The sequence below is a fragment of the Nelusetta ayraudi genome, unplaced genomic scaffold, assembly GCF_046127955.1.
Source record: "Nelusetta ayraudi isolate G7.1 ecotype Tasmania unplaced genomic scaffold, CSIRO-AGI_Nayr_v1 ptg000011l, whole genome shotgun sequence".
Taxonomy (NCBI): Eukaryota; Metazoa; Chordata; class Actinopteri; order Tetraodontiformes; family Monacanthidae; genus Nelusetta; species Nelusetta ayraudi.
In genome coordinates, this window is record NW_027466061.1 from 9,690,481 (window position 1) to 9,759,773 (window position 69,293).

The 69,293-nt window shown below is 45.5% G+C and overlaps 5 protein-coding genes across 9 annotated transcripts in view; 1 reads left to right on the forward strand and 4 right to left on the reverse strand.

Annotated features, from left to right (window-relative positions):
- Positions 1-9,065: 9,065 nt before the first annotated feature.
- On the reverse strand, positions 9,066-14,491 carry LOC142884794 (Golgi reassembly-stacking protein 2-like). The gene is made up of 10 exons (XM_076020698.1): positions 14,306-14,491; positions 13,294-13,374; positions 13,004-13,207; positions 12,830-12,916; positions 12,592-12,722; positions 12,040-12,172; positions 11,332-11,455; positions 11,057-11,164; positions 10,648-10,761; positions 9,066-10,430 (listed from the first exon to the last, which is right to left on the reverse strand). Exons 1-10 carry the CDS (start codon positions 14,366-14,368, stop codon positions 10,153-10,155), a joined length of 1,323 nt encoding a protein of 440 aa, XP_075876813.1. The 5' UTR covers positions 14,369-14,491; the 3' UTR covers positions 9,066-10,152.
- Positions 14,492-16,153: 1,662 nt separating this feature from the next.
- LOC142884795 (serine/threonine-protein kinase tousled-like 1-B) lies at positions 16,154-28,843 on the reverse strand. Of its 2 annotated transcripts, XM_076020699.1 has the most exons (22): positions 28,307-28,843; positions 26,379-26,500; positions 25,715-25,783; positions 25,501-25,539; positions 25,289-25,364; positions 25,153-25,196; positions 24,991-25,080; positions 24,796-24,876; positions 24,594-24,686; positions 24,364-24,474; positions 23,827-23,963; positions 23,527-23,718; positions 23,370-23,436; positions 22,907-23,004; positions 22,717-22,798; positions 21,936-22,027; positions 21,734-21,823; positions 20,422-20,591; positions 20,192-20,327; positions 19,783-19,894; positions 19,579-19,686; positions 16,154-18,071 (listed from the first exon to the last, which is right to left on the reverse strand). In XM_076020699.1, exons 1-22 carry the CDS (start codon positions 28,431-28,433, stop codon positions 17,922-17,924), a joined length of 2,286 nt encoding a protein of 761 aa, XP_075876814.1. In that variant the 5' UTR covers positions 28,434-28,843; the 3' UTR covers positions 16,154-17,921. The 2 variants fall into 2 exon arrangements, with proteins under 2 accessions (XP_075876814.1, XP_075876815.1); XM_076020700.1 differs by lacking the exon at positions 25,501-25,539.
- Positions 28,844-31,455: 2,612 nt separating this feature from the next.
- LOC142884798 (unconventional myosin-VIIb-like) lies at positions 31,456-49,340 on the reverse strand. The gene is made up of 50 exons (XM_076020705.1): positions 49,217-49,340; positions 48,969-49,117; positions 48,766-48,795; positions 48,452-48,553; positions 48,210-48,362; positions 47,444-47,512; positions 47,216-47,331; positions 46,553-46,680; positions 46,326-46,468; positions 46,041-46,154; positions 45,809-45,959; positions 44,842-44,918; positions 44,635-44,754; positions 44,392-44,534; positions 44,095-44,305; positions 43,876-44,011; positions 43,628-43,794; positions 42,965-43,105; positions 42,075-42,233; positions 41,848-41,940; positions 41,619-41,713; positions 41,452-41,527; positions 41,295-41,375; positions 40,504-40,611; positions 40,077-40,412; positions 39,853-39,999; positions 39,389-39,457; positions 39,170-39,294; positions 38,909-39,035; positions 38,587-38,706; positions 38,334-38,507; positions 38,041-38,244; positions 37,295-37,459; positions 37,096-37,213; positions 36,765-36,894; positions 36,510-36,676; positions 36,214-36,395; positions 35,823-35,932; positions 35,583-35,725; positions 34,783-34,936; positions 34,539-34,694; positions 34,227-34,332; positions 33,731-33,844; positions 32,977-33,064; positions 32,786-32,892; positions 32,497-32,682; positions 32,260-32,376; positions 32,087-32,170; positions 31,896-32,015; positions 31,456-31,799 (listed from the first exon to the last, which is right to left on the reverse strand). The coding sequence occupies exons 3-50, from the start codon at positions 48,775-48,777 to the stop codon at positions 31,707-31,709; spliced, it is 6,237 nt and encodes a 2,078-aa protein (XP_075876820.1). The 5' UTR covers positions 48,778-48,795; positions 48,969-49,117; positions 49,217-49,340; the 3' UTR covers positions 31,456-31,706.
- Positions 49,341-51,151: 1,811 nt separating this feature from the next.
- Positions 51,152-59,973, reverse strand: dis3l2 (DIS3 like 3'-5' exoribonuclease 2). 4 transcript variants are annotated; one of them, XM_076020702.1, is made up of 21 exons: positions 59,728-59,973; positions 58,154-58,905; positions 57,929-58,059; positions 57,322-57,375; positions 57,058-57,159; positions 56,823-56,982; positions 56,653-56,714; positions 56,340-56,569; positions 56,079-56,252; positions 55,927-56,006; positions 55,481-55,593; positions 55,290-55,397; positions 54,947-55,180; positions 54,669-54,748; positions 54,402-54,585; positions 54,119-54,205; positions 53,820-53,967; positions 53,510-53,640; positions 53,146-53,250; positions 52,905-53,009; positions 51,152-52,791 (listed from the first exon to the last, which is right to left on the reverse strand). In XM_076020702.1, the coding sequence occupies exons 2-21, from the start codon at positions 58,872-58,874 to the stop codon at positions 52,687-52,689; spliced, it is 3,114 nt and encodes a 1,037-aa protein (XP_075876817.1). In that variant the 5' UTR covers positions 58,875-58,905; positions 59,728-59,973; the 3' UTR covers positions 51,152-52,686. The 4 variants fall into 4 exon arrangements, with proteins under 4 accessions (XP_075876817.1, XP_075876819.1, XP_075876816.1 ...); XM_076020704.1 differs by having other exon boundaries at positions 58,154-58,596; positions 59,728-59,965; XM_076020701.1 differs by lacking the exon at positions 59,728-59,973 and adding an exon at positions 59,276-59,632 and having other exon boundaries at positions 57,929-58,035.
- Positions 59,974-63,068: 3,095 nt separating this feature from the next.
- gpr158b (G protein-coupled receptor 158b) overlaps positions 63,069-69,293 on the forward strand; it is a 43,467-nt gene continuing 37,242 nt past the window's right edge. Inside the window, exons 1-2 of the mRNA XM_076020706.1 lie at positions 63,069-64,713; positions 68,305-68,410. Coding sequence (XP_075876821.1) covers positions 63,878-64,713; positions 68,305-68,410 — 942 coding nt within the window. The 5' untranslated portion in view covers positions 63,069-63,877. The remainder of the gene's footprint in view (positions 64,714-68,304; positions 68,411-69,293) is intronic.

Here is a 69,293-nt window from a genome sequence, read left to right on the forward strand (position 1 = left end):
TGGGCTTTGTTCTGGAGTCGCGTGTGTGTTAGAGTGTTTCCGGGTCAGCTTGCCACTTTGGTTTTGTCTTCCTCATGGATGTATTATAAGAACTGGATACTGTACTAGTAATATGGTGCGTGCTGATTTTTTCCAGTGACCACTCGAGGTACTGCAGCAAAAAAATCCCATTGGGCCGAAAAAGCATTTTTCCCATAGAGCACAATGCAGGAAATCACCAGAAGTGAGTTTATTCCCAGCGCTGTGGCTCGGCTCATTCTGATTGGCTGATGTGTGACGTCCCCCTAATGTGTGGTCACAAGTAAGTTTTTTTTTTTTTTTATTGTTATCATTAATTGTAATATTTATCCTTATTGTCATCGTTATTATTATCAGTTATTTGTCTTTCAGCCATCAACTCAATGTGAGAAGCAGGTGCTATGGGTTTGGGAACCGCAGCGCATGTCACATCTCCGCCTCCTCTTTGTCACTGTTATACAGGTTGGTCACAAATCTTTATCTAATAACAGTATTTTATTTTTTTCAGGATTTTATTAACTGTCATCAGGTCTTAGTCATTGGGACCTTTAACAGATACATCCTGATGTATCACAGGAGTTACAGCAGCATGGTTTGAGGTGCGCACGTTCTATGGGGCCACATAATGCAGAAGTCAAACTTTTTCGTCGTCTGCACTGGGTGAGCAACTACATTGAAATGAATATTGGATTCCTGGGGATTTGGCCAACCTGCAGCCCTCGTGCTAGCGCGATTAAAGTCTGGGTATTATCAAACCTGTTGGCCTGCGCGCACACACACACACACACACACGGGCGACCCTCCCGCTCCAACCTAACCCACTTCTCTAATATTTCACAGGGATGAAGAGAGGGCCGCATACATCATTCTGCCAGAGCACCTGCAGAGAGAGACATCCCTCCGTTATCTCCACTCACACATGCACTGTCAGAGATTTATAGTACAAGGCTTTAATGGCGCCCTCACACCTCTCCCTCCCTCCCTCCTTCCCTCCCACCCTCCTTGTGCGGGTGCCTCCCCCCTTCCTCGCACGCACGCAAGCACGCCAGGCATCCATCACTCGGGCCTCCTCCTCTCCCTGTTTTCCCCTCTCCTCTCCGTCTTCCCTCTATCAGCCGTCCATCTCCCTTTACTTTTCATTTCTCCGCCTCCGCCTCACATTCGTTTTTCTCCCCTGCGCTTCCCGGCCAGACTGCTTCCATTACCTCGTCCGTCACCCGCTTAATTGGAAGCGGTAAAAGAAAAAAGAAAAAAGGAAAGAAAAATACAGACATCAAAGTCGGCTTCGTTGGAATGGAAAGAGAATAAATCACCGCCTTTGTTTCTGGGGGTGTGGGGGAGAGGAGGAGAGGAGGGGGCTCCACGCCAACAAGTGGCGGCGGCGGCGTCATGCCGCTGTGTTTTCATAAGTCCCTCGTAAGCATGGCGGCGGTCAGACCTCAGACAGACTGTGATTTATGGAACCACCCGGACCTGCTGTCTGCGGGAGTGTTGGAGCTGTGTGGGTCTTTTAGCATGCAGCGCGTGCCTCTAGCGGACGCTGAATACCGTCAGCTGTGCGTTGAGATTAAGGCCAGACTTTGAAGATAAGGCTGAAATATACAGTGGTCGGCAGCAGCAACTGCACCTTTGGCTAGCTCGCATTAGCATGTGGCCACACGTCTCAAAAGCAGGTGCAAAATCTGCATGGCCTTGAGGTATGGCAGGACATCAGCTGTAGCGATACAAGAAGCTGTGTGATAATAATAACAATAATAATAAAAAGTATTATTATTATATTTTTTTTTAATTATTATTATTATTATTATTGATAATAATAATGATAATAATAATAATAATAATAATAATAATAATAATAATAATAATAATATAACAATAAAATATGAATTACTCCTTAGAAGTGTATTTATACATTTAATTCATCTCGACTCTTGGGAGTAAGTAACTAATCAATAAGGGCAGATTAGAATCTGGTTCAAAGCTTTGCTGATTACCGTCATGTGGTCAAAAAGCTACAGGTGCTTCTTTAATTGAGACCAAATGTAAACACTTTTTGTTTGAGGTCGGCAGGATGGATGAGCGAGGTCACAGAAACAAATGATCCAGCCGCCAGGCAGGTTTCCTACTCCGCTCTGCAGAACAGGATCGTTACCCGGCAGCAACAGTACTGCTAAAACAGCCACACCAGAAGTATCGACGTCCTCTTGACCTACTTCTAAAAGGACGCAGAACAGCAGCAGGGAGGGACGAGAAAGCTCTACAAACTCTCGACTGGCGTGGAAGTGGCGGAGATCAACGCGAGCCGAGTGGTGGCTGCATCCGCTTCTCCATTCATCACATTATAGCCCTTAATTGGCAGTACTTAGAGTTTCCCCTGTCAACACACGCTGTGTGACTCATTAAATGGCCCTTAATGAGCAAGATTGTGTGTCTGTGTGTTACATTGTCCAGTACCAGTGTGTAAGACGGTGTTCTTACTGTTCTTACAACAATTGGTGAAGACAAAAAAGAAAAAGAAATTGAATCGATCTTCAGTGGCGGCTCATCATTTTCACCTGAACACAAAAGGATTTGTATGCAGGAGAAGTGCACAGTCTGCTTCACACACGCACACACACACACACACACACAGCCTTCAATACAGACCTATAATTTGCCAGATGCGGAGAATGGCTGGTTACTATGGCAACTACAGTGGGGAGAGTTTTTCGTTTTGCTCAATTTTGGGGAACGGAGCTACACACACACACACACACACACGCACACGCACACGCACACGCACACGCACACACACACACATTCGCCTGCACATAAGAAGCACACCAGCAGTCATCCTCTGCACCATGTTGTATGTTGGGTTTATATGATTTGACCGGTGATTGGTTGAGTGAAATCAACTCACTTGGAGGTGGAGGGTGAGGATTTTCACGTGGACTTGTGCGTATTTTGCTGAACGGAAGCACAAACGAACTCACACACTCATATACACATACACACTCTGATGGCCCTTTTTGCAGAGGACATCATGAATACAGATGAGCACAGCAGGTTTTGCGGGAAGAAGTGTGTAAGTGACACAAACAGCCTCAGACAAGCTCAGGGACTCACTTGGGCGGCACAATTTTAACACAGTCCTCACGTGCCAGCGAGAACCCGTAAACTCAGCCTTTGAAGAGTTCCTAATGAATTTTCTAAAAATGCCACTTGATGTCTGGCGCTGTAATCGCAGTGTTTCCCTGCTTCTAAATGAACAACCTTTAAAAAGCTCAATGAATCACAGGGGAAAAAAACATGAAAAAAAAGTCACCGACAATACCCAAAACATAGGATAGTGCTGAGCCAATGAAAAAGAAGCCATGGGGATTATCTTCACACACACACACACACACACACACACACACACTTCTACACACACTACATCTGGCTGAGGCTGATAAGAGTAATTTTCCTCTCCTCAGGGAATCAAGCTCAAGCAAAACACGGCGGGCGGAGATGTGAAATGAGGGGCGGGCGTACAGCGAAGAAGCGGGGGGGCGGGGCTGAAGGGAAGGACGGCGTCGACTGTAAGTTGACGTGTGTGTGCGTGTGCGTGTGTGTGCATGGCGTCATAGTCACTGCTTGCAGTATGGACCAGGACAACCCTGTTGTTTTGTTGTTGTTGTTGTTCACACACACGCACACACGCACACACACACACACACACACACACACACACACACACACACACACACACTCCACAGTGTTGTGGTCTGGCTGCTTCAGGGTGATGCGTGATGCTCTATTGACAGCAATGAATCAATGAACAGCATGTAGACACACACACACACACACACACACACACACACACGCTCCGGCACCGGCATCCTACAGCATGCCAGCTCATTTGAATTCAAGTTCAAAATTCAAATTAAAAAGATTTTATGTCACGTCATATGGCAGTAAAATGTTGGAGTGGCAAAAACCTGACATGATTGTGCACGCAAGGAATAAAGAAAGTGTAAAAAAAAAAAGAAAGAGAGGATTTAAAAAAGTGGCAAGTGGTAGTTAGATATAGGTCTTACAAATATACAAAAACACAAAATTACAAGTCAAGATAAGGATGTTGGAAGTGTTATGCACTACTAAACAATACTATAAAATATAATGTAATTAATTGCAAAGAATGGAATGCAAGAAATATAGTAATTTTAGTAATGAAAACATCAGCGAAATAATAATAATAGTAGTATTAGTAACAATAGTGCAATAGTGCAGTATAGCTTTAGAAACGTCTTATTTTGAAAGAGCCTTAGAAACATGGTCAATTTTCAGCAAGAACAAGGGAACGTTTCCTAGTTTGAATTGTTTGAATACATTCAGAGGCCTCTGACATCTTGAACTGATCATTTGGGACAGACTATTTCATTTTGTGGGAATAAAACAGACAAAATTCCTGAAGCTGCAGCCTCGTCCTTGGTTTGCCCTCATGCAGCTACAGCAGAGGCTGTAAGCTTGTGCTTCCTGTACGTGTGTGTGTGTGTGTGTGTGTGTGTGTGTGGGCGTCTTACGTATTTCTGACGACTGCCAACCCCTACCACGTCAGCCCAGAGAGAGAGCCATCCCCCTCTATCCAACCCCCCTCTTCCCTGCCTTTTTTTTCCGCTCAGCCATACAAATGTGGATTTAAGCTGTGAGATTTCCTGGCGGGGGTGGAAAAGCTGGGACCAATCAGGGATGATGTGGGGGGATCTATGGTGGGAATTTGCATAAATCTGCATGGCTAATGCGCTGCGTGAGCGGTGCCAACTGAAGGAGTGACACGGTGACTTCGCCCTCGTCTCTCACCGCGATAGCACAGACCCACCACTGACCTTCAGCCCCAAAACTTCACTGGGTCGCAGCCGGACAGGGCGGCAAAACAAACGGCACTTGCCGGCGTAATTGGGCGTGAGCTGAGCAGGAGATGGAGAGAGGCCGGTGGGGGTGGCGGTGGAGGGGGGGGCAGGAAGCATGCCCAAGAGAGGAAAACTCGCGAATAAACACGGGAGATGGATGAGTCTATTAAAGCAGGGGCTAATCCAGGCTATTAGGAGGCAGAGGAGAGGAGTGTGGGAAGAGGAGGTTACATATGTTCGCCTAATGGCTCTAAATACAGAAGTACGCGGAGTTGGTCGGGGTTGCAGATGATTGTGAATGTAGCCAGAGGTGTCACCAGGGATTACGGGCCCTCTGCACTACATCGCAAACATGCTCGGCTTCAGTGTTCAAGAAGTCCTCTGAGCAGTGAGTGCATTCTGTTTTTCAAAGGCTGCCGTTGACTGCATCAGTCGGCTGTTACCACACCTTCATTCACAGAACTCTGTGTTGTCTATGAGCAGATTTACTCACCCAGCACACCTGATGGAACGTTTCCATCCGGCAAATGGCAAATTGGAAAAAAATAGAAAATGGAGGGGAAACTCCTGGAGCTGAAAAAATGCTTTTTATTGAAGGTCTCCCGACGAGTGGGTAAGATTTCAGTATTGTACTGTGTAAAATTAGGACATCATCAAAGTTTGGAAAAATATTAAATTAATATTAGATGAACCATGGGATTATTATCATTATTATTATTATTATTATTGTTATTATTATTATTATTATTATTATTATTATTATTGCTGTTGTTGTTGTTAAATTATTGTAGGCAACCTAATTTACACAAAAGTTTACACACACACAAATTTACATATGTAAAATTACAGTTTTCTTGTCTTGTGAAATTATTCATTCTTATAATTTTTTTTTACAAAAACTGCTTGGCTTTGTGTTTACTAATCTAATTTTTTTGTTGCTTTGCATGGTTTTCTCGTGCACTGCTTGCCATGAGCACCGTCTTTTTCTGTTTCCCTCCACAGTTGAAGCTGACGCTTCTGATTGGTTCTCCTGTCAAGTTAGGAATTGTAGTACCCTTCCAGTCGCCTGCAAGTTGAGCTGTCTCTCTCTGGAGCGTAGTCTGAGCCATTTCGAAGTTGCAGCACCAATGTTTGTTGAAAATGCGTTTCAGTTATGGACGTATTAAAAATAATTTGCACAGATATCAGAGGTGCAAACGTTTCCCTGCCGTCAAGATGTTGTCGACCTCTAAAATGTCCATGTCAACCTCATGACACATCTGACATCACACATCTGTTTTGAGTGCTGCTGGAAGCTTAACTATATCAGGTCTAAACAACTGAGAATATTTATATGAAATTTAGAAAAGGAATCAAAATGTAATCAAATGTAATTAGTTACATTATTTTCTTAAATAGTTACATTACTATTACATTTTCAATAGGGTAAATTGTAATTGTAACCAATTAGCAATTGGAGAGTAATCTTCCCAACAATGATATAAAGTCATTTTTAAAGAAACTTGGGGTTTTTGGTGGACAGTCTTCACTATTAGCTGGATGCTGAGGTCAACAGAACGCAGAGGAAAAACGGCAAAGTCAAGCATTCATACATTTTGGCCACTTTTGGCGGATTTTCTATCAGCGAACAACCTTCAGCTCTTTGAGGGCCTTGATAAGGAGAATCCTGCTGACAGGGCATTAACCCTGAGGAGGCGCTTACTGGACAACCAGGAGCATCAAGGTAATTATCACACACACACACACACACACAAAGATGTCAAAGGAGGGGTTTCAGGAGTTAAGTGAGTGAGTCAGAGCGATTAATGCTGACGGAACAGGAGAATTCCTTATATGGTCAGAATAAGTGTCTACTTACAAGAAGGATTGGACAACACTGACTGGAATATCAACGTTCATTTTGCGTCACAGTGATGCAATGAGGGCCTCCTCCCATCCCCACCCCAAACCACCTCTCGCACCAAATCATCCTCTACCGCCACCGCTGCCACCACCCACACAGAGCCCACACCAAGTCTCCAAGCAAGATGGAGAAGCAGAGCATAAGCGGAAGCATCCGACCAATCAGAGAACGGCGTGTCGCATCCATCGCTGCAGCCACAAGCAGGCCCACACAGTCCTCTTCAGGGCTGGAGGACGAAGGAGTGGAGGGGGGCATGGCAAACAACTAGGACACACGCACGCACACACACACACACACACACACACACACACACACACACACACACACACTCTAACCATAGTGGACAAGCCTTCACTTCCCATTAAGTTCATCGCTGCCCTGAGGACGAGGTAAAAATACATCACCACAAAGGGAAGAACAACAACACAACAGTTAATGTGTGTGTGTTTGTGTGAGTGCCTGTGTTTAAATGTGTGTGCGCGTGCGTAAGTGGAAATTCTGAAGGGTCAACGTTAACTTAACCGTATCTGGGAAAGGGCTTTGTAAACCAGTATCAGTTATTATTCAGACTTTAATATTTGGTCCAGTTTTTAATGTAGAACATTTACTCTAGCGCAAGATTAACATTTATTTTGTAACTTTTTTTTGTTTTTGGTTTAAAGGACCACTGTGTGTGATTTAGAACCACCAAGTGGTCATAAAGCAGACTGCGATCAAACGAAAAAAAACTGTTCATTTGGTCATGTTGTCCATGTTGTCACTCTGGTTTTAGAAGAAAAAACTGAACTACAATCAAACTGACAAGGCCTGCTCTTCATGTTGTTAGAAACAATAGTAAGTCGCAACATATCAATTATTTATTTTTCCTAAAATTGTATCACAAATATGTTCAGGAGAATTCTGTTCTACCAATAAAACCCTGAAACACAATTATTTGGTCTTTTAGGTTTACAGGAGTTTCACAAGTTTTTCTTTGGATGTGTAAATTTCACACACATTAAATACATTATAGGGTTGTTTTGGGGGATAGTGAGCTTCCTGGGATTCCTCTCTGCTCTCTCCCTCTTATTGAACCTTTGATGCGTTATCTATATTGCCTTTCCTATGCGATGGACAGATAATCTATGATAACAAAAGAAATTGAAGGAGAGGAAATAAAAAGCTGCTGTTTCAACAGGGGCATTTGATTTATTTCTTTTTTTGTCACGAGTTTCGATGGATTTTGAAAGGATGAAGTCTGAGTAAATATACTTTGTCCTGATTGTCTATATGGTGGATTTAACTTGTTTATATCCTGTGTGTATGTCTCTTTTTTATGTGTGTAGCTTGTTAACGCACTCTGGGGACGCACATTTTTGAAGAAGACAATGCTGATGTACTCAGAAAAAATATTTTTATTAAATTTTTTTCAGAGTAAAGACCTAAAATGTTTAAGGGACTTGGTTTGGGCTAGGTTCAGGATTCGGAGTCCTGTCGGTATTGTTTGGGTCAATCAAAATGCAAGTCAATGTAATGGCTACAATAGAAAAAAATATGCAAAAGTGGCTTTTTGTTTTGTTCGGGTGACTGATGTTTGATGACAACAGAGCACAACGTGTGACAGAGGAGGAGTGTGCAGTTACATAACCAGTTGTATAAAACACCCTATAGCTGAAACGTCACACATTATAAGCTGTATAAGCGAAGTCTTAAAGAAGTACATTTTAATACCCACAGTGGGAGCCATGTTTTCGTGAGGAAGTTCCGAGGACGTGGCTTCACACTGGGCTCTGTGGTGAGGTGGTTGGTGTTTGCTGGATTCTCTGAGAAGTGTAAATTTCAGTTATTGGCCAGCAATTGGAATTGATCAACCACTGTGATTATCGTCTCTCTCTTGTTGTCTACACCATTTCTTGTGAGATGTAAGCACTCTTGAATGCTCCATTCACATGCACCTCCATTAAAGTAATGTTATGATAAACATAAGAGTGTGAAAGCTACTTAAAGGTATGCCAATTTTTTTTTAAAAAAAAATGCGTTGAAAATTGATAAACTATGAGATGGGAAAGGGTTGGAAAAAAAATTATGTCATTAATAAAAGTATATTCAATGGGGGGGGGGGGGGAATTAGAAAGCACTAATCTCAAGTTTAGTCAGTCAGTGCGATCAGTTCATAAAATCAGAAGTTACATGAACGTATTCTAAATCACTACGACTCTACTACTCTACTTCATCTGACGCGCTCATTCCAGCTCCAGCAACCACAACACTGAGGAAACGCAGGCATCGTGTAGAATTCACTTGGCTTTATTGCTCGCACTGTGCATACTGTCGATGTTTTCAAGGTTCGCCTACAATGACATCTTGTGGCTGCACTGGGTCACTGCAACTCTGCCAACCAGCTCTCACTTCGGCCATGCCAGGACGGGAGTTTAACTGTGTTGTTGTCGTTTACTTTGTTTTTTTTTATTTTTAGAAACCATCCCATGCTGACGTGGCACCCTCAGTTTCCATCTCCATGCGAGAGATAAATGTTCAATCAAAAGGAATAAGGAATATACAAAGAGACAAACAATAGGACAGACTAATCATTTCAAAAAACGCAAAAAGGCAGTGCAAATCAATGCAGATTCATTCATTCATTTACGGGTGGATATTTTATAAACTAATTTTATCAGAAATTAAAGTCAGGTTAATCTACTACTAGGGTTACAAGTTAGGGCTGGACAGTCAGACCAGAAAGTGTCTTCAACACCGTGACCTCATAGAAATCTTTATTGTTAACTCTGATGAACCAGGTCCAAGAACTTGTTTTGCCTTGAGACCAGTGTGAGCATCAAGTATCAAGACGCCACTGGTATCTGTAGCACTTCCTCTTTATTTACAAAGACATTATTGACGTTATAGTGATTTAGTTGATTTCCAGCCCCATGAATATAAACATAAACTGTACTTTAGAAAAAAGCACATGATGAAAGTTAGGATGGTGAGGCGAGAAAGCGGAAACCCCAACACAGTTTGCCTTGTAACTGCACAGGTGCAAAGAGCAAGCCAGGAAGCCGGGAGATGATGTCATCGTCCTCCTCGTACAGCCATTGAGCCAGATCGACCTCGGCCAATCAGCATCCACATGTTGCAAAGTGGAAACCGTCCCCTGTTCTTCACAACCACCCATCCTTCATTGCTCCACAATCTCCCCCATCACTGGCTGCTGCACACTGACTTCTGCCAACTCAGACAGCCGACTGCTCGCCCGCCCCCTGTTGGCCAAATAAATAGAGAACCGCAGAGGAAAAAAGAAAAAATAAACTGAAAGGAGAAAGAGAAACCAGGGGGTGTGTTTTGGTCTGATGGCAAGCAGGACGTTCAGTGCCCTTGTTATGATGTTTGCGTAGCTTCTGTGGGCGCCGGTGCTTCCGTGGCCTGTGTGGGGGCAGTTTCAGTGGGGAGTGTGGGGTCCGCGGCAGCAGTGGCAGCGGGCTCCGTCGCAGCCGTGACAGTGACGGAAGCTGTCGGGGCTGCGGTGGAAACTGGCAGGAGCGGCACCGCCCCCTGAGGGAGGAGAGGAGCCAGCTGGGATGGAAGCATGGCGGGCAGAGGGGGCAGCGGGGTCAGACCTGGGATGTTAAGGGGTGGTAAGGACGAGAAGGACGGGACTGAGAGGAAAAAGAGAGCAAGACAGGAAAAGAGAGAGAGAGAGAGAGAAAAGAGATGTGTTGTTATTTTTTTGGAACTGTTCAGCTCAGGAAATCAGGCTTTTGTGATGTCACCAAGGGCACAATATGCACCCTGAGGTCGGTGATGAACCACTTCAGTAACCAGTTATGTAGCAGTGCATCTACTTCTACTGCAGGAAAAGTCTCTATGCATTACCTGCAGCTCCGACTGGCTGGCCCGGTAACGTCACTGCACTGAGGTCTGGCAGCGGCAGGTTGAGGTTGGGGAGGTTGGGCAGTGGAGGTAATCCCCCTGGGAGGGGCATCAGTCCTGCAGGGTGAGGGAAGCCAGTCATTAGCAGAGCCACAGCCGCTTCACACTGCTGCTCGCCATTATTGTTTCTGTTAGCTGCGCGAAAATATGACATGACATCACTGTTGGTGGTAAAAGGGACTTTGGCGAATGAGGTCGACCCGTTTTGTTTGGGCGTGCGGCCGCGCAAGCGGAGAGAGAGAGCGAGCTGGCGAGTCCTGGGCCCTTTCCAAATGTGTGCTGCTTCAAAGTGTTTCCAGTAATTCACCCGTTAGCAAAACACGGACACATAAAGAAGCATGCGAGCACCTACCTGGTAGCGTGGTGGCAGGGTTGAAGGAGGCGGCAGCGGGATTGAGAGGGGTGAGGTGGCTGAAGGCGGGGCCTGTGGAGGAGGGGAGCAGCGGGACTGTGGGCAGACCTGGTGGGGAGAGGAGTGGACCGGGGGGAGGGGGGTGGGTGGGTGTAGAAACACAGTGAAGAAACAATAAACAGTTGATGCAGAACATCAGTGGCATGTCTGACTGTGTAAACCAATGTGTGTGTGTGTGTGTGTGTGTGTGTGTGGAAGGGGCGGGGGGCACTCACCTGTCTGTAGTTCGCTGGGCATGGTGGGCGGGGCAGCGCTGATTGACAGGCCTGACAGCGAATCCTCGAGACCCGAGGGGTTGGCGGGGCCTGAAGTGGGAGGAGTCACAGCAGAGAGCTGCACCTGGAGGAGTCCAGAGAGAGAGGGAGAGAGAGAGAGAGAGAGAGAGAGAGAGAGAGAAACAGGCAGATAGATAGATAGATAGATAAATAAATAAATAAAGCGGCTGCTGTCAGAGAGACACGATCATGTTCAGGGAGCAGCTTCAACTTTCTCTCTGTCTGCCTGCTCTGCTGCATACAAACACAGTCCAGGGACGTCTGTTGACACATTAATTTCAGACACACCCTGAATAACAGAAAGGCCGACTTTTGGCTGCCGAAAGAAAGAGCTTCAGTCAGTCCAGGAAAACGTACTATGTAAATACCTCATAGGACGACAGAGCTGCAAGCGCAAAGAAATAAGACACTGGTGACAAAAGCAAACCCAGTCTTTGCTGCGGATCCCTGCGGCACCGCCATGAATTTGCTTTGTGATGAAGTATTAACAAACAAGCAATCAGCCAATGTTGTCATCCTTCTTGCACATGACACGGAGCAAATGGGTGAGATGGGTCAAGCCACCGTGTTCTGGCCCGGACAGTGCTGACAGGAGTTGGAAGATTGTGTTATCAAGGGATTCCACGAGTTGCGTGTGTGCATCCAGACCTCAGTGAAGCCGTCCTTCAGCGGGCTGACAGGATCGCTGGCAGAGCTTCCAGGGAAGCTGATCTTCTTGCCCTCCTCAAAAGGCCGGGTGGGGATCCGGTGCAGGTATCCATAACCAATCCCACATCCGAGGCTGGAAAGGGACAAAAGGGTTCATGATCAACTTCAAAACTTTTAAACTTTAACCTTCTACGCCCTCAGAGAAGCATTCCATTTTGTTTATTATTATACTCTACTCTACATTTTCTCTCATCTACACGAGCCTACTGTCAATTTCCCATCAGTAATGAAAGGTTCACGTTCCAGAAAATACATGTTCTGCCACCAGAATCGTCACAATCAATCAAGACAGCTTGCTGGCTCATTCATTGATTTGGACTTCATGAATCCAGCAGAAGGCCAAGTGCTGTAAATAACAGCGATGGCAAGAGAATGCAAATGGCCAGGAGTGGCAGTCAAATCAGGACTCCTGGGAGGTGAGAACCGAGCTGCCTCAGAGGTCAGCGCAGGAGAACGTCCAGGACAAAGTGGTGGAAAGTGTCCAAGTGTTACCTGCCCTCTCCTCCCCAAGCACTGTTGGGTGTGATGATCACTTCTCTGCAGTTATCGGTGTCGGTGTTGTACACGTAGAGCTTGAGGCCTTTCCCTTCGTACGTCTCTATCAGAGAGAACAGGTCCTCTGACTGCACAGACCAGACAACGGACAAAAACAAATGAGGGTATAATCACATTCGGCTGCAGGAGTGTTGGCAACGTTGGCTACGGTAACTTAGAAAGCGGCACAAGCTACCTCATTCATAACTGTGTCTGCACCAATGATGTAATCCGTGTGCGGTCGCAAGCCGGCGAGCGCTGCTGGAGAATTCGGCTCCACTTCCTGCAAATTCAGCCACAAAAGCTCTTAGATCTTAAGATGGACACAGTGAAACGATCGACTTTGGATTGAACGTCTAAAGTTACTAACCAGCACGTGCCAGACATTCTCATTGGCTCCCTCGAAGCTGCAGAACCGGATGGAGACGCCAAGCAGTCCCTGTCCTCCCCACAGGTTGCTGGGAGTGACTGTGGATTCCCGCAGCTCAAGTGTCTTGGAGGAGTAAACCAGCATCTTAACTGGTTTTTCCACACTGGCCTTTAGCAAGTCTTTCAGGGTGTCGTTGTCCTTGTTCTGCAAGAAAAATAGGGGAGAAATGGAGACCGACGGGTAACGACCGACACAAACAAACACCTCCGACTGCAAGGGGCTCTCCTTACCAGCCTGGTGTTGTTGATGGAGACGATAAAGTCAAAGAAAGGCTCCAGTCCAGCACGGTGTCCGGGTGAGTTTTCTTGAACCTGCACAAAGTTTCAGCGACAGTGAGATGCGTGACAGTGCGGACAGCAGAAAAACTTTAGAGCAGCACAGACAAATTAGCGTAAACATGCTAAAAATAGATAAACTTAAAAAACAAACAAAAAAAACAAAGATCACTTATGAAGTGTTAACAACAACAACTATCAGGCGTGTTCCATGTGCGCTAACAATGTGACTTACAAACATCGCAGATCTCCAGGTTGCTTCCCCCCAATCACTCACATCAGTTTTCAACCATTTCAAGCACATGATGGGCCACAGCTTGTGGAAGCCCCCATCTCGTCTTGATATACCGCATTATCGCTTTTCTCAGTCGTTTCCAATCTCATATTGAGAGAGCACTGGTGCTCTTTAATCACACATCTGCACTGAATATCCTCTGCAGTACACGTAGCCCATCTGACTGCACTTGTGCAGGATGTGACTGGAACACCCCGTCAGCCTACCGCACCGCTGTCACCTTTAGCATCCAGCCGCTAGCACCGACGTCAATACAAATGCACTAACGTGAGCGGGTTGGAGGCAGGACAGTTTGTATGTATTAACTGTGCAAAACAGGGCTTCCGTGAACGCTGGGCAGCAGTGACAGTAGGTACCTTGAAGGCTGTCATCCAGTGAGCGTACCTAGCCTTGGCTAGCTTTCAACAGCGATGTTCCGCTAATTAGCAACTAACGAGGCTGTAACAAATGCAAAAGACGACGGGAAGGAACAAAACTGTGGCGCAACGACAAGGTGCACCGCGGTTCCCTTGTTTTCTCCCTCTCGCAAGACTTTTGACGTTTCTCGGAAGAGGGCCGCGGCTCTCATCCCCGGCCTGTCGTCACTGCGCTCGGCTGAGAAAAAAAAATGGTGCGCCTCTAACCGCCGGGATGCTAGCAGCTAACAAGAGACTGCGGACGCGAAACACTCACCCGCAGGACATGGTAGCCCTCCGAGCCCCCTCCAGGGATCTCCACACTCTGCGCACCTCCCATGGTTGGGTTCCTCTAAGGCTTTTTATCGGTTTTATGGCAGCTTGTGAACCGGTCGAGCTGGGCTACCCACTGAGCACCGCCACTCACCGGGTACACGTCGTCAGTTGACTGGCGGCTTGGTGCGCATGCGTCGTGACGTGGCAGGAAATAACGCCTGCTCGATTCCTCTTGAATGCAAAATGACACCTAAAATTAACATCATGTAAGTTGTTTAACGCTGACAGCAAAACAAGTGCCAGGTACTCTGGTTATACTTATGAACGACCGACACGCCCCACACACGTAGCCCCCCCCCCCCAAGTTTTTGTTGGTTCATTGATGATAATGAAAGAAGCAGCAGCTCCAGACTCAGATTCAGTAGCATCTTCAGTGATCCCCTCTCCTCGCTCCTCATTTGAAATCTAGTTTCCCTTTTTATTGGGGCAGCAGCACACTTGCAACAGTCTTTAATCACAGATGACGATGATGTTGTTTGTTGTCTGCATGTTTGGTTGCTTGTTTTTTTTTTTTTTTTAATTTATCGTATTTCATTCCAGGTGGAGGATTGGAGAGAAAAAAACCCAAACATTGCCAAAAACACTTAGGATAAGTGGCCATTTCACCTAGCAGACAGCGGAGGAAGCGACGGAGGAAGGAAACCAAAGAATTCAAGTCATATAATGGCTTTTCACACTTAAATACAATATGCTAAAATCCTAGGCAATCATGAAATACTTTAATGAGTAATAGAATAGGTATATTTTAAATATATGAATTCATTTTATAATACATTCAAAACACCATGATTTATTCAATTGTGTCCTAGGTGACAAAGGAGGGAAACCAAGTCAGATTACCGCTTTTCACCGCAGAGGCTCAACTCCTTTATAAGCACATTTATGTATAGACTTATTTGTGTTTGTTTGTTTTTTCATTATCAGTATTGGTAGAATCAAATTGATGTGTTTTACCGCAGGCATCATAGTAAGTTAGTTTTTAAAGAACCCATCCATCCATCAATTTTCAATACCCGCTTCTTCCTGAACTCAGGGTTGTGATGGTCTGCTGGAGCCTCTCCCAGCTGCCATAGGGCGAAGGCAGGGTGACACCAGGGACAAGCCGTCAGTTCATCACAAGGCCATATAGAAAGACAGACAAGCACACACACACACACACACACACACACACACACACACACACACACCTAGGGTCAATTTAGAGTTCCCAGTTCACCTCACATGCATGATTTTAGACTGTGGGAGGAAGCCCAGTGTGAAGCCACAACCTTGGAACTACCTCACCAGAGAACATGGGCCCCACTGCGGGTATCAGGGCAATGTTTATTGGATACAACAGCTGACTGCACACGCCCACCACTACTGTGATGGGACACGTAGCTCATTAATGGACTTCTACTTGGGGTTTTCAGTAATCATGTGATTTATCAGCAGATATACAGATGGATTTACAAGGTAAGAACTAGAGAGGGGGAATAAAAATCACCACCAATGTTTTTGTTGCGTCGAGCAAATCAATGGATTGCCCTGGCCTGAGAGGAGTCCACCCTTTCACTCTGCTACCCTGGAATCAGGCCTCTGTGCTGTCACAACTGGTACGGATGGCTTTTTTGTGCCATGTGTTGACTCCTCCATTTTGAGATGTCCTTGTTTTTGTCTGCTTCCAAACATGTGGAAGGCACAACAGAGCGACAGCCTTAGCTGCGATCCAACACCCTGGAGGGATTGTGGGTAATTAATCACAAGACACTGCAGCGCCGGAGCTCAAGATGAAAAATGAAGAGCTGAAAACAGTTAGAATATGTCCTTTAATTTTTGGAAGCAGCAAGCAGCACCTGCTCATGATGTTCCTGAAACTACATCTGTGGTTATATACATATTATACACATATGTAATGTATTAATTCAATCTAAAGGGGCAATCCGTGAATTAAGACTTCCGTTTCTCAAGTGCAACAGTTTCGTTGATTCCGACTCCTCACCCGGAAAGATTGCTTTTGTCGCCATCAACGACCTCTGGGCAAAGTCCAGGTTGTTTGCATTGGAGTGGCATTTAAGATTTCACAATACATGTACAGGTTAGGTTCATTTTTATTTACAGAACTACAACACTTGGCTAAACCCATTTGATTTATAGCTGCTGGGGGAAGAAAACAAAAAGAAAAAGAAATTCAAGCCGCAACACAGCCAACCTGGAGAATGCCCACCTCTGCTGGCACACTCCACCCCACACACAACCACTGGAACTCTGCATCATCATCAACATCATGTGTTTGTACTGCTGCGCAACATGGCAGGTGTGTGTGTAATAAGGGGCCTGTGGAGTGTTCTTCTAAACTAAGTTCAAGTACGCACACATGCCAGGCGGAAGCCATTCACACGCCTGAAAGGAACAAAGCGACATTTATAGCAGCAAAACGGCTGAGATCGGCTCCGAGGAGGGAAACAAATAGAACGGGGCAGAGCGAGGAGGAGGTGTGTGTGTGTGTGTATGTGTGTGTGTGTGTGTGTGTGTGTGTGTGTGAGAGGAGAGGCCTCGTTATGTATTTGCTAGAGAGCGAAGAGTCTTCAGCGCAAGAAATGTTCACTTGACTGAGGCAGCAGTTCCGATGATCTCTGCGGCACGGCGGAACGCCACACCCGCCCGGTTCCATCCGAGGGTCTGTGGCGATGTTAATACTCTGCTATCTGAACGACAACAATGGATTCAAGACGGACTCACAGATCTAAACCTGCATCTGGCCGCGAGGTCTGAACTGCTCTGCGGCGACGACTATAACAAAAAAAGATGAACAAGATGCAGGGTTTGGGAGCTCCGGATGAGTCCAGAGGCCGCCGCCTCGTCCACTGCAGTTCTTCATGCCAAGTGCGTGTGAGACCGGATCACCCAGATCCGGACTAGAAGTGCAAATTCAACCCCAGAGGTTTTAATCTGGAACTTTTATTTATTTTTTTGTAACTCCTCCCACCCCCATCTGCCGGAGTTTCATCATCAGACATCACTTTGACAGAGCGGCCGCTGCATCAGCTGCATCAGCTGCATCCTTTTGTTGCCTCGTCAACGTGAGCAGGTTGTCCGTATCTTTCTTCCCCGACACCCGATTCTTTCGTCCCTCGGGGAGACGTCACCAGATGGATGCTCCTGAAGCCTCCAGCGAGGTGCCTCATGCATCGGGCTGGAAGAGGTGGACCGGACGGGGAGTTTGTGAGCCTGTATAGATGTTAAAGTCTCTCTCAAAAAAATGAATCCGGCTGATTTACTTTCAGGTCGTGCGGTGCCGCCAATACTTTTTTTTCCTCATCATCCCAATTCTCACACTGTTGAGTCCCAGTGCACATTTTCACCATGGTCTCACACTGGGCGCGTCACCGCTTTACCTTCGATCCTTTTCCAAACCAGTAACGGCAACTTTCGAAAATTCTCAGTCTGGTTTTAAAACGTAAAAATAAAATCAATCTGCCAAATCCAAGATCCCGCGAATCCATCGATCCTGCGGATGATGGTGAGCCCGGCCAGAGGAGGTGCGGGAGGGGGGGTCAGTCGTGTGCCGGAGCCAGTCAGTAGGTGGGGAGGGAGGAGGCGGAGGGCTGCAGGGAGCCGGAAGAGTTGGAGCGTCTCATGTGGGGCAGGAGGTAGGAGTCCGAGCACAGCTGATGGACGTCGAAGCGGTCCTCCTTGCGGTACGCCAGACACCGGCGGATAAACGCCTGGGGAGCAGAGCACAGTGTGTGCGTCAGTGTGTGTGACAGTGTGTGTGCGCGTCACACTCACGGGTGCTCCATTTGGGGCCGACTCAGACGCTGAGGCATTTTGCGGATGCAAAGAAAGTGGGGAAAAACGAGCACTGTCCAAAATGCACAGAAAACCTAAAGGTGCGAGGCCCAGGAAACACTAGCTGTGTTTACATGGACACAAATAATCGGAATAAAGGCCCAATCAGATTAAAAATGCTTCATGTAAACACGTCAATCAGATGATTCTGATCCGGTTCATCCGGAAAGAAATTTCATTCCAAAAGAGAGAGGTTGTTTATCCCGATCAATATTCGGAATGGCGTCCATGTACACGCCCATGCGGATCCTGTCTTCCTGGTTGGGGGAAAATTATCTTGACCGCGCTTGTGTGCTACGTCAGCGCAACGCGTTTCGGCCGCTCGTTTTTCGGCGAGCAGAAAACATGGCGGGAGGGAAGCAGAACTGGTCTGTGGCTGACACAACTTTCTCGCTGGGACGTCTCGATGGTGGAAAGGCTGGAAACAACGCGGCGTTTGTTTACAACGCAGGCGGAAGTGCAGCTTCTTCTTCTTCTTCTACTATTTCCAGAAAATGAAACAACTCCGCGCACGCCCAAATGATTTATTCTGATTAAACGCTCGGTGCGTGTATACGCACGTCATGATCCGATTTTATTCAGTGTCCATGTAAACAGTGGATTTGGAATTTACAATCAACCACGGTTTGGATCGGATTGGAGAAATTTGCGCATGTAAACGCAGCTACTGTAGAAAAAGGTACATAGAGAGGCCAGCAGCACTCAAGTGTCTATCATGAAAATTTTTTTTTTTAATTTTTTTTCGCTGGCAGGCACAGGACCAACAACACAGACGCGTTTCGTCTTCCTCAGTGTGTGTATATTGCAGACACGCCACTCGGGATTCTTTGTCTGACTCGTAATTGATGATGGAATCAATATATCAAACGAATGAGCCGACGGGCCTAGAGGTGGTTTCTAGACGGTTCCAAACTCAGCCAGAGTGACGACAGCTGTGGGTGGGATCATTGAGACGAGCCATAACCGCTTCTAGTCATCCTGCCGTTAATGCCAACATCATTATGTTGCAGCTTCTCGAGATGCAGAATAAATATGAAGAAATTTCTCGTCAGGCCAACGATCAGTGCTGTTGAGCCTGATTTCGCTACCTGAAAGTGTGGCAGGTGACATCATTCAAAATGAATGTTGGCAGCAGTGTTTCAGAAAACAGTACACTTAGCTGCGTGTTTACAGTCTTCTGCGCAAACTCTGGGTTTTTATCTTTATTATACTTTGTGGAACTTTTCATCAGGTTGAGGTTTGGAGTTGGGTTATGCCCATTATGACATCACAAAGGGCATAATACATACACAAGTTATTGTTACAAATACATTATTAATGTGACATCTGAACAATATGGGACCTATGACGACTAAATATATTTATTTGCGGTGTGAGTGTTACCTTGGCCTCGGTGCTGGCCTGCGGCTTGGCAGGGAACTGGACCTCGGTGGCTTTGAGGATGGTGTTTTCCTGGAGAATATCCTGCTGCGACTGATTGTGACCAAACGGCTGGAAGGACACAGTAAAAACCAAGAGCACGTCAATCCCTTGGAGACTTCTCTCCTCTTCTCTGTGTTCATAAACTCCTTTCAGGGGGCACCGCACCTTCCGTCCGTAGAGACACTGGAAGAAGATCACTCCCACTGACCAGACGTCCACCTTGTTGGAGATCTTTGGAGGCTCTTTGCCCACCACAAAACACTCTGGAGGAAGGTACCTGAAAGACACACAGCAACACAATGCAATGTATCAGTCTCTGATATGTATGTGTATGTACAGTCGACCCCGTTTGCCTCTTCTTTTCTTGGTCCAGGTGCTGGAGAGTGATTGGCTGCTGCTACTATTAAAGGAGGAGGACCACAGCTCATCACTCTCTTTGTTCTTCTCCTGGGAGAAAGGGGACAGTCTTTATGTTGTGTTCTCTAGTTCCCCCTAGGCTGGGCTGGTTCATAACAGTCTCACAGAGACTGTGTGTGTGTGTGTGTGTGTGTGTGTGTGTGTGTGTGTGTCCTACCAGTAAGTGCCTGCTCCCTGTGATGTGAGGTCCATCCCATCCACCCCATAGTTGTCGTCATCCATGATCTTGGAAAGGCCAAAGTCTGTGATCTTGATCTCTCCGCATGCAGTTCCATCCACCAACAAGATGTTACCTGAACACAAACGCACGCGTGTGAGCCAGCGGGGGGGGGTCAACGCACAGCCGTCACATCTCACTGCGGCATTGAGAAGCTCCTGTTGACCCACCGGGCTTGAGGTCGTAGTGGATGATGGGGGGCTTGATCTCGTTGAGGTAACGCAGCGCGCTGACAATTTGCATGACGATGGAGCGAGCCTCCTTCTCCGACATCAGCTTGTTCTGCTTCAGGTAGAAGTCCAGGTCGTTGCCTTCGCAGAACTCCAGGACGGTGCAGAAGCTGCGGGCGGGGAGACGCAGAAAAAAAACAGGAACAAAGGATAAGTTTGCCTCAATTCTGGGGAATTTAAGTTTTATATTGGTAAAAGCTGAACATACTGCCCATAAATACATTAACAAAAGTGTATGGTCGCAGTACAATAAAAGTAATTTGGTTTTCCTACCCATACAACAGTTCTCATATAAATATATATCAGAATATACATAGAGCAATAAGGGTCTTGCTCCCAGTTAGCTGCCATCTTATACTGCCACATTTCTAAGGAAGCCTGGTGTGGACAATCCAGCTGCCTGACAATGCATTTCATAATTAGGGCCAACACTCGCGTATTCAAATAAACCAACGAAGAAGAACCTGGGTGAGGTATCCTGGTGCACATGCCACCGTAGGCCACTGGCAAGCTCAGGAGGAGGAGGGGGAGTGAAAGACGTTGCAATCTAAAATGTAACCACTTGATATCGATGTTTCTTCTTCAAAATCTGCAAATATTACAAGCGTAACCTTTAGGGAGATTTAAATGCGAGCTCCACTTTGATCAGGTGACTGTCGATGTGTCAGCTGCTCGTCCAGGGTCGGTTTCTCTTTCAAGCTCAAAAGCTGAAAGCTAAGAGGATGAATTGCACCTCGCCCCCATCTCTAGGCAGAGGTCAAAGGTCAGCCTCAGAGCCTGAATAAGCCAGAGTTATGTTTCCAGGCGTGGATGTGGACGGCTTACGTTCACAAGAGGAGCTTTGCTAATCCCGAGCAGCGTGAGCGGAACCTCGCACCCATCGCCGATGCTTTATTCTGTTCCTCCAGATACATCGCCATGTCGCCACGGTAACCGTGATCTCAGCCGCTTAGCTCGTCATTAGCCCCTAAACAGAAAAGCTTGATTGCTTTTACCATTTGCTCCGATGCTCTGAAGTGGCAAATACTGATGACGAGCCGCACAGCTCAATAAATCTCCAGCATTATTGCAATATTTGCTGGGTCGGGGATGAAAAGGTTTGAATGTCGCAAACACACACAGGCACCGCTTAGACACTCTGCAGAAACAAAGGGCAAACAACTTTGGACCCGGCGCTGGATGACAAACAACCTCAGGATACATCAGTGCAGCAGGGCAGCACTGCAGCTGGCAGAGGTCGAAGGTGACTCACGTGTCCGTATCCAGGGAGAAATAGTCGTACAGTTTGACTATTCTGGGATGGTCCAGCTGCTTGTGTATCCGGTATTCCCTGCACGCATGCCTGCAAGGAAATAAATGTCAACACAGTGAGTCTGTTTTTTCTTTCTCAAGCGTGGACAGGAATCTGTTTGAGTGGATCTTCGGGCGCGTGCACGAGAGTGTGAGAGACGCACTTGTGATAATTTTCCTTTTTCTCCTCCCTCCAGTTCTTGTTGAGCTGATGGATTTTCACGGCGGCGTAGCGCTGCTCAAACAGGTCAAACGCCTGCATGTGATGAGAAAAGACAGACATTTTCTTTGAGCGTGTGCACAGAGAGGAGAGAGAGACAGACAGAGTCACCTTGCACAGCAGTGGATTGGCCACATTTCAACTGACATCTCATCTTGCCAACCTTCCATCTAGAGCCCCATCAAACACTACTTGGACTGCAATAGATTATACAGGCAATCAGCCTTCTTTCAGTTGCAACCACGCCGCAGTGCAACTGCCACTTGGTGCTCTGAAAGCCCCAGAAGAAGGGAGAGAAACAAGAAGCGCCTGTGATCTTAGCTGCCGCGCCAGAGATAAATGTTGGTGGTTTCGTCACATTGAAAGAAGAACAAAGAACAGCATGGAAGCCATTTCTTTGTGGTAAATATCATTTCTCATTCCTTCTGCCTGGCTTTGGACAGTTTTGTGAAAAAATACTATAGCAGTACAGTGCATTTGCAACTGCTGTGGGACGGTGACATGCAGCTCACACTGGTTGTAGCTCAGGCAACAAAAAAAGAATAATAACGATGAAAAAAAACCAAGACTAGTCTTCATCCAATCACCTTCCAAGGTTTTGCCTTCCTTTTCTAAAAACTCTTCATGGGTTCTTTAGCAAAGCCCAAACAGTGCCCTTTTATGTGGTGGGCCAGGTGTAACATCAGAGAGCTATTGAGAACCACATTGAATCCAATGGGCATTACCTTATAGACTTCGCTGAAGCCGCCCCTGCCCAGCAAGTGCAGCAGTAGGTACCTCTCGTTCAGTGTGGGGTGGTCTTTAAACCTGGGGGAGGAGTCAAGAGTTAGCGTGGAGACGCTCACCATAGCATAACTGTTTGTAACAGCCAGCGTCGACCCCTTATCTCTCTTCTGTGGGTGAAAACATGCTTACGCAGAACTGTCTTCGTTGTTTATCCTCTTGAGCTCCCTGATGTGGAGGTTCCTCACCCGCTCCAGCCGCTCCAGCTCTGCTTGGATCTCCGCTTCCTCCTGTGAAGGAAAAAAAAACCCAAAGAAACCAAAAAACCCCACAGGTTAACTCTCTTAATGATCCGATTTGTACTTCAAACCTGTGGAGCACACGGTCAAACCAGCCTTTGGCAAACATTTTCTAACTGAACAATAGACAACTTCTACACTGTGTCATCCACCCATTTTTTTCACAATACATTTAGTTGATTTTAAGCTGAGAAAAACACAGCCGGAACATCAATTCTTATTTAGTAATCCTGGGGTTTATCCATTATTATTATTTTTTTTTATCATGACCAACGCATTGCAATTTCGTTCTGCAGTGCATCTCTGATGTAATGTCTGTGTGACAATAAAGGAATGTGAATGTCATCTATACAGACCTTCTTTAGATGGCCGAGGCGAAGCTTGAAGATTTCTTCCTGCTCGTGGTACTCGGCGAGTGTCAGTCTGGAAGAAAAATACGGGCGCATAAAAACCTCGGAACAAAGCAGCGTCTTGTTTGACAGTGACAGGATGCACAGACTGTGCTCCACTCACAGCTGCGGCAGGGATGGCTTGAGGAAGGGGTCCGAGTCGTTGCCATTGACCACCTTGGTCTTGCGCTGCTTGGGTTCGGAGGCGGACGCCACTGAGAGGGAAGGAGACGCCGGGTTGGGAGGCTTCCGCTTGGTGAGCAGCTTCCTCTGCCGCTCGATGTCCTCCCTCTGCTGGTTGATCCCCTCCTGCTGCCTGCACGCAGGGGGGCAGCGGGTGGGTTCATGAAGACAAACACGCAAGAACTCGACAAGTATAACACAAACGCTTGATTTTACTGTGCTAAAAGCTGTGCACTCTCACTTGATCAGGTTCTGAAATGCGTATCCGTCGGTCCACTGCTCCGTGTACGACGCCCCGTGTCGGACTGTGGTGAAGTGACCCAGGCGGAGACGATCCTGCATGCTCTTCTCGCGACATGACTGCTTCTCCTGGGTGCTCTGTGTATGAAACAGACCGACGCTACACATTAGAAATGGTGTGAGCAGTTCCACACACACTGAAGAAGACAGAAAAGGACAAAACAAGAGAGAGAGGTTTTTTTTCTCTCACAAGAAATAACTAACAATTTTGTATCCCAACATTGGCACTCTCCAAAACAGTATTACCATGAAATAAAGCCTAGAGTGCAATACTGAAACTTGCAAAGTTCAATCAGTGTTTTAATAATAATTACATTCCGACTTCAATTCTTTCTTAATTGAACAAATACTCGTTCCTGAGATCAAGTATTCTTGGCCTATTATGAAATCCTGATGGCATTACATTGAGTTACACACTATGCGTGACACCATTCTTCAAATAAACATACACAGATGCCATGCCGCTAAAGACAGCTACCTTCTCTATGAGCAGCTTCTTGCTCATGGTGATGCACTTGTTGAGCCTCTCCTTGTATTTCTCCAGGAGTCTTTGCTGCTCGTCAATCTGTCTCCGCAAATCACAATTAGACTGCAGAGGAAAGACGGAGACCATGTTAACGCTGACCACACGATTCAAGGGAAACATGTAAAGCGGTGCTCTCGCAAAAACAGGTTTAGGCTTTCAGGTTTGTGGAACGGGGACCCCACCCTGAGCAGGTCATCAATCCGTCCCTCCTTTTTCTCCAGGTCCAGGCTCTTGTTGCTCTCTAGCGCAGCAAGCTTCAGACCTGTCAGCTCCGTCTAAGTGATGCAGACAGAGGAGGGGGGTTGGGGGGGCGTCAGGGTAAAGTGTGAATCTAGCAGAACCGGGATGTTGTGCTTTCATTTATTCATGCATGCATGATATTACCTGCACACACTTGCTGGAGGAGGCTTTGGGATTCGGCTCTCCAAAACACAGACCCGTCGGTGAGGAGCTATTCTGGCGGATCTGCAGAGACTTTTTTGTCAAAACTTGTAGTGACACACAAACTATTCTGCCTCGCCAGCAAATGAACCTCAAGCTGGGGGCAGAATTTAACGTCGCTGATCGTGATCTACTCACAATGGAGCCTGGAGCCGAGTGCGAATTTTGTGGGGAGCGGCGAGCTGATGGGAGGCCTCTGACAGGACTGGAACCATTTCCACCCTGGAACTACAAAGGGCAAAAGTTGCAGCACAGACACACGGGACATTTTGGGGTGAAAGAAGCTGACAGAACACTCACATCGAAGTAGTCGCTGATCTTGGGACCACGTGTGGATGTCTTCCCTGCACCAAAAATAAGGGACACCTTTTACGTAAGTCAGGGGCACTGCATCGATGTCTATATGATGTCGATGTTTTCCAAGTGTCAACCTTACCTTGACTGCTCTCTGAATAGGTGTCGGCCTTTCTTTTCCTCCCTCTAGACGATTCAGAATGTTTCTTCTCTGGAGTCTGGAGGGAGGAGGGGGAAAAAAAGAGTCAGAGAGAATAAAAGGAGATAGAACTCCCCAGTGTTTTACCTAACAAAGATATTTTCAAGCAATGGAGTTTGGCAGGGAAGGCGAGCCAGAAGAGACAGAGCACATACTGAGTAGGCAGGGGAGCTCCCTCTTTTCAAATCAGAGTTCTAAGGGGAGAGGAGAAGGAGAGGTGGAGGTAGTGGGAGAGACGGAAAGATGAGGAGGCACAGCAAGGAAACAAAGAGGCCTAGCGAGGCTTCACTCTTCACAGCTGTGTATTCAAATGTCTTTCATTTCATCCGCTTTGACCTTTCGCACCGTAAACAAAAGTTTATTTTCTACCTCTGACTCCTTGTCGCTGGACGAGCCCAGACTGCCGTAGCTGTGGTTGGACGACTCATTGGCCAGGCCCTGCACACGGGGGGGGGGGATTGCACAAATAAGCAAAACAAACACAAGGTGAGAATAGTCTCTGTGTGTCAGCGGCGCTATCAAAAACACTGTCTTATGAAAATGTGGGTGAAGCAAAGTCTACAGGGCGGTTCTCCAGTGCGCCATGACATGCATAGATCCAGCTGCTCAGTCATCAGTCTGACCTCAGCCTTCCTCCAAGCCTTGCAGAAATCAACAGTGTCACACCATTTTCATATTTCTATTCTTGCATCCCTGCACAAAAACAAGGCCACCCCAGAGGGCGGGGCCAACACCTGGATGGAGGGCATGTTGTCAACGACCTGGGAGAAGTATCAGTGTCCCTTGTGACAAGACAAAGGGCTGATTCCCAGAAGTGTGTGTTTTAGCACACGCTCTTTGCAAAGTGGAGCAAGCAAAAGAAGTAGAAGGAGGTCATTTCTCATCAGTTAATCGTGGGCTACTGATACTCGGACTGGGCCCGTGATGTCTTTCGGTTTTACGGTTCTCAGTTTTATTTTTAGACTAGCGTTCAGACAACAGGCGGGAACAAAAGACTTTTGGCTCATTGGCATCTCTTGCCCCTGACAGTCACCTTCGCTCCGCCACTGGTACTCCCCGTGCTGCCTGCAGTGTTGCCGGTGACGGCTCCTGTGAACCTGGCCTCCAGCAGCTCCTGTCTCCGTGGGTCCAGGCTGTGCAGCTCCTCCATGGGGACTGGCAACAGAGGGATCAACAGGGGTAGCATTAGCAACGCAGCCAGGGTACATACAAACAGAGGTGACGCAAGTGTCTGCCTCTTAAACATTTTTCTGGGAGGACCAAAGAGAAATCTGGATGAAGATTAGAGACAATTACAGAGATCACAGGTTAAAAATAGAAAAAAAGATGGGTTTGATTGAACTGGGCAGCAAGAGGCTTTAAAAAAAAAAATGCACCGTCATGCCATGAGGAGAAAATACTTTGGATTAGTGACAGTGAATTTCATAACTTAAGCACAAAAGACAAGTCTGACATTGAAAGGAGTCGTCCAATAACGCAGCGGCAAAAAAAAAAAGTCCTTTATCTCATCGGCCGTGCCGTCACCGTGTCCTCATTCCACAGGGCTAAACTAGTCTGCGATATTCAGGGATCCCTGCACCTCGGAAGCCTTGTAAATAGAGCACAATGTCAGCTGAGATGAAGACACTTGAGCTTTAACACAGAGCCACGTTCTCCTGCCAGCTACATCGTCCTCGAAGGAAGAAACCTGGGCCACCTTTTGGAAGGCGTGGGGCAACTATAAGGCTTAACATTGAAGTGGTCAGACTGAGACAGCCAGGAAGGTACAAACTGCAAACTGGTACAAAGGGACGTCAGGAGCAACGCTGTCTACAACATGTCCAACACAAGCGTGTGTACTGCAGGGCTGCTGTTCTGTAACAACCGGGTCTGCAGGTGGACACACACGCACAAGTCCTCTGCTCCCTGCTGATGACTGCTGCAAGTGTTCGCTTCCTTATTAGACATTTCCTGGCTGGCATCTTTACATGGCCTCTGTCACTGCGAAGAGCCCTAAAAGGCATAATGGACATTATGAAACACTGGCTCTGTGAAATACATAGCACTTTAACCAAGCCCCAACAGGGGTGATGTGAGGACAAAGCAGACGTCGTCTGCAGTAATTCGACAAGTAACATCCATTATTTACTTACTTACATTTCAATGTATGTTGGGTGAATTAGCCAGTTTCTATAAAAGATTCTTGCTTTGAAATTGTCTGTGCAAAGCTCTCAACGCTGTCGTAATAAATGGTATTTTATTTAAACCAAAATATAATTCAAGACAATCCGCTTGAAACACTGTTGACAAGCAAATAACGAAATATTGTGCGTCAAGATTCACATTCTCTTAAAGACAACATTCTCAGCACGGTGTTTGTTTGATCACTTCTCGAACTCATCCATACGGGGGATCAATAAAGTCCAAAATGCTGTGTGCACAACAACCTGCACGCACACGCAAACAAGTGCGGCCAAACTGTTCTTAAAGAGACAAACGACGGACCATATGCGAACTTTAACGCACAACATGCATGCACCGTAATGCCGTCAAGACGGATGCATGCATGGCGACAATGTCTAATAAAGCCCCCCCGAGCAGATGCCGCTGATAGGAGCTAAGAACTGCGAACTAAACTACTAGAGCATCGGAACAAGCTTCGGGTAGCAGAGCGCCGAGTTAGCCGACAGCTACACAATCGCCAAAACAAAACAACAACAAGCTAGCGCTGCCTTTTGTGCGAACGCGGATAGCTCGCTGCTACTTGGACCGGCAGTCAACTGAGCTGACAGCTGACGTTTGGCTTCCAATTCACGGCATCAGTGAACTTGACATCCATTTCTTTCGATCTCTCTCTCTCTCTCTCTGTACTCCACAACGAAACGCCCAGTTCCACCGCACTAATCCGCTCCCGTCGGCCAAGAAAATGAGGTTTGACGAGAACAAGAGTCGCAAGAGTGGGCACTTGGCGAGCTGATATACCTTCCTTGCTCTTGGCCGTCGCCGTTATATGTTGTTGAGAAATCGTTGGGGACGAGGAGAGCTGCGACCAAGATGGCGTCGCCTCCAAACTTCCACCACCACTTCCACTGTTACTTTGGACACTCATGAAGCCACTTTGCCGCCGAGGGGAGCCAGCGCACGCTCTGTCGTTCGCGGAAATCCAGAACTACTGGCGTTCATCGCTTTGACACCTGCCGTAAAGCGTCGTGGCGTTTCTTCTTCTCCCCCTCTTCCTTCGCTTCCTCCTCTTCCTCCTCTCTCTCTTGTCTCGCTCCGAATTTCTGCCGCTGTCAATAGACGTCTCGCATTGTGTGGCCACCGCGGGCCGCCTCGCTGCTGCTGCTGCTGCTGTGGAGGAGTAGTAGCAGGAGGAGGAGGAGGAGGAGGAGGAGGAGGAGCGGCTTCTTCGCACCGACGCTCAGCGGCGGCCGGATCCGGCGTAACCTTTGCATGATGACCGCACCGCCCCGCGCCGCGCCGCGCCGCTCCGCCTGTCAGCATCCATCTCGCGAGCGGAGCCGCGAGCCTTGTAGGCGAGGCTATCGCGAGGCTCGCGCTCGCGCGCACGCACCTCACTTGGCAGCCAGCGGCGGTGGCGGCGGCGCGAGCGAGGAATCGCACACACACACACACACACACACACACACACACACACACACACACACACACACACACACACACACACACACACACACACGCCCTCGGAAGCAGCTCGGGCTGAGCGGAAGGCGAGTCCCAGCGTCGACCTGAGATCAGACTGTGATGGGAAAAACAACGTAACACCCCGAGAAAAAAATGGCCGAAAGTTCTTGTCTCTTGAAGAAGGGAAGCGACCGACAGACATACACGGAGCACATCTCATAAAATAAAAACATGGATTCGAAATATGAAGGTATATTTCGAATCCATGTGTAAATATATACATATATATATATATATATATATATATATATATATATATATATATATATATATATATATATATATATATATATATATATATATATATATACATATATATATATATATATATATACATATATATATATATATATATATATATATATATATATATACATATATATATATATATATATATACGTGTGTGTGTGTATGTGTGTGTATTTGTATGTGTGTGTGTGTGTATTTGTATATACGTATGTATATACATATATTATACATACATACATTATATATGTATGTATATATATATATATTATATATATACATACATATATACATAGATAGTAACACTAGAATATCAATGTGTAGTAGTGATTTATTACGTATCTATTTAGCTTAATAATTGCAATCACATACATACATACATACAGAAAGAAAGAAAGAAAGAAAGAAAGAAAGAAAGAAAGAAAGAAAGAAAGAATTAATAAATAATTTGCCTGTTTTTAAAAAGAATCAAAAGCAGTTAACAAGAAAATAGTTAGTATTCAAAGAAATACAATGAGAAATTGAATTTATTCTATTTGCAATTTAGATGGCTTACTCAGCACTCCATTTGTACAGTATATGTTGGTGGTGGTACTTGTGTGCGGAAATAAGCCACTGTACTCTGTACTCTGTACTGTAAAACAGTGCTGTGCCACAAGGTTTTGTATCATTTCAGAGAAACACACACTGCGGTCGTGTTCACAGGAGAGTGAGCATGTATATAGAGCTGTGGTCTTGACTCCTTTAGCTGTCTTAGAGTACACATTTGGAAGGGCTTGGCGGGGGTGTTTGTAGGTGAGAGGATAGTGATGTGGTATGGGTTACAGGGCCTTTTGTTCTAAATTTGGTGCAGTGCATCAAAATGCCTTTGCCTTCCTGTAGGGTGACATACAAATGCGCAATCACTCTGCCATCCAGATGTTTGACCTACATTTTATTTTACAGCTGTTTTTGAATTAAATGAAAACAATGAATTAATTTATTTTTTGCGGGAAAAAAAGGTGTGGCGTTTCTTGACGTTGTTTACCTTCAGATATTCTCAGACTGAATTTTGATTTATTTCCGCTTGCTTTGCGTGAAATGCGGATACGATGTTGGCGACTTTGCAAAGGCTGTGACTGTGTGCCAGGCGCTGCTCCTCTGCAGTCAGACTGCATCGGGGCACAGAGTGAGACACAAACAATCATACTGCACCTCATATGCACCTGCCAGCAGTAACCTGATTTTTTGGTCACATGGTTTCCATGGTAACAGAGCAATAGTCTTGACAGGCAATGAGGAGGATTGTATAAGCAGCTGAGGTCTAGTCCGTTACACTACAGCGTGCACACACACACACACACACACACACACACACACACACACACACGCGCGCACGCGTGGCTATGTGGAGTTTGTGATGTAATTCCATGTGATACTGGAGTTGTGTTATGGGGAAAAGGTGACAGACGGCAGCCGATGGGACATTCCAGGAGCATCAGATGTCTGGGGAGTGTTGGCTGACATTTGGAAAACTGTCCTCAGCTTGTGGTGTAAGACGGGAGTTGTGACTTCACACACTAATTAATCTTGAATGGAAAAAAAGAGAAATATAGCCAAGATGAGATGAGTTGTCCCATTATATGCATGTTCGATTCAGCTGCTTCAGCAAGTCATGTCAGCTGGAAGCTCATCCAGTAGCCTGCAAACCTGGGGATTCATGCAGCTGAATGGAATTCGGCCAGCATGTGAATGTCGCCTTTGTGCTTCTTGCTGCAACATGTCAGATGGCTGCTGAGGAAATGACTCGCTCCCATTTTTCTCTTTTAATATCACAGTGTGTTGCTCAATGTGTTTCATGTTGACCTCACATAATCCTTTTCACCAGGATCCGAAGTCTGTCACAGAACTGATTCTGTTCTTATAACATGATCAAAGTCAGTGAATTAGGTTCTTTTTCTAGGCTACTTCTACAACATAGAGCCATGGTTGATTTCGGAGGGTGAATATATTACTTTATTTCAAAAATTATTTTCTTTGCAGGGTCACAAAAAAGAAAAGAAAAAAATTATAGGTACCATAAATATTAGATGTGACCAGTCAACAATTTACATCACAGCTGAGATACAATCTTTAAATTTTGTTATATTTTAACAGCTACTGATTATAAAATAAACAAGAAGAAACCAAAATAAATTTGACGTTAAGGAAATACAAGAGCTTGATCAACTTTTTTTAAGGGTAAAAACAACAACAAAAAACAGAAAAGCATTTAGTACAAAATGTGCCTGATTAAATTATTAACTATTTACGTTCACATCGATGTGTAGCGATATACTGTAGAATAGATCAGGCCTTTGTTTGTTAGTGAGCTGAGCTCACAAACATGAACTGCGACAGGTTTTGATTGTGCCTCCATTTATATCGCAGTGCGTCAGTCTATAGTGTCGTCTCAGAAAATGGCACTATTCCTCGGTTTGAAGGCCTGTATCTGCTTCTCATACATGCTGATGTACGATTTGAGAAGGTCCTCCATTGTTTTGCTCTGAAGGGGGAAGCAAATGGGAGTCAGATTTCATGCGATGAATGAGAGCGTGTGTCTGTTTCTTTAGCGCTTCGAGGAGAACGGCGAGCCACTTACGTGCGAGCTCTCAAAGACAAAGCTGTTGCCTCTGGCCGCCGTGCTGATCTTCATGTGGAAGGAGTGGCGTTTGTGGTGGAACTCTGTGATGCGGCTGAACGGATACATGACCTTCATGTCCTGCAATGTCACAAAGCCGTGATGAGCCATTTGAAGATGTCAATGTGAGAAGTAGATGCTGTCCATCGTACCTTTGTCTTTGGGTTCATGACGCCGACGCCTTGCTTGTTGATGACGACCCAGACTTGGTTCGGCCAACTGGGCTCGAATGTTTGCTGCAAGGGTGCATGCAGACAGAGTCACTGGCGGCATGCAGTCAGTTTCAAGAATTTATTTTTGTTTTGTCTCTGTCCTGCTGACTCACTTTCACGTCAAAGAAGGTGCAGCCGAAAGTTGGCCATGTTGCAATGGTTTCCAGGAAGGTGGTTTTGGCTTCCTGCACTGTGAATCCACTCTGCTGGCTGTAGGAGTAGATGATGTGCTGCAGGGTGACGGAAAAACATAAAAAAAAAGAATTGTAGAATGCACAATAAAAATGGTTAATCTTTAACCAATGGGGTGTATTTTCTGCATCTTTATCTTGTCTTTGTCTTCCTTTTACCGTCTTCCAGTCGTGAGTCGTCATGATTTTGATTTGGTCGGCAGGGACCAGGTCTCCCAGTAGTTTGGGGACCTCGTCGAACCGCGTCCTGTCGGAATCCACCAGAGCTCTGAAGAGCAGCCCGCCCAGGTCCGTCATGTCCAGTTTGGTGCAGTTGTGGTAACCACGCAGGTACTTGGACAATTCCTGTTTGAAAGGCATGTCCGATGCAAAAATGAAAAATAAAAAAAACATCTGTTAAGAAAAAGTGAGAAGCCTGTCGATTTGAAGAGCCTGTATTCTTCAGTACCTGTGGGAAATGAAACATCAAGTCTGCCACCAGATCTTTGCCAGGGGTCACATTGAACCAGAGCTTCCTCTTCATCATCACCAGGTAGACCACGTTGGCTTGGCTACCTGCAAGGCCAGAAGTTCAATGATAAACATAGAGAAGTTCTGAAGTGCACGGAACCAAAGCTGCCTCCCCCACGTCTTCCTCACCTTCCCTGAGTCTCCTTGACTTCCTCCGAGATTCTGTCACGTTGCGTATACTGTCAAAGAAATACTCCTTGTCACCCAAGCTGGACATCTGAGTGATAGAACAGGCTGGAGTGTTAGATGTGATTGGCAGCAAACAGAAACAAAAAACAAAACTCCTTTTTTTCCCCATTGGAATATGTTTTGTGTTGGAACCAAAATACTTATTTTCTTTCCTTATTTCTGATTTATTGGTGCTTTGGCTTAATGTGTTAATTATGGACTCAACAGTAATTGTTTTATTTATTTTGTATTTTCTTATCATCGGTTGTGCTAAGGGCCACGCCCTCACATCACCAAAGGCAGGTGACTGCAGCACCTGCACTATATCAGGATGGTTAACGGGGCCGGCAGGTCTCTTGAGTCGAACGCAGCCGAACAGTTTCAGACCACTGTCAAGCATTTTTATTGGATTTCTGATTTTTGACTATTTTTGGATTACTTTGACGATCAGTGTGTTGGAAGCAACCTGTGCCTTTTTTTTTGAGTGGAAAAATAAACAAACGGAGCATTGGATCGCCGCATCCGCCAGAGTTTTTGTTTTGCACAACCACGCTTGGGCGCGTCGAACTGAAAACTCAAAAGATTCAACAAGAGCAAAGCCCGAAATTTCAGTGGGAAATAGTCTGTGTTTTATTTTGCATTATTCATTTCTGTCACACAGCCAAAACCCACAACTAAACAGAGAAAAAGTTTGTTAAATATAATCTGACTTCACCTTCTTTGACGTTTTCACATACAGTCCGTAACCCTCGGCTGAGCTGAGGCTGAGCTTGGAGGCGATGCTGCGGCACAGCTCTGTGGTTGTGGTCGTCGATGTCACCTTGAAAATCTGCACAGAGCATTGGAAGAAGAGCCCAGGCATTTACCACTGAGAGCTGTGTGCTACGAACCGCTACAGTCTGGAATGAAAATGGTAAGCGTGTACAAAAAAAACAAAAAAGTCAGTTTAGCGGCAAAGTAAGACGAGGAAAAAGTAAATCAAAAATATGTCAAAAGGATAAAACAAATAAGAGAAAGAAGACGTTTTTCACCAGTCAGTAGTGACTCCAGGAATAATATTCTCTTTGCCAGGAAATAGCCAAGTACGTCAACCCAAGTCATTTTCACTCAAAAGTTTTATACAGATTCATCCAAAAGCACCAACAGATGGATTTGTGCAAACTTTGGAAACATGACTACAAGGCTCTGACTGAACCAACAGAGTGTCTTACATCGCCCATGTTATTAGGGTAGTGGATTTTGTGGAAGATCTGCGTGCTGTTCTGCTGGATGGCGTCCACCTCCACCAGGTGGGGAGGAAACTTCCTGTGCTCCTTACTGATGACAAAAAATAACAGTCATACAATTATGCAGCAGATGAGCATTGTCACACAGGATGGAAGCAGACATTTTTGTTATTTCCAGGCAACGTACAATAAATAAAATCATATTGTGTAGAACTTCTGTTGATTCTAACAGAACAGGACGTCAAAGCCCAGCTCAACCGGCACGCGACCCGTCATTTATGTGCTCCCGAGTCTGACCTCTGCATCTCCTCCATCCTCTGCAGGCAGCCCGCAGCCAGCGGATCTCGGGGCCGCGACTTCAGGAAGCTCCAAGCGTGTGTCATCAAGCTCCTGCTGGGTGGGAACAAGCCTGAGCAGAGCCACATCAGCTGCCACCCACGCTCCACGCTCAAGCTGGAAGAAGCAGGAGGGGAAGAATTCATCCGGGACCGGACAAATTTAGGGTGAATACTCTTTGGAAATAGAAGGACCCCGAGCCTACCGGACAGGGTTGTTAGTCATCTGCCTCATGATCTGGCAGTAGACCTCGTCCCTCAGTTCGTAGTGCTGTGTGGCAGGACCGAAGATCTGGTCAGTCAGCTCTATAGAGTGGCAAGCCTGTTTGATGGGGTAGTCGCCCATGTACTTCAAGATAGGTGAACAGTGGAGTTAAAGACAAAAAGGATCATCATCAAGAAATCAGTGTTTCTTGATAAAAACTTAAGTGCATAAGAATTAGCACCATCCAATGGCAGGAAAGCATATTGCAAACAATGTTAATGGCCTACCAGTCAAATCTATCTACAGTACAGACACTCATTGGTCACTTAATCACTAAAACTGCTTGTGAAGACAAATAGCTACTCAGCCAATCACATGGCAACAACTGTGCAATGTGGATGCATTTGTGCAGTGTGGACGTGGTGAAGACCACTTGCTGGGGTTCAAGGGGAGCATCAGATTCGGGGAGAAACACACACAACCATTTCCATATATATATATATGTATATGTATATATGTATATGTATATGTGTATATATGTATATATGTATGTATATATACATATACATATATATGTATATGTACTGTATACATATACAGTAAGCGCTTACTACAAGGAAAACAAAAACATTCATTAAACTTTTTAACTGACTTTTTCAAACTAAAAAGAAAAAAACAATCAATATTTTCAATTGCAATTCATGTCAACAGATCCCTTTAAATGTTCCTGCTTTGTTTCTCTAAATATCGTGATGGCTATATATGCAGGTATGCTGAGCCGGCTGTGTTTCTGAAGGATATCTGTGAAGGCATTGCAGGCCAAGCTGCTGAGGCTGGAGTTGCGCACCAGAGTCTTCATCAGCGGCTGCTTGAGAGGCTCTTTGGAAAAAGTCCACAGCTTCTCCAACCTGAACGCTCCCTGGCGGCCGACGTTGGTTCCTTCCCTGCGAATAGGCATTTTTTTTTCAAAACATTTTTTCAAGGCTTCATCTACTATCGCAGAATGGGACTTCAAAGGCATCAACCTGGTGACATCATTACCTGAAGTGCTCACTTGCAAACTCTTTGATGCTGACAGGAATTATTATTTCCTCACCCAGCCTGGAGTTTCGCATCGCTGACTGATTCTTCTGGCCTGAACTGAGTAGTTCCTGATTGGTTAGAGACAGTTGCTGTCATAAACCACAAGATGAGACTTAAACAGAGCCTGACAACTGAACATGTTTAATGTCCATCTCTGTGCACAGAGTACTGCTTGGTACTGATGGATTTTGATGATTATTACATATTTCCTTGCTTCTAATTATTATTAAGACATTTTTTGAGTAGTTTTTTTTCGTATTTGATGCAAATAAATATATGCGAATACAATTTTTTTCATTATTTCCATATTTTGTGAGTAATGATAAGTTTCATTTTCCTGGACAATTACCAGTGTTTGTTCCGAGGGCCTGCTGAGAGTCGGCAGAAACTGCAGGACTTCCTTAAGAACCAGACCACGGCTCCTGGTCCTCTGATTGGTTGCTCTGAATGTGTAACTAGAAGCAGACCAACTGTAGTGTTTCTCTACCAGCAGCAGGTCTCCTTGTTTACAATCCAGGAACTCTGTGTCTCCTGAGGAAGTGGAAAAGACAAGAGTTGTTGATGATGTTTTTTTGCGGTGGATAGCATTACTAGCAATAAGTAAACTTGCGTGTCTCAGCCCGAGCTTTCAGTGCTGGTGCCTACCAGGTTTGCTGGTGTCCTGCCGGATGAGAGCATAGACCGAGCGCTGTCTCAGCCCATCCCAGAATTCCTTTATGAGACGTCCCATGTCTTCGGTTTCTGCACCCTGGAGAACAAAATCTCCTCTGACCGTGGACAAACTCACTGGCTGTGCAGTGAACTGGTTCTTGCTAATAAAGATAACACACATTTCATGTTATTATCGAGCCTCTTCAAATTGTGGTTTAAATGTTTGGGTGGGGGAGGGGAGATCAGTGCCTTTCGATGTTGACGTCCTTGATCTCGATGTAGGGAAGCTCCAGGAGTGTCTCATCTCTCCCCTCCCCAAGGAAAAGGATGCTACTGCAGTTTACAGCCACAAAAAACCTGATCCTGGCCAGAGGAGGTCCTGGTGAGACGTGAGGAAAATCAATTTATTATCGAGCAGAGTCACAGATTTAAAGGCTAGATGTGTTTTCTATGAATATGAAAACATTTCCAGCTCTTACTGAGAGAGATAGAAGGTTTTCCAGGATTCAGGCTTATCTTTAATCCACATTGCTACTTAAATATGATCACATGAATTAAATATTGTTTTGCGTTGACACACCTGACTTCTGAATTACTTCATAGAACCTGGAGAAGTTAAGGGGCCATTTGCGACAGGCGCTGTCCACTATTTCTTCTTTCGCACTTTCGCGACTATGGCTCCTGCTGACGTGAGGACCCTGAAGGACCAGGATGTAATCATCACTCCCAAGGTGACAATTATTTTTTGTGCCACAATCAGATTTCGTGCAACACCATACCTCCAGGTGCGCTGTGCTGATGAGTTGGATCCACTTTGACATGGACTTGTGCTCAATGAGATGGATGGGGATGCACTCTTCCACCACCTTCTGCACGTTGCCTTGGTAGTTTGCAGAACCAAACTGGATGTAGTAGTGCGTTGCAACCAGCTGGACGTATTCATCCTTGTGAAAGGTGCAACACATGTGGTTATTTATTTATTTAAAATTTTTGTTCTGGGCTTAAAACAAACAACTGTTGCTGTCCTGTAAAATGAATAAGATCAAAACAAGCTGCAACTTTTTATAATTATTATTCATTGTGTTTTTTTTTCTGTACGCCTGTATTACAGGATATTTTGGCCACCAGAGGGCAGCATAGATGAGCTGCAGGTTGCCGCTATCAACTCACTGCATTCACGTCATTCACGTTCAAGCTTTTCAAATTCAAAATATTAACAGTTTTTATTATATATGACCACATAAATTTTTTACATTTGGTCTTTTTAAAATTTTGCAGATTTGACGATATTGTTCCTTACCATATCATTAGAATGTATGTTAGTTTGAAAAAGTGCAAAGCTATCACCATCACTATGTCGTCAAATGATAGTAATGACAAAAGTCTGTAGGAATTAACCATAGCAGTAATCATAACACAGAGCTGTGGAAATAATGAGGATTGTGGAGAAATGCTAGGTGTTTTGGTGATACCAGGCAACCAATTTGCTGACTGAGCTTAAAGGTTTGCAGAAATCACTCCTCACCATGTCACAGGTGTACTCCCCGGACTTGATCCCCTTGATGACCTGCCTGTAGATGAGCTCCGTACTGACAGGGTCCACTGAGCTGTCGTGCCAGGGCGTGAACACCTCCTTGCGGACGGAGAACCTCCAGGGGGCGTCCTTCTCCTGCTCGCACTGAGACACTTCATCCATCACATGTCGGCTGCAGCTGCCCAGGGACGACGTCTGGAAACGGAATATCGGATAAGAACCTCCAGAGTGACCAACTGATGCTGGGACTGAGGCAACATTGGCAAGAGCACGGAAGACCTCACCTTGTCCTGGAAGGTGATGAAGAGGGAGAATCCCAATGTGTCTTGAAGATTTACCCTGTCAGCCACTGCCTGGCAGACTTCAGCGGATGTGGAGGCCGAGTCCAGCGGCAGGCTGAGGCTGCGGCCGTCCATCAGAGCCACAGACACGTCGATGGGCCTCCTGGACTTTGCAGCCTGTCAGTGGTGAAAAAAGAGAGACCTCAGGGCATTTGCAGGGAATATATGGCGCTTGCCTCCCAGTGCTCTCTTTTACCTCCAGCTCTATGCAACAAGGCACTTCCTTTCTCTCTCCATTGGCCATTAAGCGGCGCAGGCGCTCAGCACAATAGTCTCCATAACCATCAGGCCCTTTTTGCACAAAAGCCTCCAAATACTGCCAGACATAAAAAGAATGAAGTGTGTAAATAAATAATTATTTTAAAATGTACCAAAAGGACAAGGACAGGCTTTCCAAATAAAAATAATTCTGAATCAGTACAGCATTTTTGTCAAAATTTTATTTTTTTTCCTCTTGAACAGTAATTTGCACTGTGTGTAAGAATGGACAGGCTGCTGTTGACTTGCAGCGCACTGACCTTCATGAAGAGGTCGGTCGGAGGGAAGATGCCCAGACAGACGGAGAGGAGGATCCAGCCTTGCATGCGGCTCCTTGTGCCCTTGTTTTCCACCAGCTGCTTACAGATCTGGCAGTAAATCTCATCCCTGCCAAAGAAAAGATCAGTGGCAACAACCAGAAGACACCAGGTAAGAAGAAGAACCACCATTACCAGTACAGCCATGTGCAAAATAATGACTAAATTAAAGATCAAGATCATAGGTTCGTTTTACTCCTTCACCTTATGTTTGGCCTCAACAGTGCGACTCCGACGATAATGTGGAGTTTTTCCAGTGACGAGAACGGCCGATCCAGAGTGGGACCCTCGCCGATCAGGACGTCCTCGTCCTCAGTCAACTCATCGGGCTGCTGGATCGGAGGACATGGTGACGAGTGCACATCTCACACACACAATGAATCAAAAGGAGCGAAGAGAGAGGACGGCTTCAACGGCGCTCACCTCATCAGCATTAGAGGAAGAACTTTTGTGTCCGCCTGCAAACACTGGCTTTCTTAATCTTATTTTTTTCTGAAGAAAACAACAAATATTAACTCAAAACACACTAAAGCAGTTGGCATGACAACAAGGTCAATTAAATGTTGAAGTTAAGTGAAATATTTAGTTTGGGTTCATCATGTATTAGTTTTAAATAACAGGAAATAGCAGATAACATCCGTTGAAGGTCGCATATTGCACTGATTTTCACATATTTGCTTGTCATGACCGCATCCAATACACTGCCCTTTGTGACATCACAAAGACCAGATTTCCAGGGCTGATTGCTTTTGACAGTGGAGCAATCAGAAGACAGAAGACAAACTTTGCTTATTGTCAGAGTCAGTTTAATATAATTAAAAGTAAGTACAGTCAGTTTTGCACAATATGGGACCTCAAGGAAATGACTCAAATCAGAACACTGGTACCTGGTCCAGTCCCATCAGGTTGCTGAGCCTCCTGGCCCGTCTGTGAGGCATATTCCGAGAGATGGGCGATGGAGGACTGGCGGACCATTTTGGCTCCGGCATGTCCTCCATGAAACGCAGGATAATCCACCACACAGTCAGACACGCCTGCGATGTGAGAGGTGGACAGTGAGAGGGGTCCTGTGGCGGAAGAGTGCGTCTCTGATTGGTCCCTGTCCTCTCACCAGTGCGTCGCCTTCGTCGTCGTGCTTGAGGAGCGGCTGCCTGAGTCTCTGAGTGATGTGCCTGTGTGACATGTAGCCCTGGAAGTGCTGGATGCTGAACTTGTAGAATGAAAACTCGGCACTTCCATCGTCGTCCTCTTCGGCGTCTGTTGAGTATTGTCGCGGCTGGTGGCCATACAGGCCTTCCAGCCGCTGCTTCTCCTCCTCCTGTCTCCTGACTGCTCTCATCAGATCAAAAGCCTCCTGCGATTCCACGATGTCCAGTAGCCGCTGCTGAAGATCCAAGGCGATCAGATCCTGATTCTCTTCCCCTGGGCTGAGAGGAGGCTGAGGAGACTGTAAAGTGGATGTGTTTTTCATGCCAAATGTATATACTGTATATGTTTTAAATATAATTGATAAGTTTTGATATTTTAGCTCTTTGTACTTTGACTTTCATCTGTCTTCGGACCAACATCCCCCTGGTGTAGGCCTGCAGCAGTATGACGGCCTCTCTCTGCTGCCTCCAGTCCTTCCTGACCTGGTGGCCTCGCACCTACGGAAAAGACACAAGAGCCTCTAAAGATTGATGACAATAAACATAACTCGATAAATGAGTCCAAGAAATAAAAAACAAAAGCTTGATGGATAGTAAATACTCCCTCCAGGCAGGAGAAAGGGGAAACGTTACATTACACAGCCCTTAGCATGGTTACACAACCACCTCCCTGTGTTTTACCTGCATTGAAACAATGTGACCAAAAAATGTCGAATCGTTCCAAATTCTTATAAGTCAAAAAATGCACGACTAGGCAGTTGCAAAGTGTTTGAGTTCAATCAGCAGACAAAGCAAAATGTAAAAATATATATATATTATTTAAAACTTATTTTTTCAAAAAGAAAAAAAAGGTGATTTATAAAAAAAATTATTTTGATAAAAAAGATATTAATTTGGAAAAAAAAGTCATAATATACAGTAATAATTAAAGAGATGTTTCTTTATTTTTAAACTAGCATACTGTATTTATTGTATTTATTATATAGTGTTGATAATGAGAATGGCAGCTACAATAACAATGCATACGCAACATAAACATTATTCAAATTGTAATAAAATCATTGTTATGATATATGCCAGTACACAATTCTTACTTTTTTATTTTTAAAGCTGCACATTTATGTCCACGTCTAATTTGACCTCACTTACAGCTTTTTGTTTACTGTGTGTTGAGTACGTACGTGTCTTTGGATGATGACGGCTGCAGCCTGACGCCTCTTGGCCTCCCTCTGCAGCTTCCGAGCGTGCAGGAGCTGTTTGAACTAGAGAAAGGAGATGAGGTGAGTTCCCTCAGAAAGCATGACACAGCTGAGAGTTTTGCAGAGGCTCTTTTAGAACCTTCTGTCTCTCCTTGTGAGCCCTCCAGTTCCTCTGCAGCACCATGGCAGACCTGCGCATCCTGAGAAAAGCTTTCCTGCAAGCAGAGTGTTCGGGGAAATAAATAAAGGGCAATTCTGTATAAACACGTCCCATGTTGTTAGCCTGTTTGGGCCAGGGTTCTCCACCTGTCTCTGTACACCCTAACGGTCCTCTGGATCACCAGAACCACTGCATGCAGCTTCTCCTCCCTCAATCGCTCCAGGATGGCGTCGTGGGCGTCCTGGAATAAAAAAGTGAAGTTATTCTCATTTACATCACAATACTGATGCCCGTTATAACGTTTTTTTTTCTTTAGAAGTAGCATTCTGCCTCCATAACAGTGAAACAACTTGTGCAATTAAATGTTTACATTACCTTCAGGAAAATCTTGGTCTTCCCTCTTTTCCACACGCCCTTGTCGTACAGAGCGGATTGGCAGATGGCTTTACAACATGAAGCTGTCGACCTCTGGCAGTACAACAACAAAAGCAACTCATTGCTCTTAGAAGTGCATGATAATGACAATGATAAAAAAATATAATCCCATAAATATAAATCCAAAAATATAAAACTAGCCTGACGACTCCACTAGTAACACTCACAGTTTTGGGGTTGCAGTCGTTGGGGTTGAGGAGAATCCTGTACCGTCTCAGAAATTCTTTGAATGTGTGGCGAATCGGATATCCCTGTTTCCGGATGTGGATCGTGTCCATCATGCCGGAGTATCTCAGCTGACGCATGCACAGCTCTCGGTCGAACACCTGGAGGAAGTTCCGGCGAGAATGAGAACTTTGTCCATATGGACGAAAGGAGCAGCTGCCACCTTTATTGCAGCTTTTCTTGCAATATGATTATTAGATCATATAAATAAAAATAATAAAGACCAGATACAATTTGAATTTGTCATCCTTAAAGTCTAAAATCGACAAAAAAAGTAACTGTTCACTTAAGGGCAAAAAAAAATGCAGCAAATGTCAACCTTATGGTGGCGCTAAAGGACACAATTAAATCAATTTAAATGTGATATATAACGCTTAATGACTGATCCAATTTATCCCCCCAGACTCCAAAAAGCAGCATGTTAGCCCTCTGTCAGAATGTGGAGCCAACGCCTGGCTGGTGGGTTGTTCTCACTAACTCACCTAGCAGACCTATCATTGCCCTTTTTGACATTACAACAGACTTATTTATATAATAACTGTTCACTTTTGACAGTTTCTAAAGAGTGGAGCAGGAAAAACAAACTTCCCTCAGTTCTGGCCGTGACTGACGCAATGGGAGCTTTAATGTCAAGATAAAGACTTTGACCACCAGTCGTCACGAGACAAGGAGGAAGTATCCACCTGAATATCTGGGTGAAAGCACTGCAGCAACACTTTTCAGACACACTGTGGTTGGCTAAACATTACCCAGAAGAAAGGTATGTTTTTATGATGTGCTTTATTAGTCAGTACTTTCCAGTCAGTAAATGAGATTATATCAAAACTAGTACCTTTGGCTGCTTGTTGCCGTTTGGTTTGAAGCAGCGGATGAAGAAAGGATGGCAGGCAGACAGAGCCTTCATGAGGGAGTCCAGAGAGTGACGGAACTGGCCACTGAGCGTAGACACATGCTTGGTACCATCGCCCTGGACCTACATGGACCAGTGAGGAGAGTCAGGAGTCATCACATGTAGTTAGAAATGGAGTTTCAAAAAGTTTGGATTACTTTTTAACAAGGTTTTCATACTTTGCCCATGAAAACCTTCAAAACTTTGTTTTTCTAGTTTGATTTTTTTCCAGAGGATTTTCTCATAACCTTTAATGAAATCCCGCTTTAGGACAACCCTTTTCATCATTAAAAGGTCCCTATAACACCAAACTGCTCCTGAAACCAGTTGGTCAATAATTGTTGGTCGTAGAAGGTAATCAGTCAATCAATCAACCAATCAACCAATCAATCAATCAATGAAATTTAGGATGAAATGTAACGGTGTAGCCAGGACATTTTTAGTGAACAAATGTGTGTTAGTTTATTTGAGGAAGGCCATATCTGAATAGTAAAATGTTTGTTTTTTGTTAGGGGTAATGAAACGATAATGAATGAAGATGAGAATGATGCTCTGATCTTATTTGTGAGGTATCAACCATATTTTGACAAAGTAGGTCTGCCGCACCCGCACAGAGTTCTTGGGTGTCAGGGTGAGCCTCTTGTTGTTGCTGCTGTTCCGCCTGTTGACTATCGGCTCGCCGTGAAACATCTGATGAAGGAGCTGATTTTTGGAAACCTCGAGCATCTGAATTAGGTCGAGGCTGACAGCGTCTCTGTTCTTTTCCAGGAACCCTGGTCGGGAAACAGCAGAGAGATCAATTTACCGCAAACGCCTTCAGCCTGACGTCTTCACCTGGACTTTGCTTTTTGTACCCGTGGAGTCGTAGTAGACCACGCCTGCAAAGTGCCGGATGCCAAACACCGTTTCTAGCCGGTGTTTGGAGGCCACATAGATCTTGTTCCCGCTGTGATGCTTATTCATTTTCTGCAGTAGGGTGGAATCTGTCCCCTGTGAGGCAAAAAAAAAAATATATAGCTTTGCCCAAGAAACGAGGATGTGCATTTCTCACAAAGCAGCAGTGCGGCACCAACCTTGGGAAAATGGCTTTCCTCATCGATGAGAGGCAGCAGGGTGCAGGGTTTCCCAGCCAGGAGCTCCAGGATGTCCTGGTTGTCACTGAACTTCATGTTCCTCCACTGCACATCCTCTTTCAGGTACTCCTCCTGCTCCAGCTTGAAGACGTGGCTGACGAAGAACTGCTGCAGCGTCTCGTTGGCAAAGTTGATGCACAGTTGCTCAAAGCTGCACACACGGGGGACAAAGCGCAAGGGTTCGTTCACAGAGCTGCGGGCCAGATGTGTGGGGAAGTAGAAACAAAAAGCTTGCACCTGTTTGTGCTGAAGTTCTCAAAGCCAAAGATATCCAGAAGGCCGATGGACAAGAAGAGCGATTTGACGCCTTCCGTCAAACATTTGTAGATGACGCTGTTGATTTTCCCCACGATCCAAACAAACAGCTTGTTGTAGATCGCCTGAAACATCCCACACAAGAATGATCTGAATGCAGGAGGTGACCTGGGGTTTGTTTGAAGAATAGCTGAGCTTCCCCACTCGGCAGGTCGGCTGCGCTACCTTGACGAGGGCGTCCCTGCTGCTGGAGGCCTGCTGAGCACTGAGCGGCTTGATCACACTGTCTCTGATAGTCAGGAAGGAACGATGGGTCAGACTGGCGGCCAGTCGAGATTTGCGCACCTGTAGGGAAAACACCAAAGCATGAACAAAACACCTAACAACAACAACTTAGCGCTGAGACAAAAAGCCACAGAGGAGAGTGCTTACCCCGAGCAGCGAGGCCGCGATGCGGAAGTTCTCCGACCTGCTGACGTCACTGGTCTCCAGGTTGTGTTCTGTGTTGCCTGATGGCAAAAAACCCCCCAAAAAACAACCAGTTGACCATTGAGTGTGTTTACGTCTGGAGTTTTTCTAACTGAATGCTACAGTTTTGAGTGCATGAGTAGAATTATAAAGGGACAATTCAACCCAGGTTATGAGGATTATTCTATTGTCTACCCACAACCACTAAAGTGAAAGGACGTGTGACATTAGCAACATGCATCGAACCTTAGAGCGACAACAGGGAGATGCAACCAATCATTTAAATTGGAAATGAAGCCCGAACATTAGGACTTTTAATTTTATATTCATGATGGGTCAGTGTGGCAGACTGGCTGAGTGACGTTGGATTGTGTCTAGTTGTGTTGGTGTCTGGTCTCCAGAAGACTATTGTTAAGTTGAACTGGGCCCAACTTCATACTGAGCTCTCTGAGATGAGGCACAGGCCCAAATACGCTCAGTTTTGACACGGCTGGTAAATAAACTTTTGAACAAATCAAAACACAGCTGTTCTAATCTTGTTGCCGTCAGAGACAACTGCTGCATTGCCGATATCACTGTCGCCCTCAAGGTCATGTGGGTGCCCGATTATCAGTGTTTGCACAGGACTCTTTACAGACCCTTTATGGCTTTTACCCTCTTTTGCACCTGTGTCATTCTTCACATAAGTTGCTGCAACCCTGATTCACTTCGAAGCTCAATATGTGAACAAACCCTTGCCTGAAATAATCAGTTAAGCAGCTTTCATTTCTGCTGCACATAGTAGGCGACTTTTGTATTTGCAAGCAAATTATAATTTCACAACAGGTGGAGGATATTTACTTGATTAATTTGCTTGTTTTTGCCTTGTCATCCATTAAACTGGACCTTTTTTTTACTATACCATCACAGTGACAGCAGCATCTCTAATCACCTTCGAAGGAGATGTTCCCCAGGTGCAATATGGCAGCCAGCAGCTTCAGGATGTCCAGACATTCAGGCTCTGAGAAGAAATGTTGCATCGCCGAGCGGATAGAGCCATAGTCTTTGGCGTCGTTCCTGCCCTCGCATGAGATGCAGCCACCCTGCAGCAGCGGAGGGAAGCTACGTGTCAATCTCGCATCACTGATAATGCAGAAGTGAAAGTAGCATGATTACTGCAGTACTTTGGTAAGGAAAGTGTATTCCTCAGCTTTCCCGAGGCTCAGAACCACCCGCTCCTCTGTTGTTATTCCGGCGAGCATGCAGTAAAATATGTGGTAGTTTCTTTCCCCCTGGGCCTGGATCAAATGAATAAATTAACAAGAAATTATGAAACATTGCATAAAAGTCGCAATATCATGTCACAGTGACACTTCACACGGTCCACATTTTTCTGCAGATAACAGCATGTTGTAAGGCTCTAGCACAGATTACATCTGCCCAGAGAGGTAATTAGAGGTGGGGGTCACCTGATAGCAGACGCGAGACTTCTCCAGGAGATACTGCTCCACCCGAGCGCCTTGGATCATCCCACTCTGATTGAAGAAGATCTCCAAATACTTCCCGAAGCGACTGGAGTTGTCGTTGCGGATGGTTTTGGCGTTTCCAAATGCTAGAAGAAGAAGGAGGAGCTGAAGCTTGGATCGGTGGCTACTGACCCTCGTGAGATCCAAATGTACTTATGTGCTTGTCATACCTTCCAGTATTGGGTTAGACTCAAGTATCTGTCGCTTGACCTGCTGCTGGGAGAGCTCGCCGCTGACCTCTGCCAGGTACTGGAGGATCAGCTTGGTGCTCTCAGTCTTGCCTGCCCCGGATTCCCCGCTGGAGAAGGAGAAGAGAAGAAATGCAAATTATTCTCTGTACATTTCACCATTCACAGTTCATTTTATAATAGTGAAAAAAAAAAACGCCAGACAGGCAGAAATGATCAGTTTGAATGCTCTATCAAAGGTTGTACTGTATATCTTGAGGCACTTTTCAGGAAGTGCACACTAAAACACGCACTTCTGAAAATTAGTCCTTTTGTGATGTCACAAGGTGCTCTCATGCCTCCCCAAAATTATCTGGAGGACAGCAAGCCCTGGCCAAACATGTGGATGGTCAAACAAAGCATCAGGTTTAGTAGGAGGTTAAAAGCCAGCATTTAAGTGGGATGCTGTAAGCAGAAGGCTAAATATGCTGTTTTCTGATGTTTAAAAGAGGATTTTTTTTGATAGTGGAATCTATGGAAAGCAAAGATCTGAGAATGGGTTTTGTATTAAACGAAACAACCAAAAAACAAAACAAAAACCCCACCTAATTTGCTTTTCATGACAGTAACAGACCTTTAAAATCTGTTTTTCTCCCCTTGACTAACCTGATGATGCAGCAGTGGTTGCGGAGGTGGCTCTTCATGTTGGCATAGCAGGCTTCAGCAAGACCAAAGATGTGTGGCGGAAGGTCGCCCAGCTTTCGACCGTGGTACAGATTCACCTGTGTGGGGGGTACAGAAAAATACACTGTGGCAAACTCTATAACACAACTCATCATTGGTTATTGGCAGTTTTGATGCTCTCAAAACAAAATTGACCGCCCCCCATCTCACCTGCTCACTTGAATAGATTGGAAAACTTTGGTATGGATTCACTGCCACCATCACGGAGCCGATATATGTCTGCAATTAGAGAAGGTCAGAACAGCTCACAGCTGCAGTTCTGCGGTTTTAATCGTGAGACCAGCCAACTCAGTGACTGAGAATTGTGGGGGGAAAAAAGAAAAAACACAAGGTAACTTTGTTTTGCTGCTGTTGTTACAGTGCAAACTGACTGGGGTGACTGTAGAAACTATAGCTGAGTTATAGCAGCTCCTGCTATACTAACAAAACAAAAGAAGAAGAAAAAAAAACCTTGACAATCTAATCCCCTTTTTCTTATGTTTCAGTCATCTCATCACCAAACCTTCAGCAGATCCATGTTCTGGGCAACTTTAGATACATGGCCACACCTTTACAGGGCCTGTTGGTTTTATAAATATAGATGTCTCATATCAGCAAATAAAAATGTAAAAACAATAATTTAATTCATTACTTTTAATAAATAATCAAGTAATAAGTCTTTAATTAAGTGAAGTAATTAGGTCAATAAGTAAAGAATAAACCTAACTGATTTGGTTCATTACTGTACAGTAAAACCATTTATATGTTTTTATATGTTGCTTCTGTTCCCTTTCATGCCAACAGCTGTGTGTGTGTGTGTGTGTGGGTGTTGCGTGAGTGTGTGTGTGTGTGTGTGTGTGTGTGTGTGTGTGTGTGTGTGTGTGTGTGTGTGTGTAAATACTACATGATGGGCCTTCAGATACGCCTGGTTCCTTACATAGATGATTTCCCGTCGGTGTCTGAGCTGCAGGTTGCGCAGGAGGCTGGCCTCGGTCAGGTCCCCCAGCTGGATCATGTCGTCCACACACTCCACTGAGGTAGGGTGCATGACCCTGAGGGACGCCGCCATCTCCGGAGACAGACGCTGCTCCTGTAGACATTGAGATTCCCTCTGTGTTCCTGTCCACACTGCTCTATGTGATGTGCTGCCTTCTGATTTTTTTTTTGTACTGCAATTACCTTCCCGTCATCATCCACCAGTAGCCGCCGGCCAGAAGAGGTGACTTTGACCTGTGCTCCGATGGGAACCCCGATATCGGAGTCCACCCAAACCCAATCGCCCTTTTCATTTCAACAGAAAGAAAAACAATCATAAGAGATGTATTGATATTCATTCACAGCTTTGATTGGGATATAGCTTTTATGAGGGAGACATTAGTATGTTTTCCTTTTCTCAGGTTATGATTTTTCCATTCATTGAATCACAAACTAGGCAACGGAACGATCAAGGCAGGCTTTATGACAGGCAGATTTCCAGAGTTCTTCAGACTTACCCTTCCCAGCATCACCACAGCACAGTCTTCCTTTACAATGAAAACAAAAAACATGAAAACTCTCAGTTTGTTGTATCACCGTCAGTTTTCCACAGGCTGTGCTGCACATGTCTTAACAACCATCTCCTTGCCAGTGGTGAAATACAGCAAACTTATGGAAATTGAAATTTTACATTTTAAACAACACAACAAAAGAGTCTTACCTCACTTTAAACACTGATCCTCATTAAATTGGGTTCTTCCAGCCCTCTGTCGAGCTGTCGCCTGTGTCACTGTCCCGATTCCTTTTGTGTATACAGGAGGAGGAAGGAATGGCACAATGACTTTATGGCACTTTGACTTTGAACCATTGCTGAAAGAAAAAACAAAACTGATCACTCATGCTGAGGTGCCAGTAAGTCTCTTTGTTTTCTAAATGTGAAAACTCTTTCTGAAAGAAAAATAAAATAACCATCCAGCTGTAGAACCACAGCAAAATCGAGCCTTGGTCAAATGGCTTTGTTGTTGACCAACCGTGATGGCAGTGTATGGAGTAATAAATTTATGTGTAGCCTTTAGACCCTGGTTGTTTAAAGGAGACACTGCTGTGCATCCCACAGGGTGTCACTGATGTAAAGATGACAATACTTGATAAAAATATTTACAATGACAAAAGGGCCAGAAATCTGGTAAAGGGTCAACAGTATGTCAAACTTACCAGCCAGTGTTTTCTAACAAGAATTTGAGTTTCTGTCTTGCTTAGTGGCTGTGTGTTCAAGTGTGTGGGTGTGGACCCAAGCACAGATAGTGCATGAGCATGAATTACATAAAGCTGTGCTACTTAACAGCAGATTGAGAACACTCCCTGGTACGTGACGACAAGGTTGTTTGTTCATCCAGAGCATTTCATAAAGAGAGAAGTATTGTGAAAATGTATCTAATGCACTTGGAAGGGTTGGCATTAGTGCCGGTCTTTCCAAAGCCTCCTTCATAACCCTGTAGAATGTGACTGTGGAAGAGAAATCAGTCATTTCACCACTGCCATTTGTTTTCCTGTTTGCATTTATTCACCTCTAGACAGCGTTAGCTTTGGCATCGAAAGATGCAACAAATGCATTTCAAACACAGACAAGCATGGAGTACATCCCACACTCCAGGACCGTCAGTATTTTAAATGATGTAAAGATGTCAATACTTGATTAAAATACTTACCATGACAAAAGGGCCAGAAATCTGGTAAAGGGTCAACAATATGTCAAACTCACCAGCCAGTGTTTTCTAACAATAATGTGTCTGTCTTCTCGGCGAATGCCTCAGGAATGGGATGTCCTTCTTTGACTGCTGTATTCTGCTTTGCAGAAAATCCTTGCCAAAATAAACAGGTCTAGAAATCATCATCTGTGAGGTCACAAAGGGCAGTGACCTCCTCCTCATACCACAACCCCAGTCAGGTGATAGCTCTGCCCTCTTAGATTGTCTTGTTTCTGCCCCTTTCCAAACACGAGATTCAGCAAACACTGGTTCTAGCAGGAAGCTAAAAATCCAGCTCGTCATCTGCAAGTTGTGAACACAGGGGTGATTTTGTTATTTTCAGGAGCTCTAACAATCTAAAGCTAAGTACATCACTAACATGGGACTTTTAAACAAGACATAGTTCTAAGCAATGATGACTGAGTCATTAAATGGTTTATTGCAGTGATTTCTTTATCGCTGATATGAAATTAAGTCATTGCATGAGGTGATTCTGGACAATGAAGGTAACTGCGCATTGTTTGCTGGTTTCCTGTTAATGGCACATTTACAAATGACAAGAAAAATGAGATGTCACACATTGATAGCAGGGACAAAGAGGAAAGTCATGTCGAGAAACTGCACTGTGTTTCAATATCTTTTCGCTGTGAGGGAAGGGCAGAGCGTGGCGCCAGCAGTGGAGAAACGTGTCTGATAAGTCGGAACAGATATCAGTTTATGCACATGATGAACTACAGGGGTTACAATCCCTTCAGGCTTGATAAGCATTTTCTATACAGCACTTTTCTTTAGCAGCATCTTCTTCCTTTTGTATACATGTTAAAGTCCTTTGACTCACTAGTAACTAACCCAATTTAATGAAGTTCACTGGCTTTGCTTAGTGGGTGTATTCAAGTGGGTGGGTGTGGGCCAAGCACAGATAGTGCAGGTGTATGAACATAAAGCGGTGATATTTAACAGTAGATAAAGAACATTTTATGGCACGTTACGACAAAGATTTTTGTTCATCAGCAGCATTTAATAAAGACAGAAGTATTGTGAAAATGTTTTTAATGTACTTGTAAGGGTTGAAATTCGTGTTCGGCTCTCCAAAGCCTCCTTCATAACCCTGTAGAATGCGATTGTGTAAGATAAATCAGTCATTTCCGCTCTGTCATTGGTTTTCCTGTTTGCATTTATTCACCTCTAGACATCAGCGTTAGCTTTGGCACTGACAGATGCAACAAATGCATTTTAAATACTGACAATCATGGAGTCACATGTCACAGTAACACCTTTCTCTTTTTTTTCCTAACACCATTGGACAACACAGTTACAATTGTTTTGCACAAGGTGGTTTAAAATGGTCGAGAATTGGAAGACTGAAAACCATTGTCAGTGAAAAATCATAAAATATATCCTGTAATTCAAAGAGCGAAAACAAGTAGTCCGGATGACATGATACAGTTGTATTAGTCTGACTGTATCGCAAATACACACCCGAGGGACAGTTCAAGTTTAGTGGAGCTGAAGGATGAAAGAGGGAGGCAGTGTGTGATTATTGTGGTCAAAGGCTGGCTAAATCCTATTAACCAGGAATCTTAAAGGGACAGTTCAACATTTTGGCATTTCACCCATTGCCATAACCCCTACAATCATAGAGGGGATTATTATTTCATAGTTTGGTGCATGTGCAGAGTTTTCAGTATTGTGCATGTGATGAGTTTTGAGGGAAGAAGACCTGTACCATTCACCTCTGTTCTGTTCACTGCACATCTGACATCTCTGCCACCTGCACCTCAAAACAACAGGCAGTGATAATAACAGAGACAGTTCCTACACATGTGACTATAGGGACAAGGAGAGGCAAGTCTCAGTGAACTGTCCTTGGGGGAAAAAAACAAAATGGTGCATCATATTATACTGCCGCCTAGTGTCTAATCTGGTGGAGCTCCTCACTCAGCCCCACTTGTTCTGCTACTTTACTAAATTAAGGCTGATATTCATTGGGGATATGAAACACATTTTGGCTGTGCACAAATTATTAAGTTTAAAAATTAAAAACAAAACAAAATAAAAATCCACAGCAGCAAAAAAAACAGGGATCAAAATGAAAACACATCAAGAACTTAAGGCAACAAACCGTTTACCCTTTTTGAGAAAATAATCATAAGAAGCAGCAGCAATTCACATTCAAGTCTTTTTCTTTTTTTGGGGGGGGGGCGGGGGGAGGGATGTTATACCGAAAACAATAATTGCCATTTCATAACTTGTTAAACATTGACCAGACTGGCATTAAAAAAATAAATACACAGAATTAAAATTGGAACTGCTGTTATTCTAGTTCTAAAAAATTTAATATTCCTATTTTACAATACTGCTACGACTACATTTTTCACAGTCAGATACAGTTGGCCTCTTAACTAGCGCAACATTCTCTGCTATTGCTTTGCAAACATCAACCGGGACATCAACCACCGATGTCCAACTTAAAAAAAAACAAAGCAAAGCAAAAAATGCTAAGATTCAGCTTTCACAAATTGGACTGTGTGGCAATTCATCAAACTGAGGCAGTCGTCGTAAGGTCAGCAAAAAAATAAAAAACAAAAACAAATATAAAATAAAAATAGCAGCATCATCTCACCGCTGAACCAAACGGCTCAAATAAAATCTGCAATTCTAAACGTGCCTTCACTCAACTCTGGCTCTCCTTTAACCGGCCTTGTTCTCTTCAGGCCTTTTGAGAACGGCGCTGTATTTCATGGGTGCACCGTCCGCTTGGAGCTGCACTCCCACCAGCGTGAAGATTGAAATAGTCTATGAATGAGACAAAATGATCAAAAAGAATACTTATCTTTAAAATGTGAACACAAAAAAAATCTGTAATGAAAGTGACCGTAATCGTGTGTGTGTGTGTGTGTGTTTCTCACCTGCTCTATTGGAGCTTCTTCCGGGTCTTCTGGTAACCAAACCAGCGTCAGCTCTGATTTCTTGCCCACCTTGCGATGGCGGAAGGAGCTCAGACCCTCCACGGACTGAAGGAAAAGATGCAGATGGTGTCAAAGAGGATGGACTAATACTGCTCGGCTGGGTGCAAGATGCTGGTTTTGAGGGAGTTCAGCAAGTGGTAAGTCGGTATAATTTGTCAATTTCTCTAAAAACGCAGCCGACCTTGCAATAGATGCGCTTCTGCACTCGGTATCTGAGCACTAGCACGTCGAAGGACTGGTCCAGCACGCCCATCACCATGGCCTCCGAGTCCAGAGGGCCACATTCCTGTGGGACAAACACACCGCAAAACTTTCACCCAACGTCATGGCTCATTTTCAATACTGCAAAAACATCACATTTACAACAAAACAAAAAAAATACGATAAGGCTCCAAACATTTTATTCCCACCAGCAGTGTTTATCTAGGACAGGCCACCTTGACATTGATCCTTGATCAAACATATTTCTGTGGAAGGCTGTAAATTCATGAAAACAGAGCTACAGATGCAAACCAACGATGCACAATAGGCTCTCGCCCGCCCACCTTGACAAACACGCCAAAGTAGAGCTCAGAGCTGAGCTCCTGGACCCTCTTGGACAGCGTCTTCTTGTCATTACAGTGGGACGCCTGTTTCTGGACCTCTGCTGTTGACAGGCTCAAGTGCGGTCCACATTCTGCACGCAGGGGGAGACGTTTAAAAAAAAAAATTAAATATCACGCTTGGCTGAATGGCAATCGCACAATATGACAAAACTCAAAACAAGTGCAAAGACTAAACTAAAACCACAGCATCACCCGGCAGGAAGCAGATGATTGTGTGTGTAAGTGAGTGAGTGAGTTTGAGGTTACACACTTAGCGACGAAGCCAGCAGGCGGTGGACGATGATGTCAGCGTAGCGTCTGATGGGAGAAGTGAAGTGAGTGTAGAGAGGAACATTGAGAGCGTAGTGTTTGAAGAGCTTCTCCTCCTGCACTTGCCCGCTGCAGAAGTACAGCGCCATCTAGAGAGCGCAGGGAAGCGGATGTTGTATGTTGAAAATACATATGCTGTTCAACCTCTGCTCTTAACTCGAGTAACTCGTCATAAACTAAAGGCCTTTCAAAAGGTGTCATTAAAGTTGCACTGAGGAGCAGAGTGAACAGAGTTCTTACCTGCATCGGCCTGGAGCACATATGGGTGAGAACCTCCTTCCTGGCCGTGGAAAACTCATCGTCACCCACGGTGGCAATGAGACTCTTCTGCACGATGGAAGAGCAAAATAAGAAGGCATGATGACTTAAACATCGGTCTTTTAAAACATTGTTAAAACAGGGAGAAAAACTATATCAGTTATGGTAAAAAGGCAACCAAATATTAAAGAATCAAACAACAAGAAGGAACACCCTTATGCTAACTTGTTGTGAAAACAACAACAACAACAACAGCTGTACTGACATGCAGTGCTCCAGCAGAGGACAGGTCAATGTCGATCCCCAGCTGGTTGCACAGCTCCTGCAGCTCCTCCACCATTTTGGCTTTGGGTGGCGGGTGGCGCCTGAGCAGAGCCAGTTCAGGGAATTTGCGGTAGATGTGGTGCGCTGTGGCCATGTTGGCCAGCAGCATGAACTCCTCCACCAACCTGAGGAACGACGCAGGGTCGTCAGGCAGCGGCAAATGAAAGAGGTGGAACAAACTACGACTCTGGAGATGGCGGCCACTCACTTGTTACTGTCGCGATACTGGTAAACATAGCAACCCTGAGGCATCATGGTCTCTTTGTCCAGAGTAAAAGACAGTTTCAACTTCAAAGAAAAAAGAAGCAAACGTTAAGAAAATGCTTCTGGTCTGGTTTTTGTTACTAGAAGTATTAAATATACATTTTAAGAAAAACGCCTTTGAAGGCTTGTTGTACTCTTATGCTGTTATGCTTCTGTGTAAACTGAATTGCAATATGCCATATGGGAAAAAAACCAAAATCTGAATCTGAAGTGGTTCCTCACCTGGTCCAGTCTGAGCGCTCCTCCTGAGAAGCGTTGAGAGCGCAGGTTCCTGGCGATGGAGTGCAGGTTGAGCACGGCCTGGTGGATCTCGTCGATGGGGTGCTCGGGGTCGACGGGCGGCAACTCCTCGGCGGAGAACATCTTCTCTGGCGCCTCAATCATGCTCTGGGCGTGGTCGTAACTCAGCTTCACGCAGGAGCGGATGACGGTTCGGCCGAACCACTCGCTCAGGATCTGCAGGGTCGGGCAGGTGAGGCAGAACCAGTGAGACAAACCGGGGAAACCGGCCAAACTGAGAGGGATGGAACTGGGAGTGCAGCTCCGATTGGCTGTGCGGTCGTACCCGTCCCTCTGGTGTGAGCGTCCAGATGACAGAGAAGGTGAGTCTGTCGATGAGAGGGTTCAGACTGCACAGCTCCTCACACAGCAGCCTGGGCAACATGGGGATCACCTGACAAACAGCAAAACTCCTTCAACAACAACAACAACAACAATGGGCCATTCATTGTCAGAACGTTTGAAAGGGAAACCGACCTTCTGCACCAAGTACACACTGGTGGCTCTCTGACTGGCGACGGCATCCAGGTCGTTGTCCTGCTCCACAAAGTAGCTGACATCAGCGATGTGGACCCCCACCTCAAAGTTACCTAAATCAAGAAGTGAGACAGTGAATTCCAGACACGTTGTACAAGAGAGTCTCTGCATTTGGAAGTGGAGCTCACATGGGACATTTAAAAAGGTCCCATATTCAACACGTTTTCAGATCAATATTGTCAAATATTTAACTGGGCAAACACAGGTATGTGAAAACAACTTGACTCGTACTGACCATGAACTCAATTTTTTATCTTAGTGCAAAATCAGACCAACTTAAAAAACATAATTGAAGGGCAAAACAGCATTATCATTATAAGAAAATACTGCTAAAATATTTATTTCTTTAATGGGATTTTAATAAGTTCCATTTTAAGACGTTTTACCATCTGGCAGCAGTTTGCAGGACAGAGCATCATCCAGATCTCTGGCAGTCGCCGGATCGATGGTGAAGATGCACTCTTTCCTGCAGGAGAAGCACTGTTAAGTGACCACTGGACGCACACAGATCAGCATCATGATGGTGTTGCCGTCTCACCTCAGATCTCTCCTGGTGCTCACTTCCTCTGGCGGGATGGACCAGGGCAGGTTCTTGGGCAGGCACTCCAACACCTCGCTGGAGAAGTCGGAAAAATCGACGTCGTACTCCATGAGGATACCCTCCGTCTCTGGCTCGATCTCTCCGGCCTGGCCCAGCGTCTTAGCCAGTCTCCTGGTGGAGGGGGCAAGGAGGACGTCTGGTTGGCTCTCACGCTGTTGTTTCCCACATAATAATGTTTGCATAGTAACTCTCTCTCACCCTTCTGCAAAGTTGCTGTTTGCTGGCCAGTCGATGATCCGACATATAAACAAGGTGTTGCTGTAGTCGCCGGGACGGGAGACAAAGTCTTGGGGACAGTCGGCGAGGGGGACGTTGATCCGCGGCACCCGGTGGTCCACAGGGGAGAACATGGCAAAGGGCTTGTCGGGGAGGAACTTGAGGAAGCCTGTTGCAGCTCTGGAGTGTTTCTTCTCAACAATGTACACAACCTGAGGAAAGATTAAAAAGAAAGTAAGAGAGGATTGCAAGAGTTTGTGAAAATTGTTTTTCCCCTTCAAGGTTGGAAGCTCACTTTAGCGGTCTTCTGGATTATTTCCCCATTAGAGGCAGAGGTTGAGGGCTCCTGATGCTCAGCTGCAAGGACAAAAATGCGCTTTAACAGCTTAACGAACATCAGTAGTTGAGCTGATGCTTAAATAACAGGGACACTTAGCAAGTGTCAGGACAGCCTGGCCGTGGTACCTGCACAGGTGAGACTGGTGCTGTGAAGTTTTCTGACAAGCTCGTCCTCGGGAGTGGAATCGGCTCCGTCCGCTCTCTTCTTCTGCACAGTTTGTCCTTTGTTCTCCTTCTGGACCTCTGACTCGCTGGAGCCCTCGCAGTCCGTGTCTGACCGTACGACCTGAAGAAACAAAAACCTCCATCAGCCGCTGAAGGAAATCAAAGTCTGAATGAACAGAGACAAAGGCCACTCTACCTTCCACTGGTCTCGAGGGAGAATCTGAACAACCACCACGTCTCCATTCAGCGCCCTGTTGCGTGAGACGATGCCGTCCAGAAAAATATCTCTTGTGTCTTCCTGTAGACATGGAAGCAGATTCCTCTAAATGCAAGCTGACCTCTTATAAGTCTTAAAAATGAAAAGACAGACTGAATGCACAAGGTGACTTATGTTTTTCTTTTATTAGTATCATATGTGCAGTGTGTTTTACTCTTGGGCACAGGGTTGGGCTGAGCTTACAGGCGCTGGGATAAAAGCCTCGTGGTATTTCTTTGGGTTGATCCTCAGCTGTCCCTGTGAGGAAAACGCAGAGAATGCATCTATTATATTGACAGCACTGCAAACCATTCATTGCTCCACTTAGTAACTGCACTGGTTTGTCCACATTGCCCCAACTTTGTGACGTACGCTTAGGTGTGAAAAAAGGTCATTGCTCCCGATTCCCCTCTCCTTCACTGGTTATCTCTCAACAGGGAATGCTGCTTGGTGTTCAAGTTCATGTATGCACACACATCAATACAGCAAGTGGCACTGCACACCAGACTGATCCTCAAATGACCAATAAACACGCAGAAAGAAGAAGAAACCAATCACTTGATTAGCTAGGTGGCATTTATTTCTCTTCACTTCGATTCAGTGCGTCTATAAATGAATGCAGAGCACATTCATTGACATTCACTTTTTAACATTGGAGATGCAAATGACAACCAGTCCATGGTTAATTTATGGCCTGGATCAAGCAGGAACTGTGGCCGAGACCAGTTTCAAAGTGGGCCCGGGCATGGTGACTATTGGATCGAGCATGCTTGGGTCTTGATGTGAAAACGTGCTAAATGTGGATCAGCACCTGGATGAGTTCTCCTCTTTTGAGACCATGTGACACCTCCTCCAGCGTCATGTAGGATTCAAACACCTGTTTCTTCGAACCTCTGCCACCTTTGCTCTTATTCTTTTCTGCAGAAGAATTGGAAGTGGACGCTGAAAAAGCAACAACACCAAAAAAAACAAACACAAAAACATAGTTCAGACTAACTGCTCGGTGAGAAGTGATATTTGATAAACTGTATTTTACCTCTGGTCTGCTGCAGGCTCTTATTTTTACCGCAGGGGGACTTTGGCCGTGTTAACTGAGCGTCGGCATCAGATTTTGATGTCCCTTGTCTGCTATCGTCATCTGCAGGGCTCTTTGGCAGATTTTTTTTCTTAGACTTGTTCATTTTCTCTTCCTGTCCTACTGCACTGGCTTTTTTTGGTGAGCTGCTCTCTTTTGAGTCCTTGGTTTTTTTCGGTTGCTTTTTTGACTGAGTGGGCTTCAGTGACGCAGCGTCTTCTCCAGACTCAATGTCCCCGTCTTGGCTGGTGGCCGTGTCCTTACGCTGTCCCCTCTGCTGCCTCTCCAAGACACCCTGCTTCCTCTCACACTCCTGCTGAGCACTGCGGCTGTTCAGTTTCTCCATATACAGAGACAGTGAGCGCTCCTCTCCTTTACTCTTAAGAGACGATGGTGAGAAGTCACTGGAATCAGAGAAATGATTAGGAACGTGGTCGCCTTTTCGCTGGGGTATGTTGAGCCTGTCGCTCTGAGCTCTGAGCACTGTGCTTGTTCCGAGTCCTTCCCTCTGAGCAGAGATATCCTGTGCATATTGCTCCAGGTACTGGCTGAATTTAGCGCCGTTATGCTGGCTGAGAAGCCTGGCATAGGCGTCTTTAAGGTGGGGAGAGCCTGTGTGATTCTGATTTCGCTTGGGCTCTCGATTCAGATTGGCTTTCTTAGACTGGCGGGGAGGATCCATATAGAAATCTTGCAAACAAGCTATAATGAGCCTGGAAAACAAGGTTAAACAAACAAACAAACAACAAAACGTAAGTTGTCACTAAGCGCATCCCTCTCCCTCTCTCTCTGTTAAAACATGCTTTAATAACAATTCGTTCAATGTCTTTTTTTTGTCGATGCTCTAATTAATGTTTTTTTTTCTTTTCTTAAATAACACTTTTGGCTGGTTATTTCTGAGGTCATTAAATTATATGTTCAAAATCATGTTCAGGTAAACCCATCTAGTTTTCAAAACTACATTCAATCTTACTCACGGGTCAAAAACGCAGAAGACAACCTTGAGCATAATAACGTAACACAATAACTCCCCCATCCACAGGTGAATTACGAGTCATTTAGGACAACGTACATAACGCTTACCATTTGTAGTAAACCTCCCTGACATATAATATTCTCGAATTAATATAGGTGTGTTGTGACACTTGCTGTCGAATCAATTTCAATTGTGCTGAGATACAAGCACAACAAATGAACAAAGAGATGAAAGTAAAATGGAATTCGACTGTCATCGGCCATCAGTGTCATTGGACAAACGGATTTAATACGTTGTGTTTTAGCGCATCGAGGATATAACATTACTGAGAAATATAGCCATGGCATATATCCGGGTCAACATCTTGACATGACCAAGCAGCTATGGGCTAACACTGCGGCCAATGCAGAGTGAACGAGGCTATTTTCTTCAGAAAGCTAGCAACATTCAGCTAGCAGCATCGGCTAACGATAGAATTGAACAACCATCGGTGTGAATGGTGAGCAGACACGTTTTCAACCAGGATAAATAACAAAAAGAGTTCGTCGTTGGTTCTTACCTTACAACGCGTCAAACTTAGCTGGTTCAGAGACAAGTGTAAGATGACACTTTCTCTGCTTCCGCTGTCGTCATAAATGGTTGCGAGTGTGCTGCCTTTGTTAGCTGTCGGACACACTAGAATTTATCGTCTTTCAAAAGAAATGAAAGTTAAGCCCGTTTAACTTTCATTTATTCCTCTTCAGGACCAACGGCATTAGTAGAATTGCATTTTCGCTATCACAGTCGATATTAGTCTGGACTCACAAATCCTTCCATCCATTTTAAAGTTCACATTCGAAATTTTGTCCTTATCTTGTGTAAATAGAATCTTCACCTCACACGCACACTTCATATTGTGACTCAAAATGCACATATTTTCATGTAGACATATGTAGACATAAATACAGCTTTATGTACAACAACAGCACACTAAATATTCCCAGATAGCTCCCTTTCCCCTTATTTCCTGCAGCGTGTGCTTGGAAAGTTAAAGTAAACTCAAACTGCCGCTGGAGGGCAGCAAAGTCTCAAGTACTCTTGTCTGTCTTTTTTATGTTCTTGTGAACATCATCTTGAGAGGTTCGAGGACGGTTGCAAGTTATCACAAATGTCAAAACGTATGACACCTGAACGCAACTGCACTTTCACATAGTGAACAGCTAATTAAAGCCCCCCATCTTCCAAGTGCAACTCCCTAGTGATTACCGTGACGGCCACGCTTGTACAAGACAGATGGAGGCCCAGAAACATTCTTCATAGTTTACAAAACATATCCACAGACAGCAGCAGCAGCAGCAGCAGCAGCAGCAGCAGCAACAATAACAGAAGCAGTAGCAGAAGCATCTGCTGCAGCAAACATGATTAAATTATTTAGACTTTTCTACGACAGAATTCCTCATAAGTCCGATGTCACATCTCACTTAGGTAAAGAGTTTGGTTTGTCATTTGTGCCGACTGTTCAGAGGGAGCGTCAACAAACCCCACTCTTTCTTTTGCAAACAGCTGGCCTGTTACCTGTGCAGTAGTGGGTGAATAAAAATATTTTCTTCTGCAACGAGCGACCCAAGTACAATGATTTCACATTTTTAAATTTTTGATGGCTCCCCGGGCACGTGGTGCTTCCCTCTTTTGATTTGTCTTTTCTCTGCATGTGGCAAACTACTGCAGAGTGAGGCGACGCCATTGTTTGGTCACTTAATGGTATCTGGTTTTCCTGCCAGCTTGGTGACACACAGATGCTTGGATGGGATCGTTTGAACCATTTCCCCGCAGCATGATCACACTCTGGTTAAGTTTAGCCCCTCTTTGCGGAGGAGGGGCAACTCTCCAGGCCCACAACCCCTTCACCCCCTTGTTACTTCCATTAACAAGCCCAGGCAATCTTTTGGCAACTCTCTGCAGTTGGCAGCATTCATGTGAAACTGCCCGGACAACTCCAGATGACAAACTATCCTGTGTTTTTCACATTGAATTTTAGATTCAATTTTTGTTCCATTTTGCCCTATGCTAATCAGGTGTTTGCTGTTGATCTGGTGATTTGACACTTTAGAAAATTATCTTTGCATGCTAATGGTCTGTGACGAACCTGGTAAACTGGTTTGATTGTAAAAATGAGAGAGAAAATGCAGCTTTAAATGCTGCAAGCCGCCTACTCTGCCCAAATGTTGTCAACTTCAGTAGCCTCAGTAGAGCTGACAGTATCCTTTTGTATTTGCACAGATGGAGAGCCAACATTCAGCTTTTATAATGCTAAATTGCAACTGTGTTCACAAGCTCTCAATGACATTGGCAGAATTCCTCAGTTTGATTGCAGTGTTTCCAAGCCTGTGTGCTGCAGATCAAACTCACTTATCTGCAAGGGAGAGGAGCTAAAAGAAGGGGAAAGAAATAATGGAAAAGCCTCCCGGGAGAAACCCTTTCCTGCCCCTTGAATTAATCCATCCCTTTGCTCTTTACTGCAACATCTTAAGGAACCTCCAGCTGAGGAGGGAGTGCGTGTGAGAGGCAGAGTTGGTGCAGCAGCCTCTCTACCAGTGTTGCCGTTGCACAGACCAAAGTTGTAAAGCATGCAGATGAAGCGGCAAATGCCTATCAAATATTCATCAGGCCAGGAGAGGCAGTGCAGCTGGTAAAGGAGGACGGAAAAGACGGGGCACCTACTCCACCCACTGCTGTTACTGTCGCTTCTCCTCAACCTAATTCATCTTCTCAGACACATTTACACCTTTTATCGACAGAGCCTGACGGCCACTTTGTCACTGAAGCAATTATAATAAAAAGACATCATTCTGCCTATAAATATCCGGCCTCATTCACATTCACATACGAGGCTGATGCAGCACAGACCGCCGGCGAGATTGCGTGTGAGTGTGCGTGCACGTGGGCGCCCCTGGCCACACAGGCTACTTTTCTCCATCAGCGGTGGGCAGTGTGGGGAGAACTTGTCACCTTTCACTGCCATGGCAACGGCCTGCAAGTCACCCTGGGTGGAGCGGAACACTGCAACCGCCATTTACAGTCCGGGCCCGACTCGTGATGAGACCTGGAGAATGTCAGAGCAAGATGGAGGCGGTCACATGCGTGCACCAGCCAGAGACACAATGGCACTCAATCTGAATACAATAAACAATTGCCATTGTTTGCTTTACCCCCTACTTATTCCTATTTGTAAAATTGGTCTGGAAGTAAAAAGCGAGTGAAGAAAAAGTTTCATTTTCAAAAAAGTGGTTCAAAAGCAGCTCTTCTTTGGTTTTGCCCTGAATGACTGTTTGGAAAGGCAAACTATAATATCCTGCATCTAGGAAAAACACTGTCTTTATCAAACAGCAGTGAAATGAAACAATATAAGTAACATTAAAAAAATCCACACAAGAAAGTGAGAAAGAATATAATTGCAAACACATCATGCAGGACTTCAGCAAATAGAAATTAACATTGGGCTTGTTTGTAATATGTTGTCCTACCACTAAATGGCACTAAATTTTGCACTGTGGACCATTAAGAGTATGCAGAATAAGACTGCATCTCCTGGTTTTGCATTAAAGATAAGGTCATCTGTGTTACAAAATGTGATGGAAGAAACCTCAAACAGGAACGGAAATGGTCCACACGTAGGGCAGCTGTGCACACCAAAACAACAACAACAACAACAACAACAACAACAACAACAACAACAACAACAACAACAACAACAAAAACCCTTCGAAAGACAGTAAAAGACGGTGAGGTGGGGTTGGACTGTATTCGATGCCAAGTGTGAACTTGGCATCGAGTCTGTTCATACGGAGGTGTAATGAGTATCTTCTGCCTGTATCAATAACGCTGCCGTGTTGCGTTCTAATTTTAGATCTGGCCCAGTCGGAGGCGGGGGGTGGGTGTGGGGGAGGCATCATCATCATCATCATCATCATCATCATCATCATCATCATCATCATCATCATCATCATCATCATCATCACAGCCACCACCCTCGCGTTTCCCTCCTGCGGTCGTTACTTTCAGCACCGGACAGCTCCGGTCTTTCCCACGCTCCGCCCACCTCCTTGCAGACTGGCATTGAGAAACACGCGCGTATAGGCACACATCAACACACCGGTGGTCCACACACACTTCCAGGTGGCCTGGCAGGATTTTGTCGGCGCGGGGAGGGGGACGGAACTTGGAGCAACAATTTCGCTCTCTTCCCTTCCTCCTCCATCCGACTCGCCTATCCGTCACATGGATCTTCTCTCGGGGAGGGGAGCGTATAGAACGGTGAGAGTACCGGAATGTGCCGACGTTTGGTGGATGTGAGGATTCAGCGTCGGAGGCTGGCGTGGCCAATAAGGAGGGGAGACGGGGAGAAGAAGCGACAGACAGTGTGAGTTTTCTCCGAGCGAAACAAGCGCGGAGCGTCCGTCGTCTCCAGTTCCATCATGGGCGTGAGATCGTGTGTATTGCCCCGATGTGCGTGATTCTTGAAGTGACTCAAACGCAGCCAGTCAGCGGCAGGAGGAGGAGAGTTGCTTTTTGGTGATGCTCCCCGCGCTTTGCCAGGAGTCCGCGGCTCCATCTGTGCGCTCGTAAAAAACACACACTAAGAGAGAGAGAGAGAGAGAGAGAGAGAGAGAGAGAGAGAGAGAGAGAGAGAGAGAGAGAGAGAGACGACGACGACGACTACAGCAACGGCCATGGCTCTGCTGGTCGTGCCGCTGCTCCTGCACACGGGGCTCGTCATCGGATCCAACTTCGGCTACGTGGAGTGGTCAGACGGCGAGCGAGAGTACCCGCCGGTCTTAAGCACGCTGAACACTAACCGGGACCAGCACCCGACTTACTACCCGGCCGCGGCCACCGAGCGCGCCGTGGTGGCGCACAAGATCGAGGAGGACCTGCCGAGGGTGGTGACCGCCTTCCTGCACACCGGGGACTCCTCGGCGCTGCGCCAGGTGAACTGCTCGCGCAGGTACGAGCTGAGCAGCCTGCGGGGCGGCTTGCACGTCGCCTCGCACTACTCCCTGCACAGCATCCTGGACACGGTGGCGCACGCCACCAACTTCCTCAACATGATCCTGCAGGCCAACAGGTCCAGGGAGCACAGCACGCACAGGGACATACACTGGTACCACGCGCTGGTCCAGAGCATCCTGGAGGGCGACCCAAAAATCCACAGGGCCGTGCTCACCTTCCACGTGGACTCCGCCGCGCCAGGACCTCACCTCTTCCTCCAGGCGACCAGGACCGAGAAGGAGGTGGTGCTGCAGGACCTGTCCGGCTCCGCGCACCGTCAGCTGAGGAGCCGGAGCCCGGAGTCCGACTGGTTCAACGACTTCCGGGACGGCAGGAGACCGCACACGCACAGGAGGTTGCCGGAGGGGCCGAGTGGAGGTTACCTGCTGGACAAGAACCAGATCAAGTGGTCAGCGCCGTACCTGGAGTGCGAACACGGCGCGTTCGTGCCTCACTGGCTCCTCACCTTGTCTGCCGGCTTCTACGGGCTGAAGAGCAACTCCGCGCCAGAGTTCAGGTGAGACTCGAGAGAAGGAAGGAGAAACACAGATTGAGTTTGACAGCTTCCAGCCAAAAGGGTTCTAAGAGTGATGAAGACTGAAGGTGTTTTTAAACGTCCCGTTTCAGTATAACTTTTTTCCAGCAACAATCTGTCGGTCACCTGTCACTGAGCGATCACTAGAAATAGGAAAAGTCCATCCTCTACTTATTTTGCTTTTTACTTTTTTTTTTGACAAAGCGTGGACATAATTAGTACATATTTATGATGTCACAAAGGGCACTGATGCACCTCCCATGTTAGTGGATACTCTCTAAGTTTTGGCTCCATCCTCTGAGACCGCCTTGTTTATGTCCCCTTTCAAACATGTTAAAGTTCACAACACGATATCATTTGCATGCAGAAGCCACAAACATATGGCTAAATATGTTTTTCCTTCTTCTGATTTTTGGATAATTAATCCCACAGGGCTGCTTCATTGGGTTTAGAGTAAAAATACAGATCCAAAAATTGGTACAATTGTGATCTTTAAGACAAATGCTTCATTGCAAAAATCATACAACAATCGAAATGAAGGCTGTGGTTTAATCACAGCTCTGGTGTGAACAAATAATCCTGTTCACACCAGAGCTGTGCGAACAGGATTATTTGTTACTTATGTTATTCCTCTTTTTATACTTCATGTGTGTGTCCTCACCAACCACAGCCTTCAAACAGAGAAATGGTAAGTGAGGTTTGAGTCTCTTGAACATGGGATAAACCTGTCAACTCACAGCTGTGCACAGCATCTGACTGTGTGTTTGCTGGTGGAAGAAATCTGTGTGTGTGTGTGTGTGTGTGTGTGTGTGTGTGTGTGTGTGTGTGTGTGTGTGTGTGTGTGTGTGTGTGTCTTGGCTGCAAGTTATGCATTGTTGCATAAAGCTGCCCGAGGATATTGTATTACAGGCTGCAGCCCGAGAGTGTCTGGCAGAGATCAATTAAAATCATGAATTAACAATGACATTTCACAAAAACTGAAACATGACACCAGCCCAGATTTCTGCTGCAATAAACCTTCACCTGGGCCTAAGTGGATCTGAGTCACACACACACACACACACACACACACACACACACACACACACACACACACACACACACACACACACACACACACACAAGCAATAATAATGAGTAGTGCACAACTTGGTTGGAAGCTGAGGAGAAGCCAACATTTTGCCACATCTTTACACCCACTTACAAAAAATAACACCACCATCACTACCACCATCACTACCACCACCACCACCACCACCACCACTAACAACAACAACAACAACAACAACAACAACAACAACAACAACAACAACAGCAACAACAACAACAGAACTATGCCAGAGTGAAAAAAAGATAATTAAGTAGGACAAATGGTTTGTGGGTGACATTTGTTGCCTTGGGTAAAACCACTGGTTTGTTGACAACAGTGTGTAACTCCAACCCCGACTCTGCGGTGGAGCTCCTCGTCCCGCTGCAGAGAACACGCTGGCCCTGATGGTGAATATATTCGGAGTCAACGAAGGATCTCTTTCATCACTCTCCTCAATTTTATCTTACATGGCAGGCTGTGTGCCTTACACACAGATGCAGATTGCTGCAACGGCTCACATATTTCTGGCTTTGAAGTTCAGTCTCCGTGAGAGGAGACATATTACTGTTCTGTCTCTCTGTCTGTCCGCCTGTCCGTCTGTCCACCCGACTGCTTGTGTCAGGGAAAATCTGGAGCCTGTGTTTGGTCCTGGCCAGCCAGATGAAATCCACCAGATTTTTAAAATGTGTTTATCCACCACAGAGTCCACAGAAAGCATTTCTTTTAAAGGCGTAGAGAAATAAATCTTCTGTCTGTTTCGGTCAAAGTGGACCTATGAGTTTTTTTTAAAAAGGACATTTCAACCAGGTTCCTGCTGTTGCACAAGCAACACTGGACATACACACCGCCTTGTGGCTGCTCCTAGCTAAATAGGAGCTGACTGGTTATGGAAGATCAAGGCCAACTGTAACCACTTTCGACTGGAGGTTAGCAAGATGGATGTGCTTCATTTCACAAGGATTGTGTACTACAAGATCATCACATTTAGTGTGTTCCGTATGACTTGAAATGCTTCTGCTGCATTGAAAATCCGTCGTACAGGTGCTACAGCGCTCTGGCGGAAGTCGTGTTTTCCTCCTTCCTCCACTGCAACACTTACAGCTCTTCACTCATGACGTAGACGTTTCTAAAAATAGAAAGCTATGAACGTAAGAGCGCAATCTATGGAGTCAGTGGCACAGCGTCTTCTAATTTCTACCTCAAAGAAAACCTCTCCCTCGTCTTCCTGCCTCCGCCTCCCCGCTGTCCTTGCAGCCCCGTTGTGTGTGGAACACAGTTTTATGCAAACCGAGCGCAGCTCAAGCCGCGTTTGTGAACACAATCATAAAGTGCAAATGAGGGTCGCAGCGTGGCTAAGGCCGAATCATGAGGCTGCTCGGTAGCACAGCGTGAAGATAATGAGGGGATTGTGATGCTCGGCAGCGTCGGGAAGACCCTCAAAAAAAGAAAAAAAACAACAAAGTCACCATCAAAAGAGATCAACGACATCTGATTTTAGATCAGTTTTATGCTTGCACAGCGCCAGTTATGGCTCTCAAATCAGGCCGCCCCACATTTATCTCTGCTCCTGTTACTCCCTGGATGTCAACAGTTGCTGCAAATCTTCCTGCGCCCCTTGCATGGAGGAAACAGGTGTCAGGACACAGGCCCTTCTTCTCCAGAGCTGTGCTGCTGTCATATTTCCTTGGCAGTATTTCAGTGCTGGAGGTGAGGGCCTGAAGGCCCTGAACCGAAGTGAGCTGTTGATACTTGCAAGCACACATACCTCACTGAAAAGAAAACCTCCGGTGAGGAGCGAGCTACCACCTGCCGTCCACAAACTCTGCTTGCAGGGAGAAAACAAGCAGTGGTGGACCAAGTCAGTCAGAGTTCACGTCCTCTCAGTTGAATCTGGACTTGACTAAAAGCAGAGCAGAGTGAAATTGCCTGCTTCTGATCCCACTTCCTCTCCCCAGCACCTGGCCTCAGCACTCAAGTGTTGGCATCATAAAAATGGATGAAGTTCCGAGGCTTATAAAGTGACTGTGAGGCTGCTGCCTATTGTTACAACAACAATTGCTACAGCAAAACTATTTGTGGTTCTAAACCTCTTCAAGCCTTATTCAAAAGCTCATTCTGCAGCACCATATAACCAGTTTCATTAAATCCTTTCTCTCATTTCGCTGTTTCTCGCCATTTTCTGATCATCTCTTGCTCCTCTCCTCTTCCACCTTCCTCCCTCCTTCCTGGGACACTCAGGTCTGCTCGACCTTTTCTGTTCTCTTCTTCCTATTTGCCCCTGGTACCTTCCTTTATCTCCCTTTGTCACCTTTCTTACACTCCAGTGCTTCCTTTATTCTCCTCCTTCTCGTCTTACATTTCAGCTGTCATTTATCCCAATCTCCTTGATTTTTTCCTCCTTGAACCACTGTCTCTTGTGATTTTTATCTCCCTCATCCCCTGACTCTGCACTCCTCACCCTCTTTTTGTCCCCTCTCCCGCAGGGGCGTTGTTCGGGTGGATGTCAACCTGCAGGATGTGGACATCGACCAGTGCTCCGCCAGCGGCTGGTTTGCTGGGACCCACCGCTGCAACCTCACCAGCATGGAAGTGAGTCGAAAGATGGAAACATGGAAAAACCTTTCATTTTACCTCACTTAAAATGAAGTTCATGCACATTCGGATGATTCTTTACCGTCACTAAACACAGCTTGAACAAAAAATACAGAAAAAACGAAACTCAGGACATTCGGAGGGCAAAGGCAGGCAGGTTTTATTGTGCAATGAAGTTGAATTTAAAATGATGTAGAATGAGAATAAAGTTGTTAAATTTGATTGATTACATATAAAATGTATAAATTCACTCCCTCAGGGGGGAGTTAAGAATGTCTGGATCGTACATTAACAAGGTTTTGATTGTTAGGTTGCAAACTGCTATAGACGATGTCAAGCAAGTCAACCGTCTGACCAAAACATGTCGTAGCAAATGTGGCTGATCATCCGTTATTATGATGGGACTGGTGGCGTTTCCTCTTACCCTTCACTGTGATTTCATGTTAAGCTTCCTAGATATTTTGGGCTGGACTAAACTGAGGCTGTTTGGGCGAGTCTGAATGTGTGTGCGTTGGTGTCTGATTGTGCGCATTGAGTTTAGTGCAGGGGTGTCAAACTCATTTTGGTTCACGGGCCACATCGAGGAAAATCTATTCCCAAGCAGGTCGGAGCGGTAAAATCATGGTATGGTGATAACGTAAAAATAACAACAAATTCCAGTTGTTTTCTTTGTTTTACTTTGTCCGTGTTCTTTGAGCACTCTGCACTCTGCATCAGTGTTGCCAACTCCTCAGTAAGGAAAGTCGCTATTGGCTGTCCTGAAAGTCGCTAGAAGTCGCCAAATGACCTCATCATCTAATTTGCATAATTGACAATTTGCACTTGATTGCAATGTAACAACACCAGGAAAAGTCACTAGATTTGTCGCTAGTCGCTTTTG

Excerpts from the sequence above, each read along its gene's own strand:
- LOC142884794 (XM_076020698.1), bottom strand. The coding sequence starts at position 14,368 with ATGGGAGGTGCGCAGAGTGTGGAGATCCCTGGAGGGGGCTCGGAGGGC. Across the intron at positions 12,723-12,829 it reads CAGACACAGTTATGAATGAG|TCAGAGGACCTGTTCTCTCT; the intron begins GTAGCTTGTGCC and ends TGGTCTGTGCAG. Across the intron at positions 11,165-11,331 it reads GCCCAGCGAACTACAGACAG|GTCTGCCCACAGTCCCGCTG; the intron begins GTGAGTGCCCCC and ends TCTCCCCACCAG.
- LOC142884795 (XM_076020699.1), bottom strand. The coding sequence starts at position 28,433 with ATGAGTGTCCAAAGTAACAGTGGAAGTGGTGGTGGAAGTTTGGAGGCG. Across the intron at positions 23,964-24,363 it reads AGAAGCTGCTCATAGAGAAG|AGCACCCAGGAGAAGCAGTC; the intron begins GTAGCTGTCTTT and ends TTTCATACACAG. Across the intron at positions 21,824-21,935 it reads AAAAAGGAAAATTATCACAA|GCATGCGTGCAGGGAATACC; the intron begins GTGCGTCTCTCA and ends ATTTCCTTGCAG.
- LOC142884798 (XM_076020705.1), bottom strand. Across the intron at positions 47,513-48,209 it reads ACCGACGGGAAATCATCTAT|ACATATATCGGCTCCGTGAT; the intron begins GTAAGGAACCAG and ends CTCTAATTGCAG. Across the intron at positions 44,535-44,634 it reads GCAGGGACGCCCTCGTCAAG|GCGATCTACAACAAGCTGTT; the intron begins GTAGCGCAGCCG and ends GGGATGTTTCAG.
- dis3l2 (XM_076020701.1), bottom strand. The coding sequence starts at position 59,424 with ATGACAGTCGAATTCCATTTTACTTTCATCTCTTTGTTCATTTGTTGT. Across the intron at positions 54,749-54,946 it reads GAGCGCTCAGACTGGACCAG|TTGAAACTGTCTTTTACTCT; the intron begins GTGAGGAACCAC and ends TTTTCTTTGAAG. Across the intron at positions 52,792-52,904 it reads AAGAAGCTCCAATAGAGCAG|ACTATTTCAATCTTCACGCT; the intron begins GTGAGAAACACA and ends TCTCATTCATAG.